Source organism: Trachypithecus francoisi, unplaced genomic scaffold (assembly GCF_009764315.1).
Source record: "Trachypithecus francoisi isolate TF-2019V2 unplaced genomic scaffold, Tfra_2.0 Lachesis_group2, whole genome shotgun sequence".
NCBI classification, from domain to species: Eukaryota; Metazoa; Chordata; class Mammalia; order Primates; family Cercopithecidae; genus Trachypithecus; species Trachypithecus francoisi.
Window position 1 is genome coordinate 127480224 of NW_022681465.1, and position 72089 is coordinate 127552312.

Sequence of the window (72089 nt, forward strand, 5' to 3'; positions counted from 1 at the left end):
CATTGATTGAAACATTACCTCAACACACACACACACACACACACACACACACACAGCAAAACCATCAAACTCTCCCCAATTTGAGTTTCTGTTGCCCAGCATTTCCTCCTAAGCCCCAGTCAGAGTAGACTGGGTGAGGCAATGTGGAAAAACAGTTGCATGACTTAATATGGCGAACTGACTTCAACCAGGACATGGGAAGAAACAGCACAATACCAGGGATATTCCTCTACTGTTTAGGACCGAGTTAATACTTATATAACCAAGAAAGATTTTTCTCTTTGTGACCATTTTTTTAAACCTGTCTTCCAAACTAAAGGTAGAGAAACATGTATCTGCATTCCAAATTACTATTTACTTCATCTGTCTTTGTTATCTTCATTATGGTGGGGATTAGGTGGTTTCCTATTCTCAGGCCAATCAAAAATGGAGTATGCTTAGTCTGGCCATGAGACAAGTGCCTAGTTTTTCGTAATCCAATTCTTGCTGTGTCCTTGGCTATATTTGTTCTTACAGTTGAGAGAATGCATACCATTCCAAAGTATTATCTCTATTTTGTCATATTTCCTTCCTGAGGACTAGAAGGCTAACATAGTTTCTTTTGAAATTATTACATTAACTTCTGCAGGGTCTACCAGCTAATCTTTTTGCCTCTCTCCTCCTCCTGTACAATAACGACTCATCGTCGCATTGGTACTTTTCACTGAACTCATCATCACACTGGCACTTCTCACTCAACCTTTAGCACAATGCCTGATACACTGTATGCTTTCAACAAAAGATAGATAGTATTACTGTTACCAACCTGTTTCAGACACTATCCAAGGTGTTGCTAATATCAAAAATGAATAATGCAGTAAATTGTTCACAGGGAGATCAGTTTTTTTTTAAGTTTGTGATTAAATCATGTTTCCATTATTGTCAGTGACTTTTACCTAAAAACTCTATCTTTTCTTTCCCAATCTTCCTTGGATGCAATGACAAGCATATCACAATTCCTGGCTAATGCTGTTGGATGACGTTTGTAAACAATGAACTGAGCTCCAGTGGTGAAACTTTCGAATACGTTCACTCAGTACTCCTCTTCTTAGCCCACAGAAGGTTAAATATTGTTTGCACGACAAGGAAACAGAATGTAATATAAACTTTCAATATAGAGACTCTATAGAGCTCAGAGGGGCAGATGACTAAATGGTCAGTCATATTCTTGCCAGCCTTTGCCCCACATTTCCAAATGAAGAGAGCTGTAGCTTGAAATAAATATTCAAGTATAGCGTGGTCAAGTCTCTTGTATATGAAATATTCTTCAAGACTTGAAAATGAGCATTTTCCCAATAAGGCTAAGGAGCCTTAATCTAGAAAAGTAAATGTGACACATTTTGCTCATTTTACCAGCCTGAAAGCTCTTTGAGAGAGAGGATCAGGTCTGCCATGCGCATTCCTTTAACCCATCATCTTACACAATGCCTAACATAGAATCCAAGCTCAATAAATACCTATTAAAATAATAAAATCATTTTGTGATCAATTTATCACTTTGGAAAAAGCTGTGTAGGAAGAAAATTTGAAAGCAGTAGGAAATTGATTTGCAAGATTAGGAAAAGGCTATTCTGAAAACAATTTTAAAAAAACAAGGTTAAATGCAAAATAAGAATAAATCTATACTGTCACTCCTCCATAAATCCATATTTGTTGTTGTCTTCAGTTGATGGTAATTACTTGCCAAGTTTACAGGTGTTAACTAATGAAGAGGAAGAACTGAAATGCTGACTTGAGAAGATTTCAAAAAGTTGGGGGAGTTACTCTGCCTTAGTTCTTTACGTTATAGAAATCTTGTTCAAACCCATCCACCAACCCTTCATTCAAATGTCACTTTCCTGATTGCTTTTGTTATGTGCCATTGAGTCATAGAGATTTCACAGCTGACTAATGCAGTGGCAAGGTGATAAATCATAACCACCAAATAACGTCAGATATATTACAAATGACAGACAGCATTTCAGGGGACTGCCTGTGGGAGACCAGGTATTTATTTTCACTTTGTACCAACTTCTAACTAGTCTACAGTTGATAGTGGGAGTTGTCAGAAAGGTAAGAAGTTGTTGCTAGCACAGTGTTATTTAGGCACATAGAGATGATTTGTTAAAAGTAAAAAAATTAGTTTCTTTGTTGTTCTACCAAATTAAAATTTTAAAGTCAGGAAATATGCATTTGAAGAGAAAGCAGAAACAGTAAGTTCAGGCCTTTAGTGAGGGAAATAATTTTTGCCTTTTTATAGGGATACTTCATATATTTCCCCTACTAAAATGAAAAAAATATGAAAATAGAGACTTTTCTTTCCATGAATAAATCTATATTTTATACCTGAATCATCACTTTGGGCTCAGTTTATCTTAGTATTATATCATTGCAGCATGAGGATTGTAATAAATTCTGAAATAGCATTCAAATTAAGAGCAAGTATTCAATAAAAACACCAAATAGGTTTAATGTCTCATTAAGACTATACACTAGTTGTATCTCCAATAAGCATTTGCTGTACATATTTCACATAGTAACTTAGCAATAATGATGCTTTCCTCATCTGAGGCTTCTAAAATTGAATTTAATCAACACTGATAAAATTACTCTGCTATTTAAGGGAAAAAATGGTTTCTCCTTTCATGCAGAATTAGTCATGATTATGTAATATTCCAAAACCTGATGGATTCGCTTATAACTTGATATTACAAATACATTTAAGCCCACACAGCATCTAGGAGGCAAGGCAATTTCAAGAAGAACATACAAGTAGATTCTCTGTGTCTTTATAATCTTCACATAATTATAGAGAGAGAACTGGGCTTGTGTAAATTTCAAAACAATGAAGATTTTAGCTGTACATGGATTTTTTGTTTGCTTTATTAGCTCTTCCCAAAATGTGTGGTTTTTCTAATATAAACTTTTAAAAGTTTAAAATATTTGTGATGTAACACACTTTTTTTTTTTTTTTTTTTTTTTTGAGATGGAGTCTCACTCTTTTGCCCATGCTGGAGTAAAGTGGTATGATCTCGGCTCACTGTAACCTCTGCCTCCGGCTGGGTTCAAGTGATTCTCCTGTGCCAGCCTCCTGAGTAGCTGGGATTACAGCCATTTGCCACCACACCTGGCTAATTTTTGTATTTTTAGTAGAGGCGGGTTTTCACCATGTTGGCTAGGCTGCTCTCGAACTCCTGATCTCAGGTGATCCACCTGCCTCAGCCTTCCAAAGTGCTAGGATTACAGGTGTGAGCCACTGCGCCTAGTCTAGACATCTTTTATTCAGAAGTTACATACATTGTCTCTAAAAACAATGGGCAGAAAAAATCAAACTTAGGAACCTGAGACGAAAACAAAAGTATCATTTCATCACCTGCTAAACTCACAACCCTTCAGAAAGGGAGGAAGAAGAAGAAGAGGCGAGCTATTTTCCAACTAAGAATATCTCATTAAAGCCACTTGAAGCTTTTACAGTAACATTACATTATCTCTGGTGGACCCTTAGAGGAACACAAGCACATACAAATATATTCCCATTCTCTTAAGAACTGTGCCAAGAAAGAAAAGCCGAGAAGGCATCTTCCTCAAAATTCTGAAGGGAAACTACCCTTTAAGCAGGCACTTTTGGTGCACTATGCATTAAAGTGTTTTAATAGCATCCATTTATCATTTTAACAGCAAGCATTTACTAAAAGGTGTATGACCAGGTGCAAAGAAGAAAGCACATAATGTATCCTCAGGCTTAAATTTTCAAAAGACAATGTGAAGTTATGTCAGAAATGAGAACTGCTGTTCTTTTCCTTGTATTTGCCTAAAGCATGTGATTTTCAAGGCTCAGCTCTATAGGAGACAACATTTTTGATAAGAACACTATCAATTGTCTTTTATTTGAGGAGATGATTGAAACAAGGCCTCATCACATCATGTTAACTTTCTGGTTAACAAGGCTGGAAACCTTTTGACCATGGGCCGCCATGACAACGTAGTAAATGTAGTAATGATAACAACAGACATTGTGAAGAAAATCAGAATTTACTTACCACTTTCACATAAATTGTTTGAAACTGTTCTTCTAAAAATCCTGTAGATATAGACCTTATCCCTATTTCACACGGGCAACATGAAAAATGTTGACTTATTGCCTAGTTGGCATACGGAACATATTCAAAATCATTCTTGCCCGGCAACCAAAATAATTTAAAACCACTTACATCTGTGGTCCCTCAAGAAATAGTAGAGATAATCCCATTGATAAATTTCGGCAAAACTTCAAAATCTGCTTTCCTACACTACCCCATTGTATTAGGAGTATCCTATGCATTGGAGATTCATTGCAGTAAGATAACATTACTGCTCCTGAATACATAAATAATAATCTTTCTCTAATTCTTTTCTCCTCTCTCTCTCTCTCACACACATACAGCCTATCAAAGTATATTATTTTCATGTTTTCAGTACGTTTTTTTGCTTTCAGCCAATGAAATCAAGCCTTTCATTGTATATCTTAGTGAATAGTTTTGACCCACGTGTCAACACTTAACATGTATCTCATAGGCTTGGCTCCTCTGAACATGGAAAAGGCAGAATATCACATTGTATGTTGAAACACGAGTTTGCAGCAGCTCAGAGTTTTCAAGAAAATTGTAAAAGAGCAAAATGGTAAATATCAGCAGACAGGAATGGATGACGTAAAAATATAAGGAAAGATCTCATTAAGCATTAGTTGAGTCTAGGAGAGTAAACCAATATTTAATTTGGTGATTATTATAAGAAAATGCAACAAGAAACCATATATGACTTCAGAGTTATTGCCAATGAAGAATCCAAAAACTCATTTCCATATGTCATGTGTTCATAAAACAATTCCTAGGAGACCTTTATGGCTTACAATTTGCAGATCCCAAAGCTAATGTATCATGTAAAGCTGAATAGCTACTCTAGATTATTGAGAACAGGAGTTGCAAACTTTTTTTTTTCAAGGGCAGATAGTAACTATTTTACACTTGTGAGACAGATCTCTGTCACACTTATAAAACTTTGCCATTGTAGCCAGAAATCAACACAGGTCATACTTACATGAATACGTTTGACCTTGTTTCAATAAAACATTACATACAGAAAGGAAGTACTGCCAATCCATGCCATAGATTAAAATTGTTGTGGTTTTGGTGTGTTAATTTTTTATTTGCGTTATGCTCACTACTCAGATTCTGTACACAAAAGCAGTGTCTGAACTGCTCCCATTTATATTTACTTCTGGAATCAGGAGAGGACAGAAAGATCTCAAATATGATTGTGTAGTAGCTTACTTTTTGTCTGACTTTCACACTTGAGGGACCTGAGGCTAGTTTGGTAAGGGCACTCCTAGATTCTAAGCATGCTTCTCTGTCTTCAAAGTTCACTCTCTTTCCTTCCAGTACATGAAGTGTATTGTTGGAGGCTTCTACAACTTGTCTTCTTGTTCTGAGAGTTTCTGTAACTGCAGATAACCTATTTGATCATCCCTTGGTATAGTTCTGGCTAATTTCTATAAAGGAGTTAATAGGTGATACCATTTGTCATTACACAGTTGAGTATATTTTTCTTATCAAAAGGAGACTCTCAAGATTGGAATGTCTTGAATATACAAAGGAGTACATCTCTAATTGTATATTAAATACACCATGTCAGGAATTGGACAAGAGATTTCAGAAACTTACACAATCACACTTTGTAAGTCTTCTTTACTCATAAGTAATGCTTGAAAACATCTTTCTATTCTTTTTTTCTCTATCCTATTTCTGTTTCTGGAACTTGTATAATGTAACCATACTTGCCCGAGGCATCTTTCCTCGTGTCTGCCCTGTGCTGTCATGCCACAGTCTGCATTGCTTTTGGAAATGGGAAGCTGTTACTAAGGCCTCTGACTCAACACTGGGAAACTTCAGTGATTCTTTTCTTGACTTTGAGATAAAAGAAAGACCACATTCCTTCTTCTACCCCTAGTCTAGTTCTGTCCTGAATTTTGTCACTAAGACCCCAGCTTGCAAAACTTTGCCCCTCTCATGGAATGCCAATACTAGAAGAAAAAAGTAACATGAAAAGGCAGTGCCGAGAGTAAATTATTTTAGTCTCTAGTCTCACTATACGGTGCTAAGAATGGAAAATTTTATAGAGAAGAGGTAATAAAGGAGATGAAAGATATCAGCATCATTCTGATAAGCCCAGTTGTCTTGGAATAGTGAATACAGAAGATAAAAAAGAAATGTCTGTTTCCGTTAAATACTGTTAACACAAATGTATAATTCACACAACCAGATGCAGCTGTGACTTCTTGGCTGTAAAAACAGAAGTTAGAATGCATGTATTGGGACAGCCAAAGAGTCCAGGAATGTGAAGCCACACACAAAATATTCTCTTATATGTTCCACTTACACTCAGAAACAGATGTGCACCTCTCTTGTCTTCCATGTTTTTAAACACAAATAAGAAAGCTGCTAGACAAGGACACAGACCCAAACTAAAAAGTCATTTCCCAGCAAGTGACGCAGCAATCTCTACTTTGACTTTGACTTTGACTTTAGCTCCACAGCTGTGGTGAAACTCACATTATGGCTACAGGAAGGAAATTGTTCCCAGGTGAGAAGCAAATTATCTAGCTTGCCACAAAACTGTTGAAAAGGCAAATTCCACCTGCTTTTCTCTAGGCAAGATATTTTTGTTCAAATATCTTCCTGCCACCTCCTCAAGTAGTCTCCCCCATGTCCAATTAATATCCTGTTTCTGGAAATAATTTCAGTTTTGCATTCTTTATACACATAGGCATGTTTATGTGTGGAAATGCATGAGGAACCTTAGGGCCACAGCACACACTTTCTAATTCGCCAAAGAGAGAGTTTCAGAAAACCTCAAATGCAGATGACTTGATTTATCAATTCTTCCATTAATTCATGGATTCATTCATTTCTTCTTTTATTCGACAAATGAGTCCCAAGTGCCTGTGTTGTGACAGGCACTATTGTAAGCTCTGGGATTATAGCACCGACAGATGAGGTCAATGTTCTTGTTATCATACAAGAAGACAGATAAAAGATCATGTAAATAATAAATAAATAGACACACGCTTTCCTATTTATTTCACACTTAGCCTGTGTCCAGCATTTATGAAAACAGTTTTCTAAGATCCTTCTATAATAGAAAAAATGAGGAAGAGGACATCACGGCCTTTGCCCTAAAGAAACATAGAATTTTATGGTGGTGGCAAGCACTCAAGTCATTTACCATAATATAAACCATAATTTTTTAAGTTCTATAATAAAGATACAAGAAACGTGTTGGCAGAAGACTACGGCAAGAGTAGACAGTGACAAATGACAGGGAAAAGCATGTATGGAGAATTCTTGAAAAAACTATTGTTGATATTGATGAGGAGGAGGAGGATGATCGCAACTAATATTCCAGGCAGCACTCACTTCATTCCATGCACTGTTATAGGTACATTATTATGACTTTACGCATGTGAATTCCTTTCATCTTTATAATCCTGGAAGATAAGCGTTTTCTTATTCCCATTGTGCCCTCACTGACTCTGAGGCCTGGAGATATTAAGTAAGCTTTCCAAGGTCACAGATGTAGTATGTGAGGGAGCTAGGATTTGAACCCAGGTAGACTGGACCCATTAGTCCATGTTCTTAAATACAACTCAGTACAGCCTCTGATAGTAAAAGGAATTTCAGCAGATAAGAAATAATAATCCTGCCTGATAATACAATGTAACCAAAGGTACAAAGTCTTGAAGGTTCCAAGCATGTTGAAGAACAAGGAGTGGGCGATTTGGATGGAGAATCTGAAATAGGAGAAATGTAGAGGGATTTGAGGCTGGAAAAGAAAGAACCCATTGTGAGATTTACTGTGTCACCTAATTTTATTCTTTAGGTCGGCAATGGGGAGTCATTGAAAGTGTTTAAAAATGAGAATACAATGCCACTATTGAGAAGGGTTTTACATAATGCATACTGCTACATTCTGACCCCTGTGCTAGGTGCTTTATGTATATTATTTCTAATCCTCAAATAAGAGTAAAATTATTAACACAGCTTTAACGATGAGCAAACTAAGGCACACTGCTGATATAAAGCAAGACAGGGATTTAAATTCACAGAATTCAGACGACTGCACTATTTCCTTTAATTCCTGTGAAACTGGACTTTTAGCAGTATTCAGGAGGTAATGAGAAAGCTGAGATTACAGGCAAGGAGACCCAACAGTGAACCTAGTAGTCTTTATTATTTTATGGGCTTTTAAAACTTGTTAAATACCAACCTGTGTATTTACCGTATTTCTTTGATTAAATTGTGATTTCATTTTGAAGCCATAGAAATGATTAGTTCAATTACTAGGAGGTTTAGGTCCTGTGAATCTGGTAAGCTTGTTCACTCACTTACTGTCTTTTCCAACACTCACTGTTACTGTGTTTACTGTTTGCCAGTCTGTGCACTTGGGGGTACAGAGGGTACCATGATAGACGCAGTCTTTCTCATTGTGGAATATAAAATCAAGCAAGGAAGACAGATAAAGGTAACAATAACAATCAAAACAGGATAATAAAGATAAATAGAAGGTGCTTTGTATGGTTCCTCATAGCACAGACTTCTAACCTGGCTGAAGATTCTGTTAGAAGGGGCTAAGGGGAGGAGGTTAGTAAGGAAGGAGCAAAAAATGTTTCCTGGAGAATGAGGAGTTACCAAAAGCATTAGTAAGGAAGATCATGCATGTATCAAGCATCTTCTAATGGGAGAAAATAAGTCTACTCAAAGTTACAACATTTGATTGGATTTCAGACTTTTCCTGCACCCACTGATGAGGACTTGAACAACTTCCCTGTTGTTGGAATTTCTAAGTCGGGTGTCAGGTGCTCAGGATGTCAAAGGTGTCTCATGGGACAACAGCAGTGATTTGCACAGGGTAGTCATAGACAGTGCCAGGCTCAGACCTGCAATTTGAAAGCAAAGTTAAAGACAGTGCCTTAGGTTTCCCTGTGTTCCCTCCTGCTCTTTTCATGGGAAGAGGTTCCTAATCAAAGTGTCTGCACCAAATGCTGGCATCAGTTGGTATAAATGATTCAAAAAAAAATTGGACAATTTTTATTTCACTTACCAGAGATGAATGTGCGATCGTATAAGGTCAACTCATGGGAGATCTTAGATTCATAGAGACTGGTAGCCCTTAGTTTGGGAATTTTGTGCTTTCAACTAATGACAGTTAGAGCCGGCTGTTAGATGTGTTCAGGAGTCTACCCAACCCAACAGGCTACCCACCAATCAGAATTTCCCGAATCTCTTTGATTTACCTTCATTTTTTCAGGAAATGACATGATACAAATAAAATCTGTGCAAATGGAAAAGAATAAGATGGAATCAACAACAATAGCCTTCTGCAAAAAAAAAAAAAAAAAAAAAAGTCTAGACAATGACATGGCACAATAATGGGTCCTGTTGTTATAAATACAATTATAATCCCAAAATGTAGCATTTGTAGAAGGGAATAACACCTTTTCTGGAAAAATGACTTCCTTTTCCTCAAAGTCCTTGATTTATGCCATCTGATTTGTGCTGGGATGAAATTTAATTGGTGGTAACTGTCACCAACACATAAATGCCTAGGTTTCATCTTGAATTTCACAACTGGATGAAGTTCATGGACAAATACATATTCATTCTGCCTTAAGAAAACCTTCTCTAGTTTCTAAGCCTTTTGCTTTCTTTCTCCCTTAAGATGTGGTGAGATGTCTTTTACTGGTCTCATCAGCTGACCTCTAATTATGCATAGCCCTGATTTTTTTTACTTGCTTCAGAAACTATTTAGATAATAGTATGGCTTGGGTGGCACTTTTATTTGAAAACTTTTTAAGTGAACTCTAGGGGAAAAACACTTAAGTTGTAAACTGGGCCCATGCCCAATGGCACAGTAATAACAGTAATAATGACTTTAAATTTTATTTTATAGAATAAGTAATTTTATTTTATGGTGACAGTCATTGAGCATCTATTATGTGCCAGGTACTGTGCTAAGAGATATATAAACATCATCCTATTTATTTTACACAACTTTATGTACTAGGAGCCATTTATCTCCACCTAATAGACCAAGGAAATGAACATTAAGTCAGTTAATTAGGCTGTTAAAGGCCACCACGAGCCAGAATGTGTGTGTGTGTGTGTATGTGTGTGTGTGTGTCTATGTGTATGTGCGTGTGTGTGTGTCATCTTCAAATAACATTTTGTGTGTGTATGTTTGTGTGTGTGTGTTCCAGTTGCTTTGGTTATATAACAAGTTATCCTAAATATTAGTGCTTGAAACAATGATAAAATTTATACTTTACTTACAAATCTGCAGTTTGGGGAAGACTTAGTGAGAATAGCTTGTTTCTGTTTTAATCGGCATCCCTTGGGGTGGCTGGAAGGGAGGAAGCTGGAATCATCTGAAGGCTTATTCACTCACCTTTCTGGTAGTTATCTGTAGACTGTGTTTAATTGGGGCTGTTAGTAGAAACAAGTAAACACCATGGCTTTTCCATGTGGCCTGGGGTTTCTTTCTCACAACATGATTGCTAAATTCCAAGGGCAAGCAGAGAAAAGAGACACAGACAGAGAGACCATTAATTGACTCTCAATAAACTAGGTATTGATGGAAAGTATCTCAAAATAATAAGAGCTATTTATGACAAACCCACAGGCAATGTCATACTGAATGGGCCAAAGCTGGAAGCATTCCCTTTGAAAACTGGCACAAGACAAGGATGCCCTCTCTCGCCACTCCTATTCAACATAGTATTGGAAGTTCTGGCCAGGGCAATCAGGCCAGAGAAAGAAATAAAGCGTATTCGAATAGGCAGAGAGGAAGTCAAATTGTCTCTGTTTGCAGATGACATGATTGTATATTTAGAAAACCCCATCATATCAGCCCAAAATCTCCTTAAGCTGATAAGCAACTTCAGCAAAGTGTCAGGATAAAAAAATCAACGTGCAAAACTCACAAACATTCCAATACCCCAATAACAGACAAACAGAGAGCCAAATCATGAGTGAACTCCCATTCACACTTGCTACAAAGATAATAAATACCTAGGAATCCAACTTACAAGGGACGTGAAGAACCTCTTCAAGGAGAACTACAAACCACTGCTCAAGGAAATCAGAGAGGACACAAATAAATGGAAAAATATTCCATGCTCACGGATAGGAAGAATAAATATTGTGAAAATGGACATACTGCCCAAAGTAATTTATAGATTCAATGCTATCTCCATCAAGCTACCATTACATTTCTTTACAGAATTAGAAAAAACTGTTTTAAATTTCATACGGAACCAAAAAAGAGCCTGTATAGCCAAGACAATCCTAATCAAAAAGAACAAAGCTGGAGGCATCATGCTGCCTGACTTCAAACTATCCTATAAGGCTACAGTAACCAAAACAGCATGGTACTGGTACGAAAACAGATATATAGACTAATGGAACAGAACAGAGGACTCAGAAATAACACCACACATCTAGAACCATCTGACCTTTGACAAACCTGCCAAAAACAAGCAATGGGGAAAGGATTCCCTATTTAATAAATGGTGTTGGGAAAACTGGCTAGCCAGATGTAGAAAACTGAAACTGGACCCCCTTCCTTACACCTTATACAAAAATTAACTCAAGATGGATTAAAGACTTAAATGTATGACCTAAAACCATAAAAACCCTAGGAGAAAACCTAGGCAATACCATTCAGGACATAGGCATAGGCAAAGACTTCATGACTAAAACACCAAAAGCAATGGCAACAAAAGTCAAAATTGGCAAATGGAATTTAGTTAAACTAAAGAGCTTCTGCACAGCCAAAGGAACTATCATCAGAGTGAACAGGCAACCTACAGAATGGGAGAAAATTTTTGCAATCTATCCATCTGATAAAGGGCTAATATCTAGAATCTACAAGGAACTTAAACAAATTTACAAGGAAAAAACAAACAACCCCATCAAAAAGTAGGTGAAGGATATGAACAGACACTTCTCAAAAGAAGACATTTATGTGGCCAACAAACATATGAAAAAAACTCATCATCACTGGTCATTAGAGAAATGCAAATCAAAACCACAATGAGATACTATCTCATGCCAATTAGAATGGTGATCATCAAAAAGTCAGGAAACAACAGATGCTGGAGAGGATGTGGAGAAATAGGAATGCTTTTACACTGTTAGTGGGAGTGTAAATTAGTTAAACCATTGTGGAAGACAGTGTGGCAATTCCTCAAGGATCTAGAACCTGAAATACCATTTGACCCAGCAATCCCACTACTAGGTAGATACCCAAAGGATTAAAAATCATTCTACTATAAAGACACATGCACACATATGTTTATGGCAGCACTATTCACAATAGCAAAGACTTGGAATGAACCCAAATACCCATCAATGACAGACTGCATAAAGAAAATGTGGCACATATACACCATGGAATACTATGCAGCCATGAAAAAGGATGAGCTCATGTCCTTTGCAGGGACATGGATGAAGCTGGAAACCATCATTCTCAGTAAATTCACAAAGGAACAGAAAACCAAACACCACATGTTCTCACTCATAAGTGAGAGCTGAACAATGAGAATACATGGACACAGTGAGGAGAACATCACACACTGGGGCCCCTCAGGGAGTTGGGGGGCTAGGGGAGGGATAGCATTAGCAGAAATACCTAATGTAGATGACCAGTTGATGGGTGCAGCAAACCACCAGGGCACGTGTATACCTATGTAACAGACCTGCACATTCTGCACATGTATCTCAAAACTTAAAGTATAATGTAAAAAAATTCAGTCTTCCTTAATGTACAACTCATATGTGAGTATATTTGAATACATATGAATAGGAACATCCTGCACCGCACTCATATACAACTCATGTATACGAATATATATATATATATATAAATATGCAGACACACACATCTATATACTTATATCTACATAGATGACTTCTTGGCATCATGAAAATCCTCAATCCATCTGTGATGGAGAATTTAAACTCTAATAATAGAGGTCATTTAGCAGAGATCATTCAGAATCTAACTACCATTAACTGTCATGCCTAAGGAACACTTTCTTTCACACTCTGTTTCTTCTGGTCAACAGGATCTCAGCTTTCCTATTTCGGAAGATGGTTGTTTCTGTGTATGTTTCACCTGCATTATATATACAACATGTCAGCTAGTTCAGGAAATAGGATCAAGGAGACACGGTCTGAAAGAGGAGAACAGACAAGGGCTCAGATGGTGGCATTAGATCTGGTTTGGAATCTTGCCTCCACCTCTTAACTAAACAACCTTGGGGAATTTATTCAACCTACAGATGAGTTTTTGTTTGTTTGTTTGTTTGTTTGTTTGTTTTCCCAGGCTGTAGTGCAGTGGCCCGATCTCGGCTCACCGCAAGCTCCGCCACCCGGGGTTCACGCCATTCGCCTGCCTCAGCCTCCCGAGTAGCTGGAACTATAGGCGCCACCGCCACAGCCGGCTGTTTTTTTTTTTTTTTTTTTTTGTATTTTTAGTAGAGACAGGGTTTCACCGTGTTCGCCAGGATGGTCTTGATCTCCTGACCTCGTGATCCGCCCACCTCGGCCTCCCAAAGTGTTGGGATTACCGGCATGAGCCACCGCGCCCAGCCGAGTTTTCATTTTCTTATCCACAAAATGAGGATATTGTTGCATTCCTCACAAGACTGTTATGAAGGGACATGAAATAGCATCGGTAAAGTATTTGGTGCAATGCCTAGCCCATAGATGTTATGTAGAAAATTGTATCAAAGTTTAAATAAAGAAGGAAATGTCATTTTTTTTTTATAGCCTATGAGATATTTTCATGATTTAGCTCCTGTTAACCTCCTTGGCTTCATCCTACCCCTCACTCCACTAAGTCAATTTACAATCATTATGCTCTAAACTTTATGACCTTCTTTCTATTTAAAAAAAAAAATCTGTCCTGGCCTCAAAGCTATTGTGAATTTTCTTATCTTTTTCTGGAAGATTCTTTTCTCAAAACACTGCATTCATATAGTTTAATCTTATTGAGGAGGGCTTTTCATGCTCAACTTTTTACCCGAAGGACTTCTGTTCCTTCAAATAATTATTTATCATGTTATTTTGATTATAATCTTTCTGATAATTCTTTGTACTCAAACGTATCTTTATTATGGATTTGATTTACTTTGTAATTATGTGGGTCTCCCACAAGATTGTGAGCTGTGTAGAAGCAGATAAAAGCTGTGACCTTCTCTGCCTTGTTTGAGGGCCCCAGAGAGTGCCAGGCCAATAGTAGGTGCTCAGTATATATTGGATGGATGGATGGGTAGATGGATGAATAAACACGTATGAATGTGTGTTTATGTGTGTTTAATGAGGGTAAAGTGAGGAATTATTTAAAAAGGAAACAGCACATAAATTAGCATTTCTATGGGAGAGATGCGACTATGACATTTACCTACTGTTCTTTATTGAAGGGATGCAACTGAAAGAGACCTAGGTGATTTCTCTTTATTCACCGTAGGGCTCACACTGGAGATGAATTTACCCCATGCTGCAGTGAAATAATAAGCTACTTTTATCTTTTCCTTGATGCCCTTCATTCTTTCCCTTGGGCCTTATGAATGTATGACCTAGGGATTATTTCTGTTTCTTTCACTTCCGTTCTCCTGGGTTTAACTCAGAGTATCTAACTGGATGCCTCTCTATGAAGAAAATTTGCCTCCCTTTTCCAGGAAATGTTTCAAAATCTCAAAAAACGAATGGATTGCACATGCAAATCAATACTCCAAAAACAAAACAATTCTAAAACTCATCCAAGCTTGCATAAAAATAAACATTAAATTCTTTGGACTATTTTTTACTTTTCTGGCCTTTATACTAGAGCTATTTGGCAAATGAAAATTCATCAGTGTATAAATGAATTTATGTGTTTGTGTAAGAAGTTCTAATTAGCACATACAGTGAAGTGTGGAGCGTTTTCTATGTAACATTCTCTGGCTGAGGTTTAAAACCAAGGTCTCTCCTCTGAAATAAGTGGACAGCTGCTACGTGCTTAAAAAAATAAAATAAAAGGAAAGAAAATAAGTTGTTAACCTGGGACTGTGGAGTGGAACTTGACTGTATCTCCGGAACAGATGTTTCAGGTCTGGGACATTTTGCATGGAATCATTAGAGACTTCATATCCAAAGACTCCTAGGGAGCTGTCTGACTGTTCTGTTTAATTAATAGATCTCTCTGCAACTCTAGAAGCAGCAGAGCCAAGAGACTATTACTGGTGTGCAGTGCCAATCACTTTTCCACCTTGAAAACTCTTATGGTCACCCCAGGTGGCCTTGGACTGGTCACCAAGCCTCCCTAGGCCTCAGTTTCCCCATCTTAATTGGAGAGAATATGAATATTTCCATGTTTCACAGAGATATGTCAGAGTACCTAAACTAATGAATTGTACAAAGTTGTTTGCTTTCTGACAACCCTATTTTTAAAGTCCCAATTATTCTCTTTTTCTTTATAATCACCATGAATTCAGGCTATAATAATTCTGGGATTAAAGCCACATAATATAATATTCTCACAATAGTTTAATGGAACTAAATAGTTTGCTTTTCATCATTCATGTTCAATCACTCAACACTAAATTTAGTACTAAGCAATTTTGTAACAATTTCAAGAGAAAAAGGGTTGAGAGAGAACATTGCTCTTCTGTGCCCATAAGCTTCTCTTTCTTTTCTTCGTAAGCCTGGACATTTGGAGAACTGAGGGAGGAACATGACATACTCAGTAGGGTGCTTTGTACAGCACCTAGAAAAGTGCCTTTCTTCTTATTCAGCTGATTTACAAAGTGATCGATGATAAGTAACATCCCTAAGCCCCATGCCTAACCTAGCTTCTCAAAGATCAACTTAGCAGCCATTAAGGGATATTGTTTTCATATTGACAAGAAAATCAGAATGTTTTACTGAGTGGTGGTTGCATGTTTTCTTCCTGGTGGAATATGATTTCCTAGTGTCCTCGAAAGCACCACACTTCCCTCTCCCTACCCTCTTCATACTGGAAAATATTTCCACTCTCTTTGCATCCTCAAACAAAGAGACTTCCTATTCACTTAGTTTGGTTCCCTTGTGACCTGAAATCATTTTACCTATAGAAGACAGATGACTTCAGCCCTCCTATCTTGAGCTTGAATTGCAATACAAACCAAATTAGATAAAATAAATCAATAATATCTTTGCAGGCCAAATTCACTTAAGTAACATTTACAGCACAATTGCCCACTTTGCCTATATACTTTAATCCATTAACACTCTACATCTGTCATCTGAATAAATATGTTACCCCAGCTGAATACAAACAAACTAGGAGTCCATCATTATTTTGTGTTGAGTGAAAGGTTAGTAAATTTTCATTTCTTTTTTGTTTTAAAAAGTGATTTTGAAGTAAAGAAAAAGCTGGTATATGACAAAGCTTGATTTGTTGGACTAGCTTTTGCAATGCACTCATAGCTCATTGATGGCTAAGAAGCTTATATTGCTGTAATTACATGGACCACTGCATTCATATCTCTTATGTTGTGAACCCCCATATATATAGTCCAATACATTTGTATTTGGATTCTAACTTGGAAAGCAGACCTTAGATAAGGAATAGTAGACACACATGCTGAACTGTGGCACACAAAAATTTCATAGTGGGTTCTGTGCTCATAAAATTAACAGGACACTTAAATATTACTGTGGCTAGCCTAGGCATAACTCAAACATCTTGGTCAGTCCAATTTGCTAAAGTTTCATGTAAACTGCAACTGAATTAGTCTCTCCAGTTCCAGAATTACCAATAGACTATAGTATATTATACTGAACAAAGCTCTGTAGATAAGACTTTTATGTAATTATTGGTTTGAACTTGGGAGAAGGGCTCTCAAACAACTTCTTTCTACCAATATCAGAGCCCTAGTTATGTCAAAACCTTGGTTACAACTGGAAAGAGGTGACATTGGAAACCTAGTCCCAGAGGTTTAGGAAATAGAATGAAAAGTAGTCAAGCATCTGCCTATACAGATGTCTGTAAGACCATTGCTGCAAAAGCAGTGACAAGACAGCAACCACATTCCCACTGGATGTATATTTCAGGGTTTGGGGCTACTTAATACTTTGGCTTTTTGGTTCTTATACAATACCATCAAAGACTCTCATGGATATGTTGTATAATAATGTAGCACAGGGACTAAGGTAGAAGTTTCAGTGTTAGGAAGCCTAGATTCAAATATTGGCACCGCTACTTTCTACTTTCTCTCTGATGGGAGAGTCACTAACTTTTGTAAAAGGGGAATAAAAACAAAACCTAATTTGTAAAGGCCTATGATGAAACTAAACTAAGTGACAGAGAAAGGAATCAAGGCACAAGGAGAAAGGGAGAGAATGAATGAACATTTAACCGAAGGCATGTCTGCCACCTGCCATTGCCCTTAATTCGGGCAGGCGTGGAGTGGGAGTGAGATGAAGGTCTTGAATTTCTTGTTTCCACAGGTGGTTCTAATATATATGGTGCTTAGATTTTTGGCCCCACTCAACATGCTAAGTGTAATTCTAATATACGAGGATACACAGTTTTGCTCGAATGATGAGAATATGATCCAAGTGTTTCATCTAGTGCACAATCAAAATCAGATAAACTTTTCCATTCTTATAAGAAAAACTGACTGTGTTGTACATGCAACAATAATAAGTTGGTACCAAGCACAGCATAGCTTCCTAAGAGTTATTCAGTGGTTAATTTTTGAACACACCTAATTCTGCTCATATGTGATGACTTTAAAACCTGGCCCAGAATAATAAAGAACCCTGCCTTCTGGGCCAGAGTGTACCACCGAGGTTCATGGATCAGACCACATAATTTGGCAAATATTGGGGATTGAAGCACTCAGCAACTACCAAATGGGTAGAGTAAAGCCTTTGGAAATGACTCTTTCATTTAGCTCACATCTAAAGTTCTCTCATACTTGAGACTGAGTCCTTAATTCAGTAAAGCAAGCTCATATATCAGAGATAATTCATAGGATTTATCCAGCAAATTGTGTGGATAAACAGGGGAAAAATTAGCCACAAAAAGAGAGAAAAAGCATTTGTGCTACAGTCTAAATCACATGGAAAAACAATTTACAAAATGGGTATTTTAATAGACAAAGCAGAATGTTTTTACTAGTTAAAAAATGCTGCAAAATGTTGGCAACAATAGTTTGCATCCAAATAGTCAAACCTAATTGTTTGTGAATGCAACATAATTGAGTCCTCATTGTAAGAGCTTTAAGAAAACCAAATAATATAACATGGGCTTTTATGACTTTAAAAACAAATAATTCGTACAGAGTTATTATGTTTGAAGAAACACATACCCCTCAACTCATTTGATTTCATTAGCAATAGACAAATTGGTGAATGTTTTGTTTTATTTTGTTTCTGCTTTGAACTTCACAAAAGATAAACCTCATTTCTCTGGAGCAATTTCTACTCTATTTCCTTAGAATTAAGCGTTCGAAGTACATGCTAAAATAAAGCCACATTTAAAGTAAAAATGACACTCATAATTACTAGTAGCTGTTAACTGTATTAATCAACTCTCAGTGGCATTTACAGTACTTGTGCAACCTCTAAAATTGGAAGCAATACCCAAAAACAACTGAAAAATAAGACTCATCAACATAAGTGCAAACTTATACTATTAAGGAAGAATCCTGCTCAGTTAGGAAACCAACAATGGGATTCATAATAACCTACACTAGAGCAAACAGAAATAGACCACAAAGAAAAATAAAATAGATAGGTGTGCGTGACTTTAAAGAACTTTAAAATGATTCCCAGCTTCTGCCATTTTTGAGCCCTGTTGCACATATAACATTGAAGTGAGAAGGAATTAAGCAGAGAAGCAAGTTATGAATCACACACTCTGGTGTAATCAAACTCCAACAGTTACAGCAAGAACAAAATGTCAGCTCGAACCAACTACCTTATTGAATTCCCCAAATCTATGACCCACAAGATAGCCATATTAATTTGGTCATGCTCAGAGCCTGAGGGAAATCACTCAGGGAATAAAGGATATCCAATAGAGACAAAATTAAATGTGAGGCATGCTAGCTTTTCAAATCTACACAAAACCATTTGACCATGATCACCAGTTTGTCCCAGTTTGCCTGGAACTTACCTGATTGTAGCCCTGAAAGTCCTGCATCCCAGAACATTCACAGCCCCCAACAAACTAGAAGAGTTTGTCACCCTATCATTTAATCTGAGCTTCTCATCACTGCTCACTTACTCACCTGAACGTATCTTTGACTAAACTATATATGGAGCAGTAGTTCTCAGACTTTACTGTGCATATGGATCACCTAAAAAGCTTGTTGAACACAGTGTCCTGGGCCCCATCCCACTTCCAGAAGTTGAAGTGGAGCCAATGAATTTGCATTTCTAACAAGCTTACAAGTAAGACAAAGCTGCTGGTTTAAGCACCACATTGTAACACTGCTGTAAACTTCAGATGCCTTTTCCATTTCTCAATTTTCCTTCCTACCTTCTAAGTTTAGTTTTCAAGAGTACCAATGCATGAACAGATTGTGTCTTAGAAGTAGAAATAGTTCATCCTGGAATGAAGGATGACAATATAACTAATGGAAAACTTATCCAATAAACTGGTTATTTACACAACATTAAAAGATGTGAATATTCTATATGTATGAATTGTGTCAGTTAATTAAATTGTAAAGCCTTTCTAAACTGCTAATTCATTTTAGGGAATTAATAGAAATAATAAGAAACAGAGATAACCCTTGGCCATAGCCAGTGTGTTTACTGTAGTTGTAAAACTAGAATAACCCCAAATGATCTGAAGAAGCCCAGCAAGATTTTTATAAAGATAAACACATGTAAACTATATTAGAAGTTCTCTAATTCTCTGACACCAACTGGGTTTCCAACAATTCAGTTCTGACACTAACTTCCCAAAGTAGGACACATTCCAAGGATTAAGAGCTCAGTCCTACAAGACTGCCTCCACATCACACACAAGTCTCACTGGCTATAAATTAGGAGTTCCCCACAACCTCCTCCTCAGGTTCTATAATTGCTAGAACGATTCACAGAATTCAGGAAAAGACTCTCCTTATTGCTGATATATATTTTTGAAAGGATACCACTCAGGGACAGCTAAGAAGAAGCACTGCACGGGATGAGGTATGGGATTGCCAGGAAGATCACGTCCTCTCCAAATGCGCTCTTCTCACAGCATCTCAATCTGTTTACCAACTCAGGGGCTCCTCAAACCCCTTCATTTAGAGGGTTTCATCAAGGTTTCATCCCATAGACCTGACTGATTACATTATTCATCATTTGTGCTTAAACTCTCTCTCCCCGACTTTCTCCTGAAATGGGGGACTGGGCAGGAGTTCTAACCTTCTAATTACTTGGTTGGTTTTCCAGAACCTGTGGACAAAAAAATATATATTTATTTTTGTATTTTACCACAGCAGGAATTTACTTTTATTTATCTCCCTCAGGAAGTAAGATACAAGTCTCAGAAGAAAAACGTGTATTTTGTAAGGGATTAAGTTTCAAAGTCACAGCTCTGTCTCCAACACCTATAAATATAGATTGAACCAAGGATCATGAATGTCCACAAGAATGCCACAAGGTTATTGTGCTTCATTTACTCTAGTTACTGTTGTAGGGAAGTCAGTGGAGATGTTTTACAGATAATTTTCAACAGTGGAAGCTGAATCGGAAGGAAATTCTCTGGGTACATTTATTTAACTAGAATATTATACTTCCTAAGCATTTCAATATACTGAATGTTGAATGTACTATTTGTTTAAAGATAATCTTGGCCTGGGGCGGTGGTGAACACCCATAGTCCTAGCATTTTGGGAGGCTAAGGCAGGAGGATTACTTGATTCCAGGAGTTCAAGACCAGCCTAAGTAACAAACAAATTTAAAATTAGATGGGCATGGTGGTATGTACCTGTAATACTAGCTCATGGGGCTGAGGCAGGAGAATCTCTTGAGCCCAGGAAGTGGAGGCTGCAGTGAGCTGTGATTGTGCCACTGCATTCTAGCCTGGGTGACAGCATGAGATTCTGTCTCAAAAAAAAAAAAAAAAAATATATATATATATATATATACACATACACATACATATATATAATATTTACAAATTTTAAATCTTTTGATAAATGCTAATATTTATAAAGAGACTCCAACCTATTCATTTGCCATTTTTCATATAATACATTAAAAAACTCATATGTCAGCACTTATATGTACTTGCACTGCTTAATCTTTACTGGCTGCATTTGGAAATAAACTCTTCATGTTTCCTTTACACTAAAAATACTGCCCATTTTCTGGCTATAGTTATAGTTTCTTTTAAATCCCCATTAACATAGCACTAAATTTCCAAAGTCATCTCTAAGTTAACGACAACAACAACAATATCTGCAAGAATTACATGTTATTTATCGAGTGTTCCCTATACGACTGACCCTGTTGTATGTAATTTATTTTCATTATTACTGTTCATCTTCACTCTAGAGCCAAGAGTAAGGTGAGATGATTAAAGCTCTCATCTTAGGTGGAAAATCTGAGGGCCTATCAAAAACTTAGTAGTCAAGATAAGTAATTTTTAATGAATTTTTAAAATAAAAATTATTAAATATTTGAACAAAATGTCAGAAGGTGAAATAAAGAATAAATCAATACCAGTTTCTCCTTTTGCCTCAGGTTCTAATATGGCTCAGCACAGCAGTGTTACTGATTTTCCACAACTCCACAAAACACATGATAGTATTATTCCCATTATATGAACAGACATTTAGAGAAGCTCAGTAACTTGTTCAAGGTCACAGAGTTGCTTAATGGGGAATAGGGCTACAAGTTCTTCAGCCATGATATTACAGTGCCTGTCATTCACACAGTGCTGGTGATGAGTGTGATGATGGGGGTACAGTACTCACCCTGAGGTCAATGCTTTACTAGAAGAACTCACTGAATATTATGATTGCTATACACATGGTTTTGTTTTGGGGGAATGAAAGGATATAGATTAAAGTCATGCAAAAGAAGACATGTGTGGGGCAGAGGCTGGGAGGATTCCAAATGTGGAGCTTCCAGTTATCCTCTCCCAATAGAGCCCCCAACATTACCTCTACCAGCAATGATTTGTGACAATATGCACAAAGTGTTACCTATTAGGGAAGCTCACCGGACCTCGGTATCCAGAGTTTTTATTGAAACTCAATCACACAGGCAAAGTTGACTGCCTCTGTGCCTGACCTTTGGTCTCCAGCCCCTCTAGAAGATGAGTGGATACTTCAGGGCCTGAAGCCGTATCATTAATCATGTGTTTGGGCTGTCCAGTGTGGCCCAACTTCCCAGGTAAACAAAGGTACTCTTATCAGGCAGGACATTTCCATGGCCTAAAGATGGCCTCCCAGGAGCCAAGGGCAAAGGCTAGCCCTCTCTTTTGGGTTAGATTAATTCTTTGCTATGCAATATGTCAGCACTGTGGGCAGGAGAGAAGCAGGGTATGAATAAGGAAATGGACACCTCTTTTTGGAGCAAATGGTTTAAGTCTTAAGTTGATAAAGTAACATGACCCCACAAAAGTATATGTAAGTTTCAGGTACATTGTCTATATCTTTAGTAGAAAAAAACACATGTGGAAAAATTATCTGAGCTGAAGAATAATATTTATTTCAGGTTCAAGACTGCTGGTAGGGAAAAGAGCTGCTAGGCATTACATGCTGCCCAAAGGTACTAAACCTACCTTGCTGCTTTGGTGAAAGAAGATGCCTGTATTAGTTTGTTCTCACACCGCTATAAAGATACTACCCAAGACTGGGTAATTTAGAAATAAAAGAGGTCTGATGGACTCACAGTTCCACATGGCTAGGGTGGCCTGAGGAAACCTACAATCATGGCAGAAAGCGAAGGGGAAGCTGGCACTTCCTTAGCAAGAAAGAGAAAGCAAAGAGGGAAGAGCCCCTTATAAAGCCATCAGATCTCATGAGAACTCACTATCATGAGAATAGCATGGGGGAAACAGTCCCCATGATTCAATCACCTCCCTCCCTCAGCACATGGGAATTACAATTCAAGATGAGACTTGGGTGGGGACACAGCCAAACTCTATCAATGCCTAACTCTAAAATCAATCAGTGTTGAAGTCAAGAAATCAAAGGAGATGTACACACATCAATATATTATTTACTTTATAAATGATCTCTGTCAGAGACCATATCTATCCCACCGATCCTTAGTATATTTCTCCTGGAGCTCCTGAACATTATCTCTGCTGCCTTAGTCCAAAAATAGAAAAGGCTACCTAAGAGGTAGAAAGCTTACCGCTGGTAGCATGTGACATGATTTTAGGTGTTATATGAACAAATAGGTTTTATTTTATTAGCTATGTATTAACGTAGTGTTATTAGTACATTTTTAATAGAGGCATATTGGAAATATACTAAAGAAAGTATTTAAGCTTTTTTAAAAATTATCAATTTAAAGAAAAGCATTAAGTTACTTTTAAAAATAACAGAAGAAGCCATGTTTGGATATGGCAAAAGTCAGGAGGGAAAGAATATATTTAAGTTTAGGAAACCACGGATTAATAATACATAGATTTTATTCCATTAATTTTAATAATTTAGGGTTTTAATTCTATGGCTGTCAGAAAACTGGCTTCTGAAATGGAAATCTAGCCATGTGTAATTCAGGATTTTATTTATTCTAAAAAATTTAAACTGAGGATGTTTGTTTGTTTTTTGAGATGGAGTTTTGCTCTTGTTGTCCAGGCTGGAATGCAATGGCATGATCTCGGCTCACTGCAACCTCCACCTCTTGGGTTCAAGTGATTCTCCTGCCTCAACCTCCTGAGTAGCTGGGATTATGGGCACCCGCCCCCATGCCTGGCTAATTTTTGTATTTTTAGTAGAGATAGGGCTTCACCATGTGGCCCAGGCTGGTCTCAAACTCCTGACCTCAGGTGATCCTCCTGCCTTGGCCTCCTAAAGTGCTGGGATTACAAGTGTGAGCCACCACACCTGGCCTGAGGAATTTTCTTAAGTTTCCTTTTATTCCCCCCCAGAGATCACTTTTGAAGGGGAAGGTGGGGAAGAATTCTTTCTAACTTAACACAGAAAATCTGATCATTCTGAAATATTTTTAGTCCTGAATCAGTTCGCTGATAAAAATTTTCTATTCAAAGTTTCCCCCAGTGATAACCATTATCATCAAATGCTAACAACCCATCATTCCTGTGCCTGATGATTGTATCTCTTTTCTAGAAAAGCAATCGGACAGCTGAGGAGGAGGAAGGCAGCCCTGGTGGAAGGGGGGATCCAGGTCCCCAGAGCCCCACTCCCACCTCAGTGTGACCTTTAGAAAGGGTTCCTCCTCCCTCCACTACCTCCCTCTCACCATTTGGGAGGAATGGGACAGTGACTCTATCATCACATGGAGGGATGAATGAATTCCTGTCTGCAGGCACCCTGAAACATTTGAAATGCAAAGAGGCAGGAGGTGATGGAACGGGTTGCTGGCTGTGTCTGCGATCACAGGAATGAACAGAGCATGTGGCTAGGCAGTGGGATGCGAGGGCCCATTCTGAATATGGAACAAGTTACTGGTTGTACTTGGAACCCCCATACTCCTTTGTTGTCATAGAGCACGATTAAAATGAATGAGCAAATGTTAAAGTTGGGGCTGAAATCATCTCCTGGATTGTTTCCTTTTTTTTTTTTTTTCTCTCCTGATTTACTTGTTTGTTTGTAACGGACTAGGAGAAAAGTAGTGTTGAAGAAGACTGGATTTTAAGATTCATAAGCTGTAAAGGTAAAATCACAGTGACTAACTATAGAGGCTTTAGAATGGATGGACCTGATTCTCAGTTCACGGTTTCCTGTGTGACGCTGAAGAACCAGCTTAACCTCTCAGTTTCCTTGGCTGAAAAGGGGGTATAATAATAGTAGTGACCTCTTGTTGTATTTGAGATAATTAAATGAGATAATGAAGCGAAGCAGACAATACTCAGCACATAATTCTGCCTCTTAGTATTCATTTCAATGAATAATTTAACATAATTAAATTATTATGACTTAACCTCTTTAAGTTGCATTTCCTCATCTGTGAAATAACAATAACTACTTTGTGCCTATTTCATTATGTTAATGTGAGAATCAAACGAGATCATGGAAATAAAGTATCTGTAACATGATTCTTGGGAACCTTTCTGTTCTTCTGAGATTTAAGTGAAATGGGCCTGAATGCTCTAAATTTTAAAATTTGTGTGTTCCCAATGCTTACTAACACACACACACACACACACACACACACACAGAGTTTCTACCAATTTCCCATCTTATTTTCTCATTGCCCCTATCTCCATGCCTGTTTTCATAGACATTCCCAGGAACCCACATGTCAAATTCAGACCCAAGATTCTGTCCTCCTTCTATTCTTCTAAGAAATCTTATCACTTTGAACATGCATGAGCTTAGTAACTTTACTGAAAATCATCAAACATAGTGTCTTGTTATGGTGCCCCCATCTTCTATTCCGTGCTATACCCCACTGCTGTCAGCGTTCTGAAAGCTTGTCCTGCCATATGCTGCCCACTTTGTCACACAGAGCTGGCTGGAGGTGGTAGTTCTAATGCTTCTACTGCAACTGCTTTTGGAATGACACTCCCCTCTTCCCATTCCAAATATCTTCCTTTGTCAACTAAAAAGCATGCATTCTAAAGTATCATATATGTAAACTATAAGAAGGCTGAATTTTAATTCCAAGACAATTCAAGATATATTTATTGATACTCTTCCTTAGTCATAGATTATGCTGGTTTCTCCAAATGCAATAATAGGTAAACTGTATTTCCTTCTTCAAAAAGCTGGCAGCCAGTTAACAAAAAAGTGAGAATGGCAAATGGCTACAAGAAAGCATTATCAGGGAAGAGGGGACAAGGTAGTGCATCTCCCACTTCTGGAGAAGGTAAAAAAAGGTACAACAGGATAATGAGATCTATAGAAGAAAGACAAGATAAAGAAAAAGGAAAAAGAAGAGAAGGTCATTTCAGGTAGACAAAAAACTATTGCAAACAAAAAGGAAGAAAAAACACTTAGGAGCATAGCATGTTGAGGGAACAAAAACATTTTATTGTGTTTAGAGTTCAGGCTAGGCACTGAGATGGATCTCTACTCCAATGTGTAAATATTTCTAAAATCAAAACAAAATTGAAAACGTCATATTTTAATACTATTTAGATAATAAATAGTGATCAAATCCAGCTCAGAATTAATAATCTGGAATAAAAACAGGCATGGGAATCTCAGCTTATTGTCATTATATATTTAGATAGATAGATAGATAGATAGATAAACAGATATCAGTATATATCAATAAATGATATATATCATAATACATTGTAATAGGAACAAGCAATAATAGATATTGTTATAATGATTAAAATAGATAATTATGTAGTTTTAGGATACCCTGGTATCTGGAAAGATGACATGTAAGAACCCCAAAATATAGGGCTTTTGAGGGCATATACAAATGCACCCTTGGATGCTAAAATGAGAATCCCAAACAGAAAGAAATAAAAGCATATCAACTGTTGCCCTTAGAGGCAAATTTTCCTATTCTCTATCATTAAAAGTTATTCATTGCAATGAAAATAGGTTTTTACAGCTGGGACTAAAATTCCTGTTTAAAAACTAGCTAAAAGGTTATAGTTATCATAAATAGAGGAAAGGGAGCATGAAATTGGGGGTTGTCAAGGTAAAAGAAGAACCTAGACTTAAAACTGAACTTACAGAAGACCTATGTAATAAGTAAGGTTATTCCACCTGAGAGAGATGAGAAATGTCCTATATTTCTCCTACATAAATGGTTTTTAAATATATATATTTCAAATATAAATAGATTTCACCTTCTAAATTTGAGAATAAAATCTAAACATGTTTGAATCTCAGGCTTTATCCCACCAAAATTCAAAGAATGACCACCTGGTCTTTGCCCAATATGCCCAGCCTTACTCTTTTTATGCAAGCGTGGGTCCAATTTTCTTTACAATGCATAGGACCAACTGTGTAGTGAGAATTTGTGTAACGTAACTTTTGTCTAGACTGTAGCGATAGTTGAATAACATCTGAAATACCCTAATCCGGAATCTACACTCTAGGGTTTTCATTAGCTCCTAAAGGTTCTCAATTAGTTACGTACACTCCAGAGGCAGCTATTGTTAGTGCTTCAAATGTTACTATATAAATTTGACAGAGTTTATTAGTTACAATAAAGGATATTAGAAGTGAATTTTTGTTGTTAAAACGTCATAAAAGTGACTTTTTGGAGACACTTTGTTTAAAAGTATTATTGATAAGCTCACCACTTTAATGCCTCTGGGTTAGTACTCCAGATCTAGAAGGCTTGAGTATCTGTTCCCCCCAAAAATGGAATAGCTTGAGAATCAGTGGGATTTTCAAACGGTCTATAAGGATGGAAAGTAGAGTCTTTACCTATAAGGAATAGGCTGTATGTCCATTTATGCATCTAGGTGTTAACAATGTCTGTTTGTGTGCCAGGGAGCTTGACAAGGGACTGGCTGTCATTAAGACTTAATGCTTCAGAGAGTGCTGGACTGTGTGAAGACATCTGGTTTCTACTTACCTCTAACTGTTGGAAGTAATGAATAATTACCAAAGGACTTTATTAATTGTGAAAGTCAAATGATCTTTACCTGAGCTCCTGAAATTCCAACCTCCACACAAACACACACTTGAAAACAACCCTTATCAAAGTCATGCCCTTTAGCACTATGGTGATTTTGACTCCTAAGTGACATTTGGCAATGTTTGGAGACGTTTTTGTTGTCACAGTTGGAGGTAGGGGCGCTACTTTCATCTGACAAATAGAAGCCAGGCATGCTGCTAAATATCCCATGGGGAACAAGACAATCGTCCCTGCCAACAAAAATTTATCTAGTTTCAAATGTCAGTAGTGCTGATGTTGAGAAATTCTGAGCAAAGGATATAGTTGGGACCCCAGGCCTGAAAACTGGTAAGACCTCATTCTCTAAGTCTTACTCAGGAAAAGCCACATCTTCACATCCTTTCAGAATATCCTCTTGATTCCATCCCAAGATCCTCTTTCTCTCTCAAATAAACATCAAGAATTATATAAATCTGTTAATTCTTGGTGAAGCACAGAAGCTCATAATTAAGGCTTTGCAGAACTTCTGTAGTGTCTAATATGTGGGCACAAATGAGGATTTTTATATTCCCAGTCTTCAGAAGGTGGAAAGCACTAAGAACATTCCAAATATCAATAGCTCAATAAACCCTCATCTTGACTTTGAGGAAACCACAGATTCAGTCCAATGGTTGTGAGGCATTGACATTACACCTTCCTTGTTCTAATTTTTTCTAGATGATAGAAGGGGCAGGAAAGCATGGCAGTGCTATATAATAATGTCCGTAATAATAATGGACATGATGATGATGCTAGCTATTTATTGCTGTAAAAGTGATAGGGTCAGGTGCTGCAGCTCACACCTATAATTCTAGAACTTTGGGTAGTCGAAGCAGGTGGATTGCCTGAGCTCGAGTTTGAGACTAGCCTGGGCAACCTGGTGAAATCCCATCTCTACAAAAAATACAAAAATTAGCCTGTCATGGTGGCTCATGACTGTAGTCTGAGGTACTTGGGGAACTGAGGTGGGAGGATCACTTAAGCCCAGGAGGCGGGGGTTGCAGTGAGCCAAGAAGGCGCTGCCACTGCACTCCAGGGTGACAGAGTGAGACCTTGTCTCAAAAAAAAAAAAAAAATAGGATTCCATAGTACTAAGAATGTGCCTTATATTATTTATATATTTTACATCGACCTCATTCAGCAGGTGTTATAATTCCTATTTTATAAATTAGGATACTAAGTAAAAGGAGGTGATTAAGTTGCCCACATTCACACTGATACTTAATGAAAGAAGAGGGATTCGAACCCAGAATAGAAATGTCTCAAACCCAAACTAAATAACATTAATTCATTTCAAATTCATTAAGTATTTGTCATATACTAGGCACTGATTTGGGTAACTTGAGATAAATCAAAGAGCAACAGGGACTAATATCTCTTCACCAGTTAGTTATACCATCTATAACATGAACATTTTCAGCTACAGTAAAGCAGTGAACTGCTTTCTTTGCTTGTCACTGGATTGGATTATGAATTTTTCTTTCACTATACATGTTTTTCATCATCTTAGTTCCCATTCAAAGCAGATTTTCTTGTTAGGTGAGTTTAACTTACTTTGTATGTCAGTCAATTCCAAGCATTAGACCAGAGCAAAATCTTTCTGATATTCCCAGCAAATCAAATTCTAAAACTTAGTTTCATAAACTAGAACCCAAGCTCTTAAAGCTTAGAGACTTGGAGAGAGAAGCATTTACTTGAGGCAAAGTTCTCTTTTGAGGTCTGCATAAAGAATCTTACTGAGATCCAAGACTCTTTAATCATCAAAGACTCAGTCTTCACTGTCATCAGACCCAATGTCACCACTCTCACCCGGGCAAAAATTCCCTTTGACTTTAGTAGTTGAGAGAGTAACTGGAGATTGGCCTGAAGAACGGATGCTGTACCTGAGGGGGTAGGGCGTTTGCAGGAACATTGGTTTTGTCTCTTAATAATGGGATTGCCAGCCATGGCACTGTAGACACTAAACTATGTATCAGGTTAGCAAATATGACAGTGTCACAGAATTGTCATAGAACAGTGCTCAAGGGTGTCCATTTTGGAAAGAGATAAAAGAGGAGACATTCAGGCATCAAGGAAAAGAATACATAGTCCACATAAGGATGTAACCAGCAACCCGCAACCAATTAGTTGCTGCCATTCAAATAATATGTTTCCAATCTGGAGAAACATAAACTACTAAGGAGGGGCAACCATAAATGCTTAAAAAGCTAAATTTGAGAATCAGAACAAGGCTCTGATCTCTGCTCCATTACTTAGCAGCTGCATAACTTAAGGCAAGTTACCTCCTTAGCACTTTACACTTGTTTGTTTTACCCATTAAAAAGACAGTATTGATAGTACTTACCCTGAAGGATAAAAATGAAATAATATATATAAAACACATAGAAAGTCTGGCACATTCTAACAATAAAAACGGCATTGTTACTATTAGTTAGCTAACTTGCTCATTCGGGTATTTTCAACCATTCTTTGGAAGCCTGAAATGAGAACTTTTTCTGTAGATAGCATTCCCTGTAAAACATGAGAAAAGATGGCATATTTTCAGTGGCCTTTCTGTGTAAGAAGCTAGAATTATCTCATCGTTAACATGTGGATTACCTGGAGAAGTTTCAAATCCCAGTTTTGCTACAGCAAAATCCCTAATGCCTTCACCATTAAACTAATCACTTACCATTACTGTGAAATAATTTTGTTTCCTGTTTAATTTTCTTCATAAATAATGATCATCTAAGTTTAAAGATAAAAATATCAATGTCCAGGAAAGAATTTCAAAACTAGGTAAATGAAAGGTATTGTTTAGCAAACATGTTGTATTCTGTAAGAAAACAAGGATACTTTGTCACTAGTTCTGTGGCCATGAACTAGGGGGAAAAAAGTGGTTACTATACAATGCTCCAGTGGATTGTGATATGAGACAGATCATAAAATTGAGATTTAAACTGAAAAAGACCAAAGGAAGAGATGAAAATTAACTCAGACGGTCAGAAAGTAAAATTGAAAAAGCAAGGAAATGAAACTTACAAGAGGAAATACAAAACCACAGTATGAGGGAATACTCCTTTGGATATTAGCATGGTGGTAACCGAGCTCCTAAGTGCTCTGTCGATAAGCATAGCTGTCATTAATCTTTTGTGACAAGACACTTTGGAGTAGCCAAATTGTGATAGTCCCAGGCCCTTTATTATCCTCAGGATGGAAGATTAATTCTATACACAGTAATTGTTGTATCATGTTTCTCCATTGTAGTAAGTTTTAACAGAAATGGCTCTCAAAAGCTGTCTTAATGAAAGTGATTTAGAAAAAAAAAAAAGTACTGAACTCCACTTATTTCTTTTCCAGTGTTCACTTAGATATATTTGGATTTTAACATTTTTTTAGAAGGACAGAGTTACTATGTCATTTAAAGCTGAAGTAAGAACTGAGAGGTTTGCATTTGGTCCAGGGTTTTCTAACAAAAGACGCACCACCAATTGTGTAATTAGTGCTGTTTGCGCATGTTCTGTAAATCTCAAATCTTATGACATTTAAGCGTTTTGTGAGAGAGATTTTCAGGAAGAGGTTAAGATCAAAGTTAGACAAATCCAAATCTAAACTATTATCTCTTAGTGCAAAGCTAGAAATTTATAGCAAACAGGTTTTCCTTAGCAAAAAAGAGAGAAAGAGGGCCTTTTAATTCGCTACAATAATTATAGAACCTTTCAGAGAGATAAAAAATAAAAAGGGAAAAAAATAACAAGACAGAAATCAGGCCCCCCACAATGTACCTCTCTCAGTAAAATAAATTTATGGTTGGGTTGGGAGGGAAGGCTCTGCAGTTCCATCAACTGTATTTCATTTTAACTGTTATATGACCATGAACAAATTTCTTAACTTCTCGGAGCCTCAGCTATGATATCTGTTGAGCATAGATAATAACAGTACGTATTACTTAGGGTTGTTTTGAAAACTAAATACTCCAAGTAGAAATGCTTAACAACTAGTGCCTGCAACACAGTAAATTCTCACTGAGGGTGGGCACTTGTAGTGGGTTGAACAGTGGCCCCCAAAAAATACGACTATGTCCTGAATCCTGCAAATGTGACACTATTTGAAAAAAAAAAAAGAGTCTTTGAAAATGTAATTATGGATCTCAAGATAAGATTATCCTGAATTAAGCAAGTAAGCTCTAAATTAAAAAAAAAAAAAAAGGTGTCTTTACAAAGACAGAATATAAGGCACACAGAGAGGAAGACAATATGAAGGTGGAGGCAGAGATTGGAGTGATGCAGCCACAAGCCAAGGAAAGCCAGGAGATACAAGAAGCTACGAAAAGGCAATGAAGAATTCTTCCCTAGAACCTCAGAGGGAGTGTAGCTCTGCCAACATCTTAATTTCAGACTTCTAGTCTCCAGAACTTCAAAATAATTAATTTACGTTGTTTTAACCCACCTAGTTTGTGGTAAGTTGCTATAGCACCCCTAGTAAATTAATACAGAGCTATTTTTTAATGGCTTTATTGAAATATAGTTCAATCCCTACAGTTTTTCCATTAAATTATACAGTTCAATGGTTTGGGTTATATTATGTAATTAGGTTTCTTTATATTGTGGTGAAATACAGAGTTTAAAAGTTTGTCATGTTAATAATCTAAAAATATACAATTCAATGTCATTAATTATAGCACAATGTTGTACAACCATAACTCTCTCCTTATGTTCCAAACTTTTCATCACCCAAACAGCAACTCCAAACCCATTAAATAATAGTTTCCATTTCCCTCTCCTCCCAACCCCTAGTAACCTCTAATCTACTTTCTATAATACAGAGCTTTTTACTATTCCAAGTTCTACTACTTTTACCATACCAATAACATTTGGAGCTGTGATAGAGCTATCTCTGTTACTAGACAGGTGATTTTTGCAAAACATAATTGCCAGACAGTGACCTAAAAATGAAAATATTTGCCAGTTCTCCAGTTGTGTGCTATAGGAGGTACCCAACCACCAAGCAACTGATTTGGACTTTGCGGCTGTGTAGCCCAATAAAGCCCACAAGGTTCTGAAAGTAATTTCCTAATTACCTCAAATTTCTAAATCCTGATATATTCTTGCTTTATCAGTGGATCTAAACCTCTTCTCCTCCTGGGTATACTTGGTGGGCCATTTGCGTCTGTGGAAGCTTTCTCTATAATCCTTACACTGCTATATTGACAGTAGGCAGAATCTAGTTCACTCTCCTGTTGATATGATAAAGATTGTCTGAATGTTTTCCATTACCCATTTTTGATTTTTTTTTCCTATTTGAAATATGGTTCTCTGGGGAAGATATTTTATAGTATTTGTTCTACTGTCTGTTCTTTATTTATTTACTTATTCATTAATTCAACAAATGTTGGGGAAATGGCACACTATTCTAGGCACTATAAAAGAGATAAGTATTTGAATTTGCTTGGTCTATACTTGTATTTATCATCATCACTGCTGCTTACCAGGCTTTGAAGCATGTGTAAACTTTAGAAAGTTCTTTTTATTGGTTGTTTTAAAGATAATCATTCATAGGCCAGGTGCGGTGCCTCACGCCTGTAATCCCAGCACTTTGGGAGGCTGAGGTGGGCCGATCACTTGAGGTTAGAAGTTCGAGACCAACCTGAAACCCTGCCTCTACTACAAATACAAAAATTAGCCAGGCATGCACCTGTAATCCCAGCTACTTGGGAGGCTGATGCATGAGAACTGCTTGAACCTGGGAGGCGAGGGTTGAACTGAGCCAAGATTGCACCACTGCATTCCAACCTGGGTGACAGAGTGAGACTCCGTCTCAAAAAAAAAAAAAAAAAAAAAACAGGTAATAATTCATAATAGTTGGGGCTAGATCACAGGGCATCATATTTTAAACCATCTGCCAGAAATTTTTTCTGCTCCTTCGGTTAAAAAAAAAAAAGAAAGAAAGAAAGAAAAAAGACCCTTTTTTGAGCCAAGATTTGTTTTGACATTATAGCGATAATCATATCTGGATTTGGGTCCTACTTCTGCTACTAATAGCAGATGGAGTTTAGGCAAGGTATTTAATCATGTTAGGTCTAATTTTTCTTACTCTTAATAAAGCATAATGCTTGAGTCTATATCTTATAGTTTTGAGAATTAAATGACATGAATTGTTTAAAACTACTAGCACAGTATCTTACACATGAATGTTTAAGAAATGGTAACCCAAGTGATCAGGTTAAAAGGCCAGCAATCTTACACAAATATTAAGTAGTCTTTAGTTTCAGAAAGTTTCATTTCTCTAGAAAATGTGTTCCATCATTTTTACAGTCATCTTCCTAGATATCTTTTTTATTTTATATTTTAAAGATAAGATCTGTGGTTTGAGATTAGACCTAGATTGAATGACTCTTCTCCTCAGCAAAATATCACCCTTCTCATTCAGTGATCCAATGAGCATTTATTAAACACTCACCATCTCCAGTGTGCTATGTTCTGTACTTTGCCCTAGAAATTCATGGCATAGTGGTATACAGACACGTAAGCCAATTATTAAAAAAATGAAATAAGGGTTTTAATAGGCGGCTATGCTGGGCACTAGGGAAATATTATGAAGCAGACACAACTCCGTCCTGCAAAGGCAGGGGAAACGGCATTTAAGGTGAGTCTGGAATCACACATAAAAGGCAAGTAAAACTAAAAGAAAGATAAGATTCAAGGTGCAAGAAAGGGCACAGCATGAATGAAAACTTCAATATTTGCTTTATGTGGAAGAATGAGAAACCCATGAGAGTGGGACAGGAGCTGAGATTGACAATAGCCAACTTAGAGCTAAGGACTTTGGCTCCTCTCTCAAAGATAATGGGGAGAAATTGTAAAGCTTCAAATAATTAGAAATCTTTATTTTTTTATTATTTTTATTTTTTTGAGATGGAGTTTCACTCTTGTTGCCCAGGCTGGAGTGCAATGGCATGATATTGGCTCACTGCAACCTCTGCCTCCCAGGTTCAAGCGATTCTCCTGCCTCAGCCTCCAGAGTAGCTGGGATTACAGGCACGTGCCACCACATCTGGCTAATTTTTGTATTTTTAGTAGAGATGAGGTTTCACCATGTTGGCCAGGCCGGTCTCGAACTCTTGACCTCAGGTGATCCACCCACCTCGGCCTCCCAAAGTGCTGGGATTACAGGCTTGAGCCACCGTGCCTGGTCATGATTAGAAATCTTAATCATATTTCCAATCTGCCTCCCCTTGTGTTTTCCACAACCACCTATTGAGCACCCATTTTGTGCAGCTGCTTTGCCAGAAGAAAAGCAGAGCCCAACCTGCAAGGCAATCATAGTCAAGTGAAGGAGCAGGCAGCTAAGTATGTGATCACACCTGGATACATTAAGGGCTGTTGCAGAGGGAAGTCAAAGGTGCTTTGTGAGAACAGAAAAAGAGCATCTAACCAAGTCTTGGCAAGGTCAGAGGAAGAGCTCCAGAAGAAGTGTTTTCTAAACTAAGCCTTAGAAGATCAACATAGTAAAATGCTCAGGAATTGTGGGTGTAAGAGTGCACTAGGCAGAGAAAGTGGCTTATAGAAACCTATTGTACCAAAGCAGAGAGAACACATGTGGAATGCAGAACAAAAAAAGGTGTTCAGTATGACTAGGACTTAAAGTGGAAAGTGGGAAATAGTAAGATACTTGGCTGCAGAGAGAGAGAAAGGAGGAGAGAATCATTATGTGAAGGGCTCATTAAAACATGTTTTGGAGTTTAGACTTTATTTTGAAGGTAATGGGTATCTAAAAAGGGTCTGTGCAGAGTAGCAGCATAATCCTACTGGCATCTTAGAAAGATCACTCTAGCTATATATAGAGAGAAGTGCTTGAGGGGTAAAACAAGAGACAAAGAAATCAGTTCTACTTTGTAGAAGCCTGCTGCAATCATCCTGGTAAAGGATGAGTATCTTAATTATGATAGTGGTAGTGGGCATAGCTTGGAGAGATATTTAGGAAGTAGAAGGAACTGAACTTGGTAATGTGAGAAGTAAAGAACAAGGAATTAAGTATAATGCCAAGATTTCTGGTTTGGCAAGCCCAGTGGCTGACTATGTTTTCATTCGGTGATGAATTCAGAAGAAAGAGCTCTGCTTTGGAAGAAAATGATGAATTCAGTTGTGAATGTGTTAAGCTGAAAGGAATGTTCCCACAGAATACTTTAACAGATACTTATGAGGGAGTTGATATTCAATATAGACAGAAAATATAGATTTGGGATTTGCTAAAAAGAGGTGGTCACAGAAGCCTTTGGAGTATTGGAGATTGCCCAAGATAGAGGAAATAGAATGAAAGGAAATAAGAAATGAAGATGGAGCTTGAATTCATCAGTTTCAATTTCAGCATTTATGAAATTGGCAACCATAGGAACATATTAAAAGTCCTGGCAGGAGCAGGGAGGGAGGTAAGAAGAAAACTGAAAGAAAGTATTATTACATGAACCAAGGAAGGAGTAATAGGAAGAGAAAGAAGACAATCCTATCATGAGCTATAGAGAGTCAAAAATAAGGACTAACACTTTTCACTTTAGATAGATAACTGTAGACATATAAGACTGAGAGTCAAGAAAAATATTGAGAATAAAGGTCAGAAATCAGTTATCAAACTGATGCACATGTCCAAGCAAGAGATGATGAGACCTGGGCTAGTTCAATAGAATGGGGTATTGGCAGGAGACAGATTTACACATGTTAGGGGATACAGATTACAAGGCTTCGCGATAAGGAGTGAGGGATGAAACAGAGTCATGGAGAAGATAGTTAATTTAATCAGGGATTCATTGAATTTGAGAACCACTGAGATATCTAAGTAAAGCAATGTACAACTATTATGTATCAATTAAAACAAAAAAGTATCTTCAGTTCATAACAGAAGTCAGGAAAAGAGAATCACCAGTTATCCCTGTGGGTGAGGAGTGATTGCAGACTGAGAAGAGGAGAGACCGGGAGAGGATTCTGAGAACATTGTCCTATCAGGGAAGAGAAGGAACTCCTAGAGGGGCACTCACCAAGATAGAAGAAGAACCTTCAAAATTAAGTGAAATAAAAAAATCTACAGTCTCCAGTGCTGCAGAAAGCTTCAGTTCCATAAATTAGTTCTCCTGGACTGACTCAGTTCTTATTCCACTAGTGTAATGTTACTAAGAATAAATGCCCCTGTAAATACTCTGGATTTAGAATAACAAATTAATAGATCCTTTATTTAAAAAAAAAAGTACATACAAATGTCAATCTGGAAGAGAAACAAGTTAGTATCTGACAGAATTCAGGTTTTGGTTTTAATACAGTCCCTTGTCAGAGAATGATTTTTTTAAATGACACATTGAATAAAACATAAGAGTGGCCAATTGATAGACAAAGCGAATAGATGTACCTTGTAAGGTTGTATTAGTCATTTTGCATTTCTATAAAGGAATACCTGATACTGGGTGATTTATAAAGAAAAGAGGTTTATTTGGCCCACGATTCTGCAGGCTGTACAAGCATGGCGCCAACATTTCCTTGGGTTCTGGTGAGGCCTCTGGAAGCTTTTACTTATGACAGAGGTGAAGGGGAAACAGGTGGGTCACATGGTAAGAGAGTGAGCAAGACAGATGTCAGGTTTGTAAAACATCAGCTCTCATATGAACTAACAAAGCGAGAACTCATTCATTGCCACAGAGAGGGCACAAACCATTCAGGAGGGATCTCCCCCCAAAACCCTAACACCTCCTACCAGGCCCCACCTCCAACAATGGCAATCACATTTCAACCAGAGATTTGGAGGGGACAAATATCCAAACCATATCAAATGGTAGGAAAAACATTCTCTTAACAACTGAAAGGAGCACAGTATGAAATGTTAATGTGACCAGTCTCTACTTCCCCATGGACTTTGTCTCAACTGTTTGTTGAAGCCACATTATAGTTAGACAAGATGTTGACATCTAGCATCCCTTAAGACTATTGTATATGTATGTATGCCCCAAAATACATATATTAAAAATTTGACTTAATCCAGTAAAAAACATTCTAATGATAATCAGCAACATATTCCAGCTGAATAAAATTTCAAAATAGATACTCTGGAGGAAGTGAAAATGCTTAAACAACTACGAATGAGAAGGAAGAATTAGATACTGAAAACCATGTAAATAGAGCAGGAAAAAGCTCAGAAACTCGTCCAAACTTACAGGCATTTTAACCCACATTAGCAAAATACTTTGGTAGAATCAAAGTCTCTTAAATTGCAAAATGATTATATTAATGAATAAATACATTAACCATAATATAGGCCTATGTTCTTCCATGCACAAGTAGCTTTCCCTCATATGTTTGCTAATTTGAATGTTTTCATATATAATTAAATTGGTAGCTCTAATAAGATAAATGCTACATACTAAATGCTAGGTTGATCACTAAATACAAATTATCTTGATGTACAATGACTGCAATGAGAATTATAAATATCTCAATACACAAGATCTAGCCCCTAGAATAACACCAGAGTAACACTACTCCCCTGAGCTGGCCCTCCCCACCCCACACTCCGGCTGTTTTATACTGAAAACTGAGGGGGGTTCAGTGTTCAGAAAGTCTTCACATTAAGAATTCAGACAGCCTGAAATTACTTGTTGTCCAGATCCAACAGTCTTGCTGCTTATAATAAGTCCACAAATGGAATTTACAGGCAACAGAAATAGTTATAGAACATTGTGTCCTTTTAAACTAAAGTTCTGAACCACTGGCTAGCTTAGTGGCCAGAAAAGTTAGATTTTGGCTCCAGACCATTGTCAAATGCCTCCTACGGATTCCATAATAAAAACAGAACCTCTAACCTTGAGAGTAAACTGCAGGGGTTCGTTTTGCCACATTCGGATCTAATAGAGTAGCCAAGACTTCATATCTATTAACATCCATATCATCATTTTAATACACTACTTTATCATTCCAGGAGAGTTGCATAGAGTGCAGCAAAAAACATATTTTACAAGCCAATTTTAAATGCCTTTTAATGATGATTCACGGTGCTCTAATACAGATTTCTCATCAATATCACCATCCTGCAGGCACGCATAAAAGCTGCAAATCATTCCTTGGGTGGCGTTACTGTCAGACTCCAAATGTACTGCAAACGTAACTCAGATGTCTTAAGCATTTCCCTTGGATGCAATGGGCACATCCCGATTTCTGCAAAATGGAAGAAATGCCCATTATGCCAGACATAGATTTGAGTATCCTTGACTGGAAGACATAACTGAGCCTCTCTCTACCCAAGAACGAAGAAGAACAGGCAGACACTCCTTCCGTACAGAGCACCGTCCTCCTGCCCCACAAAATAACCATGAGTTGAACATCTGTCTAGGTTTCCACAATTTGTAAATTGTTTGATTATGTAAGTCTTTTTTCCCTAGTAAGTGTTAATCAGCATTCCTGCTGGTGGTTCTTAGGGTTGTTACCATGGAACTTATAAATGAATTTAAAGATGTAGCTGAGATAAAGGGGGACACCTGTGGATGAGTTATTTCCATTATCATTAGCATAAACCCTTACAGGCCAATTCCTGCAATATCGTGATAAACTGCTGGAAATAGAAATGTATGATACAAAACATGGTGGGAAGGCTTAAATTGTTCAGGGTCTTTAGCATATTTTCACATTGGTATTAAGAATTTTAGAAATAATTTAATCATTGCCTGATTATAGCAATGTTGGGAGTAATGAAATCCTTGCCTTATTACATATGGACTCATTCAGAGCCTCATTATTTATTTGGCAAGCATTAAGCATCAAATCAATTTAGTCAGATACTTGTAAATGGGAAATTCAAGATGAAAGTGAAAATGAAGATTAAGAGGTAAAATTAAAACTATTTATTTCTAGCAGGAATAGAGCAATTTTCCTTGCAAGAGATCCATCCCAAGAGAGTTTAAATAGGAAGAAGGGCAAATGGTAGGATCCATCCCAAAGAAGAGAACTTAAAATGAAGAACAGTCAGCAAAGTATCCCCTACTTACATTTGCCTGGAACAAATGACATTGGAAGAAGAGGGTGATAACTTTGATTTGTAGCTGTGGAATATACGCTGTGCTTTTATGCAACTGATTATTATTGGAATGGTTTCCATTTCCAGCTCAATAGAAATGGGAAGAAGGGAAGTACACACTGATCACTTGGGAATTTGTAGTTTCAGTTTACATATGAAGATGTACTGACATAATAGGATGCAATAAATGTATTGTGTGGTATTTTGGTTTTGGACTTAAAAGTAGTGGTCACATGAATGGCTATGTATTTTCACATTGCACATTAGTATGGAAAAATATCCATACTAAACTGAAGACGGAGATAACGTCATCATAAGCACCTATTTGGCTGTTGCATGTAAGGACATTTTCTAATGCATTGATCCATAATAATTACTGGATTGGGATGCAGGAAGCTGATCAAGCTCATTGTGTAATGGGGAATAATTGGCAATAAAATCATAAGAAGGCCTTAAGGAGAAAATAACTCCTTCCTTTGGGACACAGAGATAAGTGGAAGTAATGTCAGGTCTATTTTAGGGGAGTATCTGGATGTGTCACCCTGGCTCTTACACACCAGATAGCAATACCTATGACAGCATAGAGAACCAGAAGCAGATGGGAGAAGAAGTTGGACTTAATTCTAGTCTTTCAGGCTAAGGCAAGAAGATAAACATTTAGACTGAATGTTGGAAGCATTTTGTGTTTCTCACTAATCAGAGCATTAACTACAGGAAGCAAAATTCATGTTTATTACTGAAAGGGACACTGTTTAGCCCAGAAACATGAAGAATATGTATTTTGTATTATGAAATTGGAGCAAAAACAACAACAAAAAACCAAGACAATGGAAATTAACTATTCTTATTGCATCAGGCACTGGGTTAGAAGTTTTCCATATAATACATCATATGAAGAAGATTCCAATTTAATAAAGAGAAAACAGATTTAGGCAGATTATGTCACTGCTTCAGGTCATAATGTTGGATATAATTGGCCTGGATGTAGAACCAGCTGTCTGATTCTAAAGCCTAGGCTTTTAAAAAAATTGCAAACTTGGTTTACACAGTATAAACCATCAGGTAAAAAACAACTCCCATTCTGGCTTTCTCTGGGATTCTGTCAGCCAGCTGGAGAGGCTGATGGAGAAGACCTGAGGTCAAACAGCTTCTGTGAAGTGACCCCAAATTCGACAACTAGTCATTTAATCTGCTGAAGTTGTGAAAGTGACTTTAGTCTCAGTCAGTAGTGGATCAATTCATCCCCATTGGAATTTATTTTAATGCTTAGATTTTACTAGTCAGCTCACTAGAGAGTCAAGAGGAGGGTTAAAGGAAGACATTCTTTCAAAAACCTACTTTATTTCACTTGGGCTTGCTTGAAGTTCTTTCGTAAAGAGACAATACTAATGTAAAGAGAGGGAATCTAATATGCCCCTTTGCTCTGATAATTACTGGGTAATTCCGCTACCTATTGCCAATCCCTGCGCTATTTTCAAGCAAAGACCTGTTGATTTTTTAACCAGTTCATTATTACTGAGTTGCATTATTTTCTCTATGTTATCAAGTTTTGTTCTGTTTACATCCTGGCTAATAATATAAAGCTGCCAAAGTATAATCAAACATATATGATAGTTAATGTTTTGGAAATGTTCTTTGCCTCTTTGTAGGCGCTAACTCTCATTCTAAAGGATCTTTGTGAGTAATTATTTCACTCTTGGAAAATTTACAGTTTCTTTAAAAAAATTTAACACTCATATTTCATGAATTCACGACTGCCCATGTGATTAAGATTAAAATAGTTTTGCTACTCTGATAAAGGTTGGTTGCCCTTTGTGGTCATCATAACCAAGCCAACTTAAAAAAAAAGGGGGGGGGGTTCTTTGCAAATAAGAGACATCTTATTGTTAATGCCACTGAGATCTTCTTAGCAAAAAAAGGAAACCGTGTTGCGGATATATTCAAGAAGAAAGACGGAATGTAGTATCTCTCCAAATATTATATCAAGAAGAACACATATGACAAAAAACATTATAAAACACAGAGGTTAAAATGAAAGTCAAACACTTTAAGTCCAGGAAACCTTAAAGTAAAGAGACTTTAAAAAGGCTCACCAATACCAGTTACAGATGCATACTTAGGTTTGTATTGTAAAAATTGGAAAGCACTAGAAATTTTGCAATGTTTCAGTATTAATACTTATTAAGAATTGCTAAAACACTAAATGCACATGGAGTCAATGTAGTGAGGAAGGAGAGGATGTGCTGACAGAAATAAAGTAATTTTGACTAGTTAAATAAAGAGAAGACAATAGGGAGGAGGTTACACTGAGGTAGGAAAAAGGGGATTACCAGCCTATGAATATTTGTGTAGAATCAGCTCCTACAGCAGAATGAGAGAACAAAGGAAACATACTGCAGATACTCTGTCCATCACCAAAAATTTGAGAAGAAATGAGAAGGCCTAACATTTTCATTCTTAAAATATGTGCTTTCTTAGGGGAATGATTTATTTTCTCTTCATTTGGAAAGATTTTTACTAAGTCATCTTGCTAACAGAAATGAAACCAGTTCATGTAGAACTAACTCTCATTTCATTTATTGAAGGGTGGAGGATCCATTTATGGGCAACGTGGTTACTTTTTCTGTCATGGAAATGAATTCCACGTGGCTCACCGCCCCATTCCATCTACTCAGCTCTTAAGTGACACAACATGCTACAGCTATAGAAAAACCGGATAGATAGATAGATAGATAGATGATAGATAGGTACATAGATGTATAACCATCACATGTCTATACTTCTGGGTTACTCATACAATGGAGGGGAAACATAAGAATAACAAAATATTACTAATAATTTATGTCAATATACCATATCCATGCAAACAGTTGCAGCATTTTAGAAGCCTATGTCAATACCAGCTTCAGAGCATCCTGTCATTTTCATATTTATGCAACCTAGTAGGGGATGTATAAAACTGAGCCTTGGCACCTCCCTGGCTACATTCATTTGCAGCTGAATAAATCTCATCAATGTAAATCATGATACAGTTTCTCACATCCTAAAATATCTACTCTCTGGACTCCTCTAGCTACCATCGCACTTCTCTATTCTCCTTTGCAGAAAGCCTTCTTACATCCTCTGGCTCCAATTCCTTTCTAGCATTCTTATTTTTCCACTTTACGATTATGTAATAAAATGCATACATATAAAAGTACACAAATAATAAACTTAAAACTTAGCCAATTGTTGTAAGCATGAAACATCCCTCTAAACATTCCCTGGGTTAGGAAAATATTCCCTGTAGCCCAGAATCCCTTATATACCCTTTGATTGTAATGATTTCCCTCCCACCTATAACCAATATCTTGATTTTATGCTCTTTTTCTCCTTGTCTTTTAAAAAGTAGTCTATATAATTATGTTTGCTAATAAATCTATTTTAACTTTTCCTGCTTTTGAATGTTAAAATATATTGACATTCAAAATACGTAATGCTCAAAATTACATTTTTGAGATTTACACAATGACTTTGTAGGTAGCTATAGTTGTTTAATTTCTGTTACTATTTTATTATTCAAATGTATCATGATTTTTATAGTTGTTGACTATAGCTAAATCTTTGGGTTATGCACAAGGCTTGGCCATTACAAATGATAATACACCACACTGTTTCCCAAAGTATCAATTGACTCTTTCAACTAGTATGTGAGTGTTCCTATTGTTCTACATTCTCATCACACTTGGTGCTGTCAGATTTCTTTTTCCTTTAACCAATCGGGTAGGCATGTGGTGGTATTATAATGATATTTTAATTTGCCTTTCTGATTAATTTACTGATTAACAAGACAGCATCCTTCATATGTTTATTGCTTATTTTGATATTTACATTTGTGAAGGGTCTCTTAAATTTCTTCCAATTAAAAAAAATGGTTTATTTTTCTATCTTATTGTTTTCTAAAATGTCTTTCATTTATTATAAACACGAGTTATTTGTCCGTTAAATACGGTTTATTCTAATTTGGTTCAAGATTGGGCATCTGGTTAGGATCTCAGGCTATTTCCTTCCCTCATGGTGGAAGGGGAGCTGATGTGTACAGAAGTCACATGGTGAAAGAGGAAGCAAGAAAAAGAGAGAAGGGAGGTGTCAGGCTCTTTCTAACAACCAGCTCTCAGGAACTAATACAGTGAGAACTCACTTAACCCCAACCCTGAGAGATCCTTAGTCTATTCCTGAGTGATCTCCCCCTTCCCCCTCCCTTTAGGCCCCACCTCCCAACACCACCACACTGGGATCAAATTTCCAATGTGAGATTTGGTTGGCCGAAACAAACCAAACTATAGCATGTGTATATGTATACATGATTAGAAAACTTGAAAACTGATTTGAGGAATTATTTTTAATTACTGCATGTCTTTGTCTAATAATGTAGTTGTTTGTGTATGTTTGTCATGTATGTATACTTTGCATATTTTATATTTATACATACAGTGCAAGTATAGAGACACATATGCAAACGTATGCTCTTCTACGAGTCAGAATCCAAATTAAGTCTACACATTATAATTAGTTGATTTATTTGAAATGTCTTTATTTTTAACATTTAATGCGTTATTTTTACAGCAAAGTTGCAAAGATATTATGGAATTTCCTGTTTTCTCATGCTGTTTACCCTATTATTAACACCTTCATTACTATGGTACATTTGTCAAAACTAATGAACAAATCTAGAATTATCTAAGGTTTTTTTTCCCCAGATATCTTTACTTTTTATCCAAAAGCCTTTTTCTTCTCCAAAATTCCATCTAGAATACCAATTATTATTATTACTACCACATTATTCAAGCATCATGTCTCCTTAGGATTCTCTAGATTTTCCCAGATGGAATTTTCTATTTTTGTGATGATTTTACCAGTTTTGATAAATACTGGTCAGGTATTTCGTAGGACAGTTCTTCCACTGAGGTTTCTCTAATGTTTTTCTCATGGTTAGACAGGAATATGGGTTTGGGAGCAGACTTACAGAGGTAAAGCTTCTTTCTCATCACATTATATCAAGGATACACACTGTCAACATGACTTAACAATTTTGAGGTTAACCTTTATCAACTGGCTGAGTTAGTATTTGTCAGGCTTTTCAACTATAAAGTTCTTCTTTTCCGGGCTTTCTATGCTATATTTCTTGGGAAAAAATTCACTTTGTGCATCTCGCACTTAACAAGTAGAGACTTACATTCCACCTCCTCAAGGGCAGGTATCCATGTAAATTATTTGTCATTCTTCCGCATGAGACTTCCCTACTCTTTCCCATTTACTTATTTATTCAGTCACTCAGTTATGTCAATATTAACACATGAACATTTATTTTACACTTAGGGTTATAACCTAATACTATATTATTTATTTAGATTCTGTCCAAATTATTCCAGCTTTGGCCATTGGGAGTTCTTCTAGTTTGTTCCTGTATCCCTTTGACATGCCTCCATCATTTTAGTTTTTCAGCATTTCCTACTTTCTGGCTCCACAGCATGCACCATGTTTTATCTTGAATATCCACTCCCCTGGACCTAAAATCAACCATTTCTCCAAGGAGTGTTGGTTCCTTTCATCGGAGAATGGTTTTAGAAACTAAGATCTGGAAGCTGGCTGTGCTTATTATAAATGGGATGATGTTGCTTCCAGGCTCTCTCAACAGACAGAGTTAGAAAACAAATAGAATAGTGATAATCCTTGCCATCACACACAAGAAATGCAATGAATATAACAACTGCTAGAATTGTTCAGCCCTGCTAAGATATATAACCAGGTTTTTGCAACATTTAAAAAAATCAGTCCATCCATCCATTCACCCATCCATCCATCCATCCATCCATCCATCCATCTATCCATCCATCCTTTCAAATGTACTAAGGCACTAACCCTTAACCTTAAGGAACTAAGTATGTGGCTGCAGCAGAATGACAGAGAAGTAAATAGTTGCTTTTAGGTAAATGAGGTAAGTTTTTAGTACTTCAGTGGAACAGAAGAGAGAGTTAAGAAACGGACCCACAAATAGATAACATACGTTTCCAAGAAATACTGCAAATGAATTGAATGGGAAAGGATAATGTCTTTAAAAAATTTTGCTAGAACAACTGAATATTTACATATAAAATACTATTAATTCTTACTTAACATCATATCCAAAAATTAACTCAAAATGGATTGTAGACCTAAATGTAATCTCTAATACTATAGAAAATACAGACCTTTGTGACTTTGGTTTACAATTTAAGATTTTTAAAAGTATGATGGAAAAAAATGGATAAGTGAGACATCATCAAAATGAAAAAATTTACTTTTCTAAATATGCTTTTAATAAATTAAAAAGGCAAGCCACATACTGGGAGAAAATATTTGCAAAGGATATATATCTTATACAGGATTGGACATGGAAAAAATGTATACCTTTAATGAAGAACTTCTGTCTTGGCTATATAAAGAACTTTTACAACATAATTGTAAGGTAACAAACAACTTGATTTTAAAATTGGGAAAAAATCATTGTACTTTTCTCCAAAAAAAAGATGTGAAACACATACGCATTTGAAAAGGTACTCAACATCATCAGTTCAGGGAAATTCAAATTCAAGCCACAAGAATATGTCAATATTATTTCATGCTGACTAGGAATAGCTAAAATTAATAACATTGACATTAATGAGTGTTGGAGATGATGGAAAACAATGGGAACTCAAATATAATGCTGGCAGTGATGCAAAATGGTAAGCCATTTTATAAACAAGTAGTTTCTTATAAAGTAAATCATATGCTTCCCATATGATAACATGTCTGCCCAAGTATCTGTATTCACTCCCTTCAGTTGCTATGAATAGAAAGGTTCACTGCAGCTCTATGCATGATACTCTTAAATTGGAAGCAAAACAAATGGTCTATCAATGGATGAATAAATTTATTTATCACAATAAAGAAATTGTGACATATCCATACAATGAGAAACTATTGAGCAATGGAAGGAAACAAACTACTGGTACATGTAAGAATATGAATAAATTCTTATGTGTAACATTAAGTAAAAGAATACAGGCCGGGCGCGGTGGCTCAAGCCTGTAATCCCAGCACTTTGGGAGGCCGAGACGGGCGGATCACGAGGTCAGGAGATCAAGACCATCCTGGCTAACACTGTGAAACCCCGTCTCTACTAAAAAATACAAAAAACTAGCTGGGCGAGGTGGCGGGCGCCTGTAGTCCCAGCTACTCGGGAGGCTGAGGCAGGAGAATGGCGTGAACCCAGGAGGCGGAGCTTGCAGTGAGCTGAGATCCGGCCACTGCACTCCAGCCCGGGTGACAGAGTGAGACTCCGTCTCTAAAAAAAAAAAAAAAAAAAAAAAAAAGAATACAGGCACAAATGTATATGATAGAAGATAGATAGTATTATTCCATTTGTATAAAATGGAATATAAATAAATAGAATTCATTATGTATTAAATAAAGTGATATATTTTTATATAATAGAATTGATATGAAATTTTTAAAAGGTATAGTGATAGAAAAAAAGGTATGTGGTTGCCAGGATGAGGATGGGAGTAGGACATTTTATTGCAAAGGTGTAGACCTTCAGGATGATGGAAACTTTGTATCTCATATTTGTGTTGTGGTTACATGACTGCATTCATTTGTCAAAATGCATCAGATTTGTCAATATTATTGTATGCAAATTATACTTTAACAAACTGTGCATCAATAAAATTTTTAATGAGTATTCTTTGGCCTATGCATAAGGGGCTTTGTCTAATGTCATAGGTAGGCTGGTCAGCAAATAATTATAATACCACGTGATCAGTGCTATATCAAAATATGTACACATACTATTCATTCAACTGGCTGCTCTGAGACTGGGACTATACTAAGCACTGCAATGAAAAGTGTTCTTACAGAATTTAAGGTCTGGGCAGGAAATAACTAATTCTATCTAAGATATAGGAAAAGACTTCATAGAGGTGATTTCAGAGTAGAGTCTTAATAAAGAAGGTCATGACAAAGAGAGAAAAGTATGTGCAAAAGTACTAGGACTATTAAATTTTATGGAATGTCGTTAACATTGAAGATAGCTTTGTGTGGCTTTTCCTAATTAGTGAAAACATATTCTCTGTGAAATCCGAAAATGCTGAATTTATGCATATTATCTATCTGATATTATGATATGATCTCAAAGTTTGTGTTTTCTGGTTTTGGACTCATCTGAATCCTTATTAAAATGCTAGGGGAAAATCGTCAAATTTAGGTCTTATAAGGAAATAATAGATGCTTTCAAAAGGTAAAATTTGCCAGTAGTAAGATGTTTATGATTTATTTTCTAAGTATTATCATTCAGATAAGCTAAAAAGGCCCAATGGCCAGAGATTGCCATTAACTTCTATCAACACAAGGATCTTATCTGTTTTGATCACCACTGTATACTGTAGTGTCTGAGATCTGGAAAATGTCCAATAGCTATTTTTGTTGTCCAATGAATGTAAAATCATGTTCTGATAGCTTATTTCACTCACTGGCTGTCTCACCATAGCCAAGAATGGCATCTGTAGATTGTTGGCTTCAATCATTGGGGGCTTTTTTCCCCCGAAAATTCCCACTTTAACTTTCTAGCCAATGAATTTGAATAAATATATTAATATCCTAATGGTGTATGAAACTCATAACCAAACAGAGTTTAGATCAGAGGTGAGAATCACAGAAATATTTATACATTTAAAACACCTGAATGTCCTTGCTGTCTAACTAAGCACTTCCTATAGTCTCTGATTCCTCATGTATCTGGATTGTTATCATAAATCTGTATCTGTCTCATAGCCTAGTTTGTGATATCCTCAGAGATGTGTAGAACTGAACTGGCAAACCATGGACACTTACCCTGCAACCTGCCTGCAAACGCTCTTAGAATAGTTAAGTAACTTGAAATCCAACTGAGTGACAGTAATGTTTATTTCAACACTTCCCAATTCAACAAAAAGGCAAAGAAAGCAGAACTCCTAGCTTGTTTCATCACAAGAGAATGAAATGGGGTTCAACATAATTGCATGAGAAATGATGGGTTGGATTCGCCGGTAATTCAAGAGCTAGTGAATCAGTTCAGCTCATTTCTGGCATTTTGACACAGTCTTTTCTATCTGTGTTTATTCTTTTTTCTTCTCACGTTATATGAGTGGAGAATCCCTTTCCTTTCTGAATTGAAAGAAACACAATTACAAATTATAAATCACCTTTACCTTACTTTCACTTGGCGTTGCTGACCAATAAATTAAATAGCAATAAATTTATCTATTATTGTTAAGGGAGGGAGAAACTCAGACACTTAGATTTAACCATAGTTTCTCTGAAAAACGTCTTGTGAAGTCAGCTTAAGGAGAGTATGTTAGCTTTAAATTAGTTTTCAATTAGTTTGTTAGCTTTAAATTAGTTTTCAATTAGTTCAAAGGCAGGAACATGAATAACCAAAGAAAAATTTCCTTTGGAACTAGTAAAAGCAGATACTTATTTTATAATGTTAAAAAGTATCTTTGTGGGTAAAGCTTTGAACCACAAGCTAGGAGGTCTGCTTTGTTTGCCTTGCTAGGCCATTATTTCACCTTGAGAATTTGAATAAGACCGTTGAATAATGTGTATCTCATTTTCCTTATCCTTTGAATAGCAATACTACTTTACATACCACTACAAAGTTTTCTCTGAAAATCGTCTCACAATATATGAGAAAATACTTAAGAAAGTATTATGCAATGTACAAATATTTGTTATCACATAGACTCTTTTGTGTACACATAGTATTGTGTTAAATCCTATAGAGAATTTACTCAGGAAGACAGAATCATCACGGCTACTCAACCCTGATTGGTTTTTAAGTAACTACTTAAAAATTCTGCTATGACCTTTCAAAAAGCAAAGAAAGGCTCACATATTTTTGGCTTCTCTAGATGCTGAGTAATTCAGGGTCTGAAGAGAGGAAAAACTAGTTGAATTTGTTAAGTGCTTTCATTGAGATGACCAAGGTAAATAACACAAGATATAAATATTGAATATTGACTATAATACTATCCCTTGCCCTCAGAGTTTAGAGTTTAGTTGACATAAGTGTAGACAAATTATAACTCGATCTTCCCCCAAAATATCCTGCAAATGCAAATTGTTAAAATCAAAATTCCCCAGTCTCCATGTCCTCGTATCCTCTGTGTTTCTCTCTTCAACTATAGCAATTATTCATGTCCTTATTCTGACACCACTGAGCTCTACTGTGTCTTTGACCCCGTTACTTCTCCTTCTCTCTGCCAACTCCACCCAACATCTTTATTTTTCTTCCCTATCCATCTGTCTTAGTCCATTGTGTGTTGCTATAAAGCAATACCCAACACTGGGTAATTTATAAAAAGGAAAAAAGTTTATTTGGCTCATGTTTCTGCTAGCCATAATATTAGACATCTGGTGAAATCTGCAGGCTCTTCCACTCATGGCAGAAGGTGAAGGAGAGCTGATGTGGACACAAATTATATAGTGAGAGAGGAAGAAAGTGAGCGAGAGAGAGAGAGAAGTGGGGCGAGGGGGGAGGGGTAGGGAGGGCAGGCTCTTTCTTAACAACTAGAAGAGATATGTATGTGTTTACTCTTTGTTACCTCTTTCATCTTCCTGATTTATCAAAAAAAATCACAATCACAGATTGATCAATTCCATTCAATAAACATTGGAATCTGAATCTGTCCAGTTCTCTCAAGCCCCACTTCTACTTCTCTAATTCCATCAATCATTCTTTCAAGAAAGTTCTTTTGAATGCCCACTCCATGCCAGGCACTGTGTTATAAGCTCTGGAAAAGCATTGACGATCAAGCTAGATATCTGAGCTTTCATGGAGCCTCTATAACCTTTCCTGAATTATTGCTATAGCCTCATAATTTGTCTCATTTTCTCCAAATATGTTAGAATCCAAATTATTTTTTATATTGTAGTCAGAATTTTTTTTCTAAAATGAAATTTTAGCTATGATACTCCTTGGCCATACTCCTAGGTGGATCTTTATTGCTCTTAGATTGAAGCCCAGGCTTCTTAACATACCCTACAAGACCCAATGTGACACAGCCCCAACTTATATTTCTGGATTTAGGCTTCCAATACTCCCCCTAAATTTTTTTTTTATCTTGAACAATATGATCCAGCCACATTTTCAATTTCTGTAAGCCACAATGCTATTTCCCACTTAGCACACTACTTTCTCTACATGAAACACTCTCCTTTTAATCTGGTTGCTCACTTTTTCTAAGGAGCAATGTAAACCCTATCCACTCACTAAATCTGTGCTCCACTCTCTTCTTCAATACTCTTCACGGCATCTTCTAGGATGTTATGCTGATATTTAAAACGTAGTTTTGATTTAGCTTTTTTCCTTATACTAATATTATCAAATCATTCTAATACAAAACCCTTGTATATGGTGGCATTGTACATATCACTGTAAACAGATAGTATACCTACTGGTAGGGAAGTAAGTCTCAATCAATGGTATGCAGGTTTATCTGTGAAAATTTTAAAAGTACAAATGCTTACACGAAGGCCTAACCCCAGATGTACAAAATCATAATTGTAGGGTATAACACGGTTATAAGGTTTTTTTAAGTCCTCAAGGTCTTCTGATACTCAGTTACGTTAAGAAAAACTACACACACACACACACACACACACACACACACACACAGAGAGAGAGAGAGAGAAAGAGAGAGGAAAAAATGGAAAAAAAGAAGATGAACACTACACTGGATCAGTAATTTTTAAAGTGTGATGTGGTCCCTGGATCTCTAGCAACAGCATAATCTAGACACTTGTAAAAAACACCAATTCTTGGATCATGCCCGAGATATATTGAATCAGAAACCCCATAGAAGGTGGGGCCTATCAGTCTGTATTTTCAAGAGCCCTCAAGGTGTTTTTGATATAATGTTAGAAGACCACTGCCTTAGAGCAACCTTATGATTAGGATAATATATCCTATCCTAAACTATACATGCAGAGCACGATATGGTAGTTGATTATAGCAGACTTTCCCTTTAAGACTAAGCATGGTTTCAGAATCCTTCTCAACCTAGAGATCCAGGAAACCACTGACAATCAGAGTTACAACCTTAGTTGAAATCTACCTTTGATTTCTTTATTATCATTTCATAGAGGATTCATGTTGCTTCTTGTTACACAGAAAATTTATTAAGACACACAGGATTAAACAATGGGAAAGAAGGATTGGGCATGAAGACAAGAACTTTCTGATGTTCTTGAGGAAGGAAAGGACAAAAGGAATAATGTGAAGGAAAGTATCTCTAAATGCAGGGAATATTGGAGACAACAGTGGAGAGAAACTACATAAAGAGGAAACATAACAGGCCATTATAGGCAAAATGGACTGGAGTTGATAATGAACAGAGTTTTTAGCTATCATATATTTAAAAGCCAACCAAATTAATTTATACTTGCACACAGTATTGAACCCTATAACTAAGAGCCTAATGCCTGAATTTAATATAGAGTATAATAATGGCAGGAATTTTCCTAACCGATCAGTCGCATTCAATGAGAAACAAGAAGTAAATAAATATTTTCAAATTGGTTAAATGTACAGCAGTATTTCCAAATAGGATAAATTTTAAGAATGTAAGATAATTTTAAAAATTTCTGAGTTTCAAAAAATACTATACTGGGCTTAATACAATTAATGCCTAAGCTTTTCAGATTCATTTATTTTATTTTTATTAAAAAGTCATTTTATTTTACAAATGAAATTACCTCCGAGCTACTAATGCTTCCCTTCTTTGAAAGGAACAGGAAATTTTATAGGAATATCTACAGTTTTTATTTATCCAAACCATTAGAGGTTTGATGCCTCAAAAGGTCCAGAATCATGTATAAATAGGAGTAACCAGAGTGTTTGAAATGTATTTATAATGGCCCCATTTAATAAATATCTCTCATACTTTCCATTATTTTACAGTATTTTGAAAGCCTAAATAGTCTTATTTGAATGTATGTTTCCATGCTGAAATTTGTGTAACTTTGCTGTCACCAACAGGTTACTGTGTGAATTAAATGTTTTCATCTCAGTATGTTTTCATTGTATCTAACAGTTAAAAATCGAGGAATACACTACACTGTTATTTTTCTTAAACTTGAGATGTTCTGTAGAGCACAATTAAGCATTAACATATTACATCTGGTGAGGTGATTATTATTTTTTCATTTGCCTGAAGAGGATAGTGTGGACATATATCAGCCAAAGAGCCATTTTTATTTTTTTTCTCTAGTAGCAGATTTATTTCTCCATTAAATGTAGAAAGATCATCAATATCCACTACATGGCTTCAATTAACTGAACATTTTGTCAACCACTGCTATTCTCCAGCTGCCGGATATACCATATAAGAGAATAGAGAACCTGTCCTGTTTTCTCATCTTCCTTCTCAATTTAACAAAAGAAAATAGAATGACAAGAGGATATTAAAACTAAGCCTACCTTTTAGTTGACATCTGCACTTCTAGAGACAATTTGTGAAAAGACACATAAAGAAAGGACCAGTGTAAAGACAGGAGCACAAAGATATTGAAGATGTGTCTCTTCCCCCTACCTCATTCCATTTTCAACTACCTTGGTTCTTGTGCTTCCCAGAAAATCTCAGCATTGAGGCACAAAAAAAAAAAAAAAAAAAAAAAAAATCAGGCAGTATTTTTCTTCTGCCAAGAGAGAAATACCCAAGCAAGTTATTGAGTCAAGTATCAAATAACACAAATTGTTCATTAATGTAATTTATATTATGACAGACACCTTGTGATTCTATTATTTTTTAATAATCCAGGCCATTTTGTTTCTATTAGATAAGATAATTTTACAGGTTTCACTAAACCTAAAATATCCTAGATGGAGGCGGGAAATTAAAACTTGTATTTAATCTTAATATGGCTTTTAATAAAGAATGTATAAAAATTTACAGTTATATAGGTGATAACATGAGAGTAAGAACATATATTCTCTTTTTTTTTTTTTTTGAGATGGAGTCTTGGTCTCTCTCCCAGGCTGGAGTGCAGTGGCATGATCTTGGCTCACTGCAATCTCTGCCGCCCCGGTTCAAGCAATTCTCCTGCCTCAGCCTCCCGAGTAGATGGAACTATAGGCATGTGCCACCATGCCTGGCTAATTTTTGTATTTTTAGCAGAGACAGGGTTTCACCATGTTGACCAGGTTGGTCTTGAACTCCTGACCTCAATTAATCCTCCTGCCTTGGCCTCCCAAAGTACTGGGATTACAGGTGTGAGCCACCATGCCCAGTATGATGTTACATTCAAGTGTAGCCCATATGTAGAGACTGATTTAGACTATGTGAAAGTGCTATTCTTTTTTTTTTTTTTATGCTGATACTTATTTAGTCATGTATCTACAATGTGCTTAGTAAAGTACTAGATGATTGGGGTGCAAATCTCCACTTTAAGTACTGTCTAGTTGGGGTTACATGACAACACAAACCAATTCTTATATTACAGTGTGACAACAGTAATAATGGATGTGTGCATACACACGTGTGTGTGAATATGGAACCAGAAGAATGAGAACCTAAGGCACTAGGGAGTGAGTATGGAAGACTTTCTCAAGAAAAAGTTATGTGAGCTGAGTTTTCCTAATTTTAATTAGGTCATTTCATGATAAAAGAACACCTTTGATGAAGACACGAAGATATTCCCTTGGTTGTCTTTACTCTACTAGAACAATGACAAGGCAGGCTTTGTACAACTGTACAATGTGCTTCAAAGGAAATCACCTCCATTAATCCCAATGAACCATGACACATATTACTATTATCATCGCTCTAAAGGGTAAACAGTAAACCCAAAGTCAAACATGTTGGATTATAGTTCAGGGAATCTTATTCCAGAGACCATTTGGTGCAATATTGGAGATGGGATGGCTCTTCTCGGAACGTTCTATTTTTCTCCATGACTAAGAATCTGTTGTATTTGGGGAAGGAGCTACAAGAGGTGACACAAATAAGAAATGAAAGTCTGAAAAAAGATGGTCTTTATATGTGATAATGCCAAGTGTGGATTTTTATTCTGTTGACTACATGGTGGTATTGTAGCATTTACAGAAAGGATAGACAAAATTAAGTAGTAATTATGTATTAATTTTATAATGACTATGTATTAGTTTTATAGAAACCAGTAAAGCAGACAGAAGTAATGTTAGATAGCTGGGAAATAAGTTAAGAAACTATGACAATATTTTAAGCAGAAGATAAGAGCTTGAACTGAGTGAGTGGGAGTTGAGAAGTAGACAAAGTCAGGAGAAATGGACAGGGAAATTCTACAGGACTTTTCAACATTGAAAATGTGGAGAGAGGTAGAAAAAAAAGGAATCTGCGGTGACTTTCATGTTAACAGTCTGAGTTACATTTGGATCGTAGTAACTCCTGCTGATAGAAAAAACATTTGGGAGTGGAGTGAGGAAAATGATGAACTCTCTTTGGGAGTGGAGTGAGGGATGATGTAGCTGACATACCTATAGAGAATATCATGGCAGTTGATTGGAATGATCTTGGGTGCAGAGACTAAGGCCAGAATGTGTATCTGCGTGTAATTAATTTCTAGGCTGTTGAACTTGTGCCAGATGGCTAGATTGACTAGGAGAGTATGTACACGTAGAAGATAAAGTGATCTAGATATGGAAAAAAAAAAAAAAATCCCATGAGAGGGGCTGAGGGGGAAAGAAAAGCCAGTAAAGAGAGACAAAAGCAGAAAAAAATCTGGTGGAGAAAATTTTAGAATATAGGCAATATCATGAATGTTAAATAATGCAGAGAGTGTAAGTTAGATAAGGACTTTAACATGTCTACTGAATGTGGCCCTAGAAGGGACAATTTTAGTTGAGTTGTAGGGAAAAGGGTAGACTATGGTCATATGAGAAAGAGATTTGAGTGTCCAGGCAATGGAGGTGCTGAAGTGATGCATCATGGGGTCTAGAAGGGCTAGAGAAGAAATTAATGGTAGGTAGAGCCTAGGAACTAGAAGTTGTGATTAATTTAAAGGGTAGAAGTTGTCTCATCAAGGCACTATGGAAATTGAAAGAATGAGAGGTTATAGTGAAACAATGTATCACTACCTTTTAAGATTCCAGAGGTCAGACATCTCTGAGCAATTATACTGCCTAGTGATTTGGCCATGAATAGAGTCAAAGGGAATGGAAATGAAGGTCATTAGAGGAGAGAAGTGTAGAAATTTAAATAGGTGGCCATGCAAATGTTTGAAGCACCTGAGGCAGCTGACAGAGTAGGAGTAGAAAGGGAGACTGAGGCAGAAGCCAATTCCCGGAAGTACAAGGTTTGAGGAGCAGGATAAGAAAAGAGACCAGTCAGTTAGCAGGAGTCTCATGCGCAGATGGTTTTCTCAAGCAGGTGGATAAACAGTTTAACAGTGGACATGGTGAATTAAAGAATGTCAGCATCTCCTACCAACCACAAGATGTGCAGAATGTGGAAAATTGAGGTGTCTTAACTAAAGAGAGCAGCAAAGTAGAAATGAAATTCCTAGCATCTGGGTTCAAGCCAAGCCTTCCTTTACTGCAATTTGAACTTTTTACTACATGGTATTCACTCTGCTTGTGATTATAATAGTGTATTCGTCATTATCACATTTAACTTGTATCGGAATTACTGTATTATATCTATTGCCTCATTTCTCATTATGCTCATCGTTGTACCTTCCATAGGATACATTTCAGAGCTATATAAATAGTAACCTTCCAATAAGTACTATGTAAATGAAGGCACAGATGTGTGTTAATCAGAAATACTACTGGGTCTTTTCACATTGGATGACACAACAACAAAAAGCATAGATATGTCTATTCTCCAAGATATTAATTTATTTGCATTGTTATTTATTTGGTCAGCAAACAAAATAGCTAGAGCTTTAAGTGTTTGTTCTGACCTGAATGATCACCTAATGCAGCTACCTATTTTGGCCAAATTAATTGGGAATATGACAATAACCCTGCTTCAATTTATGTTGTGCATAAAGAGGCACAGCGATGAACAAATTAAACCAATTAACTATAAAAAATCTAGGTACCAAAAGCCACATTTTTTGCAAAGAAAATATCAGGGATACTACTGCCAAAGATGCATTATGTATTTTTCTAGTTTTGACTTGAGCCTCCCAATTTAATTCTCTTTAATCTGTCTCACTTTTATATTTCCTGATGATGCTTCCTCTTGCAGTTCCAGAATCTGAAATTACAACACGGGAGACAGCATCAGAATTCTCAATGCTCAGAGTGACTGTTGTAACTAGCAAGACTACAGGTTCAGTCACTGTTTCAGTTAAAGGATCAATATTTGTATCTTGTCCAAAGTCTGCTGTCTCTCCTTGACAATAACTTCCACTACTCCCTTGAGGAATAACCTGTAAATGCCTGCAATTTTCTATCTAAAGTCCTCTTTTCTCACTCACTATCCACTGTCTTGGCAAAATACTTTTCTTTCTCACTATTTCCAAGCTTGCCCTTGTTACTCCTTTATGCAATCTGGCATTAGTACTGTGATTAGACAGGTGACCTGCAATCGGTAGAAGCTGATCTCAAAGAGGTCAGATGGTAAAACTGTTTTTTGTTTGTTTGTTTGTGATGGAGTTTTGCTCTTATTGCCCAGGCTGGAGTGCTGAAGTGCAATGGTGTGATCTCGACTCACTACAACCTCTGCCTCTCGGATTCAAGCAATTCTCCTGCCTCAGTCTCCCAAGTAGCTGGGATGACAGGCATGCGCCACCATGCTCCGCTAATTTTGTATTTTTGGTAGAGATGAGATTTCACCATGTTGGCCAGGCTGGTCTTGAACTCCTGACCTCAGGTGATCTGCCCACCTCAGCCTCCCGAAGTGTTGAGATTACAGGCGTGAGCCACCCCACCCAGCCAGTATTCAGAATCTTAAAAGTGTATTTCCCATAAACAGAATAAAAAAATTTCAGCTCTAGAACCAGTTGCCAAGTGCCAAATGATGAGATAGGAAAAATATTTGATTAGTATTCTTTAGGCGTGTCACTTTTAATGAAGCCAAATACAATAGCTGCAATAGCCCATCTTTCCCATCAATTAGCAAATCATATAAGTAAAGAGAGGGTTGAATTTCTTTGACAGTGTGAAGCTCATAAAAACAGCAGACACCTGCATTATACCTTATAAAGGCTTTTTTTTTTTAATGTGGTAGAAAGAAAAATGTGGTAGAAAGAAATCTAATGTATCTGTTTATATCAGGGATCTATAATATTTTTTTTTTTTTTTTTTTTTTTTTTTTTTTTTTTGAGGCGGAGTCTCGCTCTGTCGCCCGGACTGGAGTGCAGTGGCCGGATCTCAGCTCACTGCAAGCTCCGCCTCCTGGGTTTACGCCATTCTCCTGCCTCAGCCTCCCGAGTAGCTGGGACTACAGGCGCCCGCCACCTCGCCCGGCTAGTTTTTGTATTTTTAGTAGAGACGGGGTTTCACCGTGTTAGCCAGGATGGTCTCGATCTCCTGACCTCGTGATCCGCCCGTCTCGGCCTCCCAAAGTGCTGGGATTACAGGCTTGAGCCACCGCGCCCGGCCAGGGATCTATAATATTTTAATGATAGACACATTTACCTTAACTTTTATAAGAAATACTGAGGGTGTGCAAACATGTGAAAGTATTAAATGCAGAAGACAGCACCTAGTAGCCAAAAGCAACTGGGATTAGGAAATGAGATCCTTGGATTCAAGTCCTACTTTTCCTCTAACTGCCTGTTTGACCTTGGGCAAGTTATTTGGCTTATGCTTCTTTGTTCTTCATTTGTAAAATGGTTGATATAAATTACATCCTTCTAAATTTTCTCCCCATTTTATTATTCAAATGAAAATTTGCAAAATAGTACTCTAGTGTTAGCTAGGTCTCATAGCAAATTCTTCTCTACCTACCAATATGTGTCTTTCAAATATTCTTCTCCAAATGTTTTTCTAAGAGGTAGTAATCTCTAGGCATTTTAAGAAGTAAGCTATGGAAAGATGTTGAGGAATACATTTAAGCTTTCCCATATATTTCAGGATTAGTCATGTCACAGACACCTTGTCCAAGATATATGATGCTAAAACTCTCATTATGTAACAGGATTTTTTTTTCAAATGACATCATCAGGTAGAAGACAAGAACTGAAAGCTTCTAGTATACACTTAGTGCTCAGATTCAAGGGAAACGTCTCTCAAACACTCTGTCTGTCAAGGTCAAAATTTGCTAACTGTTTTAAATATCATGCATGCTGTCATTGAGTTTTCAGGCATGTATCACAACATGAAACTAGCTATTCAAATCTGAATCTCCAGATTAGTGTGTTCTTAATTGTGTGGCACCAGGTTAATGTACCTACAGATATTTATATACTACACTTTGGGGAAAAAATACATAATTGCATTAATTAAATTTTAAATTAACTTCACTATTCAACAGCACACTTAAAATTTTGTCTTCATGAGGGTAAAGGAGAAATAGAAATAAACGAATGAATGAAAAAGTAAGTGAATGAGCAGACATAAAACTATAAAACAGGACCATATTAAATATGTCCCATGCATTCATTCATTTGCTCTTCACAAAGCTCTCAAAGGTACCTATTATTAAGATCATTCCCAGACCATAAATTAAAGGTGATTTAGAAATGTTAAGCAACTTGCTCAAAGTCACAGAGTAGGCAAGAAGAAAGCTAAACTACTTAAGCCCACGTCCAGAGCCCACACACTCAGTAAACTGCCATGTTCACATCATGAGATTATTTGTGGGCATTTGGTTACGTTATGTATGTGAAATGGGTAGCACAGTGTATGGCTCATGTCTAGATCATGATATTGAAGAGAATAAGCAATAGTGATGAAGGTGGACTCAGGAATGAGAATTCAGGGTTCAAACCTCACCTTTGTCACCTGATAGCAGTAAGACCATGGGCAAATTACTTAATCTCTTTGCGCCCTGGTATCCAAATATTTAAAATCATGGTAACAAAAGTATCCGTTTTCATATGGTGATTGTGAGGATTAAGTGGATCAATACTTGTAAAGCACTTTCATCAATGCCTAGCCTATACAAGGAACTATAATTATAAATTGTTATTATTGCAAATGTAAGGTACTATAGCACTCCTGAAACAACAAAGAAGCTTTACCGAGAACATCTTCTTTGCTTCTCCTTTTATTATTACCATTATTCCCATTTTGCCAATGAGAAATCTGAAAGTCAGAAATGTAATTTTGCAGTCATATGGTTAAGGAGTGCCTCAAACTCAGGCCCTCAGATTCTAAAGCCATTTTTCTATATTGTATATCCTGTTGCTTTGGCCAGGAGTCAAAACAAGATCACCCTCACGGGAGGTCAGCATTATTACACCAACTCTTGTCTGGGAGGAAATAGGGTTGCAGCCTGATAGCAATCAATCAAACAATCAATGTAGAGATAGACTCAGAAATCTACTTCTTTTCTCAAAAGTAAAGAGTACTTTGGAGAGTAAAACAGGTGTAGGCAAATGATGACCTGTGGGAAAAATCCAGCCAGTCACCCGGTTTTGTGTAGCCCAAGAGTTGGAAATGGTCTTGACGTTTTAAATGGTTGAAAAACAACAAACAAAAAGAAGACTGTTTTGTGCTATGAAAAAAATCGTAAGAAATTTAAAATTCATTTATTCATACATTTTTATTGGAAGACAGTCATGACCATTAGTTTTCATATTGTCTACAACCGCTTTGCACTACAACAACAGAGTTGAGTGTCTGAGATGGAGGCTGTATGGCCCACAAAGTCTGAAACTTTACCATCTGGTTCTTTACAGAAAAAATCTGCTACTTTCTTTGCCTCTGCAGCTTAGTGATGGAGGTACTAGACTGTTGAGAAGAAATTATTTTTTATGAAAATGATGATGAAACCAATGTCCTCCCACCCCCTCATACACCTAAAAAATACCCTATGTAATGATTGTCTATGTTATGTCTCTGAATAAGAGTACCTGGAATTACTGAAACACAATGTTAAAATGTTTACCTTTTGATTACAGATGTTTACACTCTGCTCTGTCATTAAGAAGTGTTCATATGAGAGATTGCCAAAGCCAGGCCACAGTATCCTTTCACAGAGAAAATAGAGTGAAGGTGATGACTTCAATTCAGACCTAAGTCATGTCTACTTGTGCTGAAATGGAAAGTCCCTAGAATGCCAGCCTCTGAAGATGAACTCTGGGCATCATATCTTGAGATGGAAGAAAAGGCTGCTGTATCCTTGATAAAAGATGGCATGCTAACTCTAGACTCATGAGGTAGAAATCAGCTGTCATTCTGCTTGGGGGCTAAGGAGCCCAGATGATGACCCCATGTTCAGAACCCTGGGAATGATAAATGATTGGATTTGTTATCAGCTCAGGCAATGGTGTTCTCTGGTTTCGCATTCCTAATGACCTTCTGAAACCATAAGCTTAACATTATTTCTTAATGAATTTCCTTTGTCCTATTTCAGGAGCCCTCAGCACTCCTTGGCTACACTTGGGTGACTTATAATTAGTTTTGCAATACTAACATAGATTACAACTTTTAAAAAAGGGAGAGAGTAAAAACAAATATGCTTTCAATTACAATGGGGTGGGGGGAGGAATTGTAACAAAATGTGTTGGTATTGCAAATTACCTGGTTTTATTACTTGTTCTCTTATTTATTTATTTATTTATTTAAATTAAGATCCTAGGTCCTTTAACCCAGACTTGTTCTTTCAATGGCATTCTATTTTCTAAGCTTTGAATAAGTGACTTTAAAAATATATTCTTTAATGTTTATGAGAGTTTGTTTAGATAAGCCACCCTGGCTATTAAATTGGTCATCAAGCAAAAAACAGCGATTAGTGCATGGCATGTCTAAGAGTCATGGGATCTCAGGGCTGGAAGTATTCTTTGAACATCATTGTAGAATCTGTATGAGGTTAAGATCAAGAAATCTGGGGTCTGACAAACCTCGGTTTGTAGCCTGTTCCTGCTACTCATTAACTGTAATTTTGAGCAATTTATTTCAACTTTCCAAGCCTCCATTTCAAAGGAACTGTTCTCATAGAGTTGTGGTTAGGATTAAATATAGTAATTCATGTAAAGTTCCCTGCACAGGAAGTGCTCATTAAATGTATTTATTATTACTCTATTATAATGTAGTCTGACAATCCCATACCCTATTGACCTAATACTCTGTGCTAAATGAATGAGAATTCTATATAGTGTCGCTGAGAGCCTTTGGTTGTGCAGTCTCTTCCTGAACTCACCATATGCCCTCAAGGGTGCCCATTTTATTTCATACAGGTCAAATTACCAAAATTCTTCCTAGGTTGATCTTCAATCATTAAGTGCCTCTCTTGTCCAATCCTGTTTTGTAGAACTACACAAAATAAATCTTTACAATTGCCCTATAGGTATTTGAAGGCATCCTATCCACAGATGGTTTCTCTTCTTCAAGCTAATTAAACCAAGTTCTCCAGCATTTCTCATATTTTATTGGTGGTTCTCAACCCTGACTACACATGAAAATCCTCTGGAAAATTTTTAAAATCCTGATGCCCAAGAAACTTACCAGAAAAATCAAATCAGAATCTCTGGAGGTGGGGCCAAAGCACTGGTATGTTTTAAAGCTCCGCAGGCAATTCTAAATCTGCAGCTAGGGTTGAGAACCACTGTTACATGATTTCAAGTTACTTCATTATGTCGATGACTGTATTCCTAAATAACCTCAGTTTCTAACAACACTGCCTACCCTTAAATGGCCGCTCTCAGATACACACTGTACTTTAGATGTGGCCTGAGCAGGACTACTGCTCAGGAATGAATGTTTGTATTTCCCCAAATTCCATATGTGAAAATCTTCACCTCTAAGGTGATGGTGTTGGTAGGTGGGGCCTTTGGGGGTGATAAGGTCATAGGGGCAGAGAAAGAAATTACCGCCCTTGTAAAAGAAGCCCCTTTCGCCTTCTGCTGTCTGAAGATAGAGTGAGATTGACTGTCTGTGAGGAAGAAGGCCCTCATTAGACATCAAATCTACCAGCACCTTGATCTTGGACATCCCAAGCTCCAAAAGCAAAAGAAATAAATTTCCGTTGTTTGTAAGGCACTCTGTCTATGTTATTTGGTAAAACAGCGGCCCAAAAGACTAAGACAGCCACCAACACCTCCCCTTGTCTTAGTGTAATAAAATTGTCTGTGTTATTTTAGCACACGTAGTCCATTGTTTCTCAGACTTTACTGTGCATAAAAATAATTGGGGATCTCATCAAATTGCAGATCATGATTCAGAATCTCTAGGATAGCACCCAAGGCTCTGCACTTCCAGAAAGCGCCTAGGTAACGCTGCTGCTGTTTGGCCATGGAGCACTTTGAGTAGCAGAGGTCTCCTTGCTGATAGAATCACATTATAGTTACATACCAGTACAAAGACAGAGAGAGACCAAGTACAGTCTTGGTCTTATCATAAGTCTTTCCATTGAATCTTTTATAATCTGTATGTATCTGGCAAGTTTGTAAGTGAGTTGGCAAGCCATCTATCTCAAATATTGGCTATTTTCTCAGATGTTCTGCTTGGTGACTGGTTTCCAAACCAGAATCCATTTATCTCTGTGGCAGCTGAAAGGGTGAATTTAGCCAGTTGAAGGGATTCATAGAAATATGAATATTGCACTTTCAAGTTTCTAAGAAAGAAAACTTTCTATTTTTTTTATTTTTTTATTTTATTTTATTTTTTTTTTTATTTTTATTTTTTTTGAGACAGAGTCTGGCTCTGTCGCCCAGGCTGGAGTGCAGTGGCCGGATCTCAGCTCACTGCAAGCTCCGCCTCCCGGGTTTACGCCATTCTCCTGCCTCAGCCTCCCGAGTAGCTGGGACTACAGGCGCCTGCCACCTCGCCCGGCTAGTTTTTTGTATTTTTTTAGTAGAGACGGGGTTTCACTGTGTTAGCCAGGATGGTCTCGATCTCCTGACCTCGTGATCCGCCCGTCTCGGCCTCCCAAAGTGCTGGGATTACAGGCTTGAGCCACCGCGCCCGGCCAGAAAACTTTCTAAAACATTCATATCATTTGAACAAATAAACACTCACTCTGAATACAAGGATCTTGCCTCTGGTGACACTTCAACATGATGGACATACAGATGATGCTAAATGAATATTAACGTATCAACTAATTGATGAGACATACTCACTGGACAATAAAACATGCTTCTTATGTTTATAGAATAACTAAAGAGGGAGAGATTATGCCAAAATGACAAATTATATGGCATAAACAGTGAATATAATTTAGCTAATAAATGCAAAAATCAAAAAAGGTTGAAACAAGGTTTTGAAGGACTGATAATTTGTGAAAAGGTAGAGAAAGAGGGCAAGGAAAAGACATTTCAACCTTTAATATGGGTAGTTTTATGGGCAGAGTCAACATCATGCTTGACTTGGGATATCTAATGAGACTGTAGACCTAAATGGTGTACTTGTAGGACCTTCTGTCACATAATGTCAGGGATAATATATTATGCTGAGGAACATGTGAGTTATATTACAACTGCGAGGGAATAAAAATTAAAACCCCTTCATGTGGAAATAGACATAATCGTGCTACATTTCCCTGCAGAAGAGCATACAGTGGCAATTTTTCTTCATATAATATTACATTAGTTTTAATTCTTATTAATAAGATACAAGAGTCATTAACACTATTAAAAATCTAATTATGTTAGCAATTTTCCATCATGTCATATTTGAGCAGTTAAGTATTGGTATTTGTTTTTCCTAATGGGATTCAAAAGTCTAATTAATAGGCTTTCTTTTGTGGTTTAGTAGAATGAATCTCTATGAGAAATAAGCCATTTTTAATATCTGCAGGCAGCTTATTTTCTCATATATTACCAAGTCATCTGGCCATCTGTGGTATAAATAACTAGATAAGAATTATGAGATTACCATATGAAATTGAACAATGCCCTTCATTACATGTGATGTTATAGCTACTATACTGTAAGAACTTTCATATTTACTGGACAAGTAGTATAGAAAGTGGTTATGCAGTAGATTATTATCTAAGGAAATTTGAGGAAACTGAAGACAGCATATTGAATGGATCAGATGGTTTTTCTGCTTAAGCTGGTATTACTTGGAGTCAGTACATACCCAACTGACTAATAGCCAAAAGTTGTGTTTCTTAACTCCAGTCTTATTTAATTAAATTAAAGTTAATGTCTTAAAAAGAAACCTGGGGGGGGGGCACCCAAGATGGCCGAATAGGAACAGCTCCAGCCTACAGCTCCCAGCATGAGCGACACAGAAGACAGGTGATTTCTGCATTCTTCAACTGAGGTACTAGGTTCATCTCACTAGGGTGTGTTGGACATTCGGTGCTGGTCAGTGGGTACAGCCCGAACAGCAAGAGCTGAAGCAGGGCAAGGCATTGCCTCACCTGGGAAGCACAAGGGGGAAGGGAATTCCTTTTCCTAGCCAAGGGAAACTAAGACACACAACACCTGGAAAATCGGGTAACTTCCACCCTAATACTGCACTTTACCAAGGGTATTAGCAAACGGAACACCAGGAGATTATATCCCACACCTGGCCCGGAGGGTCCCAAGCCCACGGAGCCTCCCTCATTGCTAGCACAGCAGTCTGAGTTCTAACTGCAAGGCAGCAGCGAGGCTGGGGGAGGGGTGGCCGCCATTGTTGAGGCTTAAGTAGGTAAACAAAGCCACAGGAAACTCGAATTGGGTGGAGCCCACTGCAGCTCAAGGAGGCCTGCCTGCCTCTGGAGACTCCACCTCTGGGGACAGGTCATAGCTAAACAAAAAGCAGCAGAAACATCTGCAGATGTAAATGTCCCTGTTTGACAGCTTTGAAGAAAGCAGTGGTTCTCTCAGCATGGAGGTTGAGATCTGAGAAGGGACAGACTGCCTGCTCAAGTGGGTCCCTGATCCCTGAGTAGCCTAACTGGGAGACATGCCCCACTAGGTGCAGATCGACACCTCACACCTCACATGACTGGGTACACCTCTGAGACGAAGCTTCCAGAGCAAGAATCAGACAGCAACACTTGCTGTTCAGCAATATTCTATCTTCTGCAGCCTCTGCTGCTAATACCCAGGCAAACAGGGTCCAGAGTGGACGTCAAGGAAACTCCAATAGACCTACTGCTGAGGGTTCTGACTGTTAGAAGGAAAACTAACAAACAGAAAGGACACCCACACCAAAACTTCATCAGTATATCACCATCATCAAAGACCAAAGGCAGATAAAACCACAAAGATGGGGAAAAAAACAGTGCAGAAAAGCTGGAAATTCAAAAAATCAGAGTGCATCTCCCCCTTCAAAGGAACGCAGCTCACTGCCAGCAACGGAACAAAACTAGATGGAGAATGACTTTGACAAGCTGAGAGAAGGCTTCAGTCGATCAAACTTCTCAGAGCTAAAGGAGGAACTATGTACCCATTGCAAAGAAACTAAAAACCTTGAAAAAAGAATGGATGAATGGATAACTAGAATAATCAATGCAGAGAAGACCATAAAAGAACTGATAGAGATGAAAACCATGACACGAGAAATAAGTGACAAATGCACAAGCTTCAGTAACCAACTCGATCAACTGGAAGAAAGAGTATCAGTAATTGAAGATCAAATGAATGAAATGAAGCGGGAAGAGAAGTGTAGAGAAACAAGAGTAAAAAGAAATGAAAGAAGCCTCCAAGAAATATGGGATTATGTGAAAAGACCAAATCTGCATCTGATTGGTGTGCCTGAAAGTGACGGGGAAAATGGAACCAAGAAGTTGGAAAATACTCTGCAGGATATCATCCAGGAGAACTTCCCCAACCTAGTAAGACAGGTCAAGATTCAAATTCAGGAAATACAGAGAATGCCAAAAGACACTCCTTGAGAAGAGCAACTCCAAGACACATAATTATCAGATTCACCAAAGTTGAAATGAAGGAAAAAATCTTAAGGGCAGCCAGAGAGAAAGGTCGGGTAACCCACAAAGGAAAGCCCATCAGACTAACAGCAGATCTCTCTTGGCAGAAACTCTACAAGCCAGAAGACAGTGGGGGCCAATATTAAACATTCTTAAAGAAAATAATTTTCAACCCAGAATTTCATATCCAGCCAAACTAAGTTTCATAAGTGAAGGCGAAATAAAATCCTTTACAGACAAGCAAATGCTGAGAGATTTTGTCACCACCAGGCCTGCCCTACAAGAGATCCTGAAGGAAGCACTAAACATGGAAAGGGACAACAGGTACCAGCCATTGCAAAAACATGTCAAAATGTAAATAATGCTGGGAAGAAACTGCATCAACTAATGAGCAAAATAACCAGCTAATATCACAATGACAGGATCAAGTTCACACATAACAATATTAACCTTAAATGTGAATGGACTAAATGGTCCAATTAAAAGACACAGATAGGAAAATTGGACAAAGAGTCAAGACCCATCAGTTCACTGTATTCAGGAGACCCATCTCTCAGGCAGAGACACACATAGGCTCAAAATAAAGGGATGGAGGAAGATCTACCAAGCAAATGGAGAACAAAAAAAGCAGCGGTTGCAATCCTAGTCTCTGATAAAACAGACTTTAAGCCATCAAAGATCAAAAGAGACAAAGAAGGCCATTACATAATGGTAAAGGGATCAATTCATCACGAAAAGCAAACTATCCTAAATATATATGCACCCAATACAGGAGCACCCAGATTCATAAAGCAAGTCCTTAGAGACTTACAAAGAGACTTAGACTCCCACACAATAATAATGAGAGATTTTAACACCCCACTGTCAACATTAGACAGATCAATGAGACAGAAAGTTGACAAGGATATCCAGGAATTGAACTCAACTCTGCAACAAGCTGACCTAATAGACATCTACAGAACTCTCCACCCCAAATCAACAGAATATACATTCTTCTCAGCACATCACACTTATTCCAAAATTGACCACATAGTTGGAAGTAAAGCACTCCTCAGCAAATGTACAAGAACAGAAATTATAAGAAACTGTCTCTCAGACCACAGTGCAATCAAACTAGAACTCAGGACTAAGAAACTCAATCAAAACTGCTCAACTACACGAAAACTGAACAACCTGCTCCTGAATGACTACTGGGTACATAACGATATGAAAGCAGAAATAAAGATGTTCTTTGAAACCAATGAGAACAAAGATACAACATACCAGAATCTCTGGGACACATTTAAAGCAGTGTGTAGAGGGAAATTTATAGCACTAAATGCCCACAAGAGAAAGCAGCAAAGATCTAAAATTGACACCTAACATCACAATTAAAAGAACTAGAGAGGCAAGAGCAAACACATTCAAAAGCTAGCAGCAGGCAAGAAATAACTAAAATCAGAGCAAAACTGAAGGAGAGACACAAAAAAACCCTCAAAAAATCAATGAATCCAGGAGCTGGTTTTTTGAAAAGATCAACAAAATTGATAGACCACTAGCAAGACTAATAAAGAAGAAAAGAGAGAAGAATCAAATAGACGCAATAAAAAATGACAAAGGGGATATCACCACCGACCCCACAGAAATACAAACTACCATCAGAGAATACTATAAATACCTCTACGCAAATCAACTAGAAAACCTAGAAGAAATGGATAATTTCCTGGACACTTACACTCTCCCAAGACTAAACCAGGAAGAACTTGAATCCCTGAATAGACCAATAGCAGGCTCTGAAATTGAGGCAATGATTAATAGCCTACCAACCAAAAAAAGTCCAGGACCAAACGGATTCACAGCCGAATTCTACCAGAGGGACAAGGAGGAGCTGGTACCATTCCTTCTGAAACTATTCCAATCAATAGAAAAAGAGAGAATCCTCCCTAACTCATTTTATGAGGCCAACATCATCCTGATACTGAAGCCTGGCAGAGACAAAACAAAAAAAGAGAATTTTAGACCAATATCCCTGATGAACATTGATACAAAAATCTCAATAAAATACTGGCAAACCGAATCCAGCAGCACATCAAAAAGTTTATCCACCATGATCAAGTGGGCTTCATCCCTAGGATGCAAGGCTGGTTAAACATACACAAATCAATAAATGTAATCCAGCATATAAACAGAACCAAAGACAAAAAACACATGATTATCTCAATAGATGCAGAAAAGGCCTTTGACAAAATTCAACAGCCCTTCATCCTAAAAACTGTCAATAAATTAAATATGGATGGAACGTATCTCAGAATAATAAGAGCTATTTATGACAAACCCACAGCCAATATCATACTGAATGAGCAAAAACTGGAAGCATTCCCTTTGAAAACTGGCACAAGACAGGGATGCCCTCTCTCACCACTCCTATTCAACATAGTGTTGGAAGTTCTGGCTAGGGCGATCAGGCAAGAGAAAGAAATAAAGGGTATTCAGTTAGGAAAAAAAGAAGTCAAATTGTCCCTGTTTGCAGATGACATGATTGTATATTTAGAAAACCCCATCGTCTCAGCCCAAAATCTCCTTAAGCTGATAAGCAACTTCAGCAAAGTCTCAGGATACAAAATCAATGTGCAGAAATCACAAGCATTCTTATAAACCAGTAACAGACAAACAGAGAGACAAATCAGGAATGAACTCCCATTCACAATTGCTTCAAAGAGAATAAAATACCTAGGAATCCAACTTATAAGGGATATAAAGGACCTCTTCAAGGACAACTACAAACCACTGCTCAGTGAAATAAAAGAGGACACAAACAAATGGAAGACCATACCATGCTCATGGATAGGAAGAATCAATATTGTGAAAATGGCCATTCTGCCCAAGGTAATTTATAGATTCAATGCCATCCCCATTAATCTACCAATGACTTTCTTCAGAGAATTGGAGGAAACTACTTTAAAGTTCATATGGAACCAAAAAGGACCCCACATTGCCAAGACAATCCTAAGCCAAAAGAACAAAGCTGGAGGCATCACGCTACCTGACTTCAAATTATACTACAAAGCTACAGTAACCAAAACAGCATGGTACTGGTACCAAAACAGAGATATAGACCAATGGAACAGAACAGAGCCCTCAGAAATAATACCACACATCTACAGCCATCTGATCTTTGACAAACCTGACAAAAACAAGAAATGGGGAAAGGATTCCCTATTTAATAAATGGTGCTGGGAAAATTGGCTAGCCATACATAGAAAGCTGAAACTGGATCCTTTCCTTACTCCTCATATGAAAATTAATTCAAGATGGATTAGAGACTTAAATGTTAGACCTAAAACCATAAAAACCCTAGAAGAAAACCTAGGAATTACCATTCAGGACATAGGCATGGACAAGGACTTCATGTCTAAAACACCAAAAGCAATGGCAACAAAGGCCAAATTGACAAATGGGATCTAATTAAACTAAAGAGTTTCTGCACAGCAAAAGAAACTACCATCAGAGTGAACAGGCAACCTACAGAATTGGAGAAAATTTTTGTAATCTACTCATCTGACAAAGGGCTAATATCCAGAACCTATAAAGAACTCAATCAAACTTACAAGAAAAAAACAAACAACCCCATCAAAAAGTAGGCAAAGGATATGAACAGACACTTCTCAAAAGAAGACATTCATACAGCCAACAGACACATGAAAAAATGCTCATCATCACTCACAATCAGAGAAATGCAAATCAAAACCACAATGAGATACCATCTCATACCAGTTAGAATGGCAATCATTAAAAAATCAGGAAACAACAGGTGCTGGAGGGGATGTGGAGAAATAGGAACACTTTTACACACTGTCGGTGGGACTGTAAACTAGTTCAATCATTGTGGAAAACAGTGTGGCGATTCCTCAAGGATCTAGAACTAGAAATACCATTCGACCCAGCCATCCCATTACTGGGGATATACCCAAAGGATGATAAGTCATGCTGCTATAAAGACACATGCACACGTACATTTACTGCGTCACTATTCACAATAGCAAAGACTTGGAATCAACCCAAATGTCCATCAGTGACAGACTGGATTAAGAAAATGTGGCACATATACACCGTGGAATACTATGCAGCCATAAAAAAGGATGAGTTCGTGTCCTTTGTAGGGACATGGATGCAGCTGGAAACCATCATTCTCAGCAAACTATCACAACAACAGAGAACCCAACACTGCATGTTCTCACTCATAGGTGGGAACTGAACAATGAGATCACTTGGACACAGGAAGGGGAACATCACACACCAGGGCCTATTGTGGGGAGGGGGAAAGGGGAAAGGATAGCATTAAGAGATATACCTAATGTAAATGATGGGTTAATGGGTGCAGCACACCAACATGGCACATGTATACATATGTAACAAACCTGTACATTGTGCACATGTACCTTAGAACTTAAAGTATAAAAAAAAAAAAAAGAAAAGAAACTTGTGCCTATTGACTGTGTTTCTTCATTCCTTGGTACCATGCTAGTATGTCTATGTATAGATTCAAATATGCAGTAGCACTATATAACACAGCATATATTGCAAGTATATGTAATACATATATGTTACAATGTCATATTATATAGAGATAGATATAGATATATATAGATATAGATACGCTAATTAGTACCAAGGAATAAAAAATATTTTTATCGGGTGTTTTTTCATTATTATTAAAAATATCCTTATGATATGTGAGTCATTGTATTAATCAAATAGTCACAGGTATTAAATCATCATATTTGTTTTTCACTCTTTGATGAGATATTACTCTATCATATATTATAAATATGTCTGTGCTTATTTTACCAGTCCTACTGAATTTTAAATTCTTTAAGATTATAGGTCATCTGTTAACTCATTTTTGAAAATTACTGATTTCAAATGTATAAGTTATATTCAACACAATGAAGCTCTTTAGAGATAGTATGGAAAAGAGTGGGGGTTGTTACACTATAAACCTGTGAAAGGTGTAGGATATCCCCACACCTCATCCCCAAAACTCAGACCAACCCTACTTATATTTGTTTTACATCTTCATCTTTTATATAATATGTACTTTTGAAGGCATTTCTTACCTTAAAAAGAAGTTTCAAAATGAATATACAGATTTACAGAAAAGATGGCAGATTGACTACACATTTTTATCTCTATTTCCTTCCCAAGACCCAGTAGAATGACAATAAATGAA